Source organism: Heterocephalus glaber, unplaced genomic scaffold, assembly GCF_053883595.1.
Source record: "Heterocephalus glaber isolate CG9 unplaced genomic scaffold, H.glaber_assembly_v1.0 deba00001795, whole genome shotgun sequence".
NCBI lineage: Eukaryota > Metazoa > Chordata > Mammalia > Rodentia > Bathyergidae > Heterocephalus > Heterocephalus glaber.
In genome coordinates this window covers 4,226,012-4,286,959 of record NW_028258476.1, presented here as the reverse complement: position 1 = coordinate 4,286,959, position 60,948 = coordinate 4,226,012, and the positions used below count along the sequence as shown (strand labels likewise).

Here is a 60,948-nt window from a genome sequence, read left to right as displayed (position 1 = left end):
AGGCCTGAGCCATTTGGGGCAGTAAGGCTCCAGAGAGGCTGGCTTGGGGATTCACAGGAAGAGAAGCAAGTCTGTCCCACTGGATGTGAACAAAGAAATACATGATGTGTCACTGCTGCGGGCTTCCTATGAGTGATAGTAATGGGGACCAGAGGGTAAAAATGCAGAGAAGCCTCAGGCCTGATAACATCACTGAGCTGCTGAACCTAAGGGGCCACTGCAGACCACTCTGCCACCATAAAAGGAGGTCCCTTTACAGAGATAAAAGATAAGATTTCAATAATCTTTAAGCCAGCTTGAGCCAAGTTTCATCTCTATCACCAAGAAGCACCCTAACTTGTGCAATACCTTCTGAAGACTGAGGATTGCTGAGCTAACCTGCCCATCCCAGGTCCTCTCAGAGTAAGGGGCAGGGGGAGCCAGAGGAAGGCTCATTGCACAAAAATGCTGTACCACAAAAAGGCCACAAGAACTTTAATTCTTCATCTGTCACATAAAAGTCCTCATGCCTGGTGCTAAGCCAGCAAGTCCTTGTCCTAGACCCAAAGTATGGATAAGGAGAAGGACTTTGCCCTCTTTAAGGTGGGAGAGCCACTAAAAAAGGTATTATTGGGATGATGGAGCTTGTCCTGAAGCAGCTGACATTCTAAACAGGAAAAACAGCACATTTTTTATTATTACACACCATAAGAAAAGTGCCCAGAAAGGTAGCTTGAGGAAAAGAGTTTATTTTTCAAGTTAGGAAAGGTAATTGAAAGTTTCACAGAGAAGGTGTTTTTGAGTTGAGTGTTCATATAGGGATCGTATTAGTCAGCTCTCTGTTACAGAGACAAGTACCTGACCTAATCAACTTATAAGGAGAAAAGGTTTATTTGGCTCACTGTTTTAGAGGTTTCAGTCCATGGTCGGGTGGCCATATCACTTTGGGGCCTATGGCAAGGTAGCGCATCATGGCAGGGAGTACATGACAAAGCAAAGCTGCTCACTTCATGACCAGGATGTAAAAAAAAAAAAAAAGGAAAAGCGATAGGGGTCTCACAATCCCATTTGAGGGCACCCCCCAGTGACCTAAAACCTCTTACCAGAGCCCCCTTTTTAAAGTATTCACTATCTCAATAATGCCAAGCTGAGGCCAAGCCTTTAATGCACGGGCCTTTGGGAAACGTAAGATCTGAACGATAGCAGGTAGAATTTTGACATGAGAAGATGGGGAGAACATCCCAGGTGGAAAGAAGGCATTTGGAAAATATTCAAAATGTAACCCAGCACTGACCATTCAGAATAGCTGCCAGACTATATAGCCAGGGCTGGAGCACATCATAGACACCATTGTCAGGCAGTGAATTAAGCTGTAAGGATTATGGAAATCAAGTGGCCCAGGAGCTGCATGGAGTGAAAAGGACTTCATTGAACACAAGGTCTCACATTGAGCTACATCCCTGGGCCTTTTTTTTTTTTTTTTTTAAATTTTGAGACAGGGTTTTGCTAAATTGCTGAATTACCCAGGCTGGGCTCAATCTTGCTATTTTCCTGTCCCAGTCTCCCAAAGTGCTGGGGTTACAGGCATGTGCCACCATGCCAGGTCTTAAGAATTTCAATATTTTAACAACTAGTGTGGCTGGAGACCAGTGAGACCAGGGGTTGTTACCAGTGAAAACTGGCTAGAAAATCAACTCTGCCTTCAAGCAACAGTGGAAAGTTCCACTTGACTAGAGTTCACAGGGCATGAAGGGAAATAACAAACAAACACACAAATAGCTGGACTTAGACCCTAGAGGACCTTCAAGTCCAGGATGAAGAATTTGGACATAACAATTAAGCAATACAGATCTGCTGAGAATATTTTGATAACACATTCATATCACAATGAGCCAGGTGTGGTGGCACATGCCTGTAATCCCAGCACTGGGGAGGCTGAGACAGTAGGATCTCTGTGAGTTCAAGGCAGCCTGAATTATATGTGAGACCCTGTCTCAAAAAACCACAATGAACTAACTGGCCATGGATCTGGCATAATGTGGAGTTATGGTTTTTGTCTAGCTGTCTCCCTAAAGCCTCATGAGATCATAGCAGGACCTTTGGAAGGTGACTGGATTAGAGAGACATTTTAGCTGGCTTGCTGTTAGGAGGAGGAGCCTGGTGGGAGAGGAAGGTCACCGTGGGTGTGACCCGGAAGGGGATAGGTCCCTGCCCAGCTCCTCCCTCCACTCTCTCTGCTTCCTGGGTGCCATGACGTGAGCAGTTCTCTGCCAGCCCTCCCTGCCATCTGGCCAACTACAGACTGAAACATGAGCCAAAATCAGCCTCTCTTTGCCAGGGATTTAGCTCAGTGATTCCGGCACCTGCCTCACAAGCACAAGGTCCCGAGTTCAACCCCTGGTACCAAAAAAAAATAAATCAGCCTCTCCTCCCTTACATTGTGAGTGTCAGGTATTTTGTCCCAGCCATGAGGAAAGTGACTGATTCATGTGATCTTCTCGAGGTAGAAATTTCACGTGTGTGTGACAATTTCCTGTGGGACATTGTGAAAGAGAATATGTCTCAATTCTACTATGGCCGATTGGTTAAAGGACTAAAAGAAGTGATCAGAGAATACTTGAATGGCTTCTGACCGTCCGCATGAAAGATGTCATGAACAATGTGAAGATGTAAACATGGAGAGACAAGAGAGGAGAGCAAACAGTCAGCTGCCACCAACATGCACGGGGACTCTGCAGCTGCTCTGGGCCACCGTTGCACAAGGCCCAGGGAGAGGCTCAAGGAGCAGCACAAATTAGGGCAGAGGGTGGAGAAAGTCAGAGGAGCAAAGGGCTTGGAGGGACAGCAACGGTGATGCATCACATCTGCAAAGAACAATTAGCCAAGCACACTTTTATTTAATCCACACAGCAATGCTGTTAGCAGTGATTAAATCTGCACCATTTAAAGAGCCCTTTCATACTTACTTATCTTAATTATCATCACCATTTTAGACATGAAAAGCTGGCCTTCGGAATTAGAGAACTGCTTATCCAGTAAGGAGAGAGCTGGAACACAGACTGAGGCCTGCAGATCCCTGGCCCGGCGTTTCCTTACAAATGTGGCTTTGGCGCTCTGAGAAAGGGCTGCACATTAGGAGAAAAAACAGAATATCTCCCCGTACAGTTCTGATCTTCACATGGTAAAGTTTTAGCCCAGGACTCATGCAGAAAGTCTTACCCTCTAGGCTGGGCTGATACTGCTGATATGGTTGAGTTTGTTTCCAGGATTTCAGTCCTGTTTTATTAACCAAATTAGACTTGGGGATCCTCAAAGACAGGAATCACTCTCTCCACCAACCTATCAGGGTCGAGCACCGGGTCCCTTCAGACCTTAAGTCCCACTTCACACTTGCGCTCCCCATTCCACCCCTCTTGTGCTGGATGAGATCAGCACTTGCCCAGTCTCCACCCCCACCCCCACCCAGCTTCTTCACCTCTACCTACAAAATATCAAACTCACTGAAAGATTAGACTATACCAATAGCTTCTTCTTTTTTTGGTACCAGGGAGCGAACTCAGATCTTTGCGCTTGCAAGGCAGGCACTGGAAACACTGAGCTAAATCCCCAGCCCTATACCAATAGCTTCTTGCATGCCCAGCTCGGTCCACTGGTCTTTTCCATTTCTTCTGTGGCGAGACAGAGACTTCCTCCCACCTCACCTCCCTTGTCTGTTCCTCCTTTCCCTCTGTGATCTGCACCCAGTGCCCCATCACATGAATTCCTTCTGTACCCTAACCCCAAATCCATTCCACAGCCTCTCCTTTGAGTCCAACAGGTAGACTTCTAAGTATCTCTAAAAAAGACAGTCACAAATCATGCAGCCAGGCAGACTGTAACTGCTGCAGAATGAAAGCTTCCTATCTAAACTTTTGTACCCCTCAGCCATTCTGGTCAGCTCCCCTCTCCCTTTGCTCTGAGAAGGGCAGAACTTCCTCCCACCCTCCTCAGTGCCCGTGCCCTCCTGCTCCCTAGCATCAGCAGGGCTGTGAGGGGGAAACATCTCAGCAGCCCTCTAACCTGCAGGCCCGCTGCAGCCTCCTCCTGCTCTTCCCTTCTTCTTCTGCCTCTGTGGAGTAACTCTGGCCGCCCACAGGTCCTCTGGGGTTTTCTCTGTTGTTTACATCCTTTCGGTCCTGGACACTGACTCCTCATTCTCACAACTCCTCCACTGCTTGTAAACCTACTTGGACTCCTGTGTGTCTTAAACCCTGCCTGGGCCCTACCTCCCCTCCAGCCAGCACCTTCATATTCAAATGAGCGAGCCACACGCCCCTCTCTGCATCTCCCATCAGCCATCTGTCTCTTTCCCTACCCTCTGCCACAAGCGCCCTGGCAAAAGTCCCCAAGCATCTAGTGGCCGAATCCAGCGGGCGTATATCAGACGTTATCACAGCTGCTTCTTGGAGTCTGTCACCTCGTCAACCTCTCCGTCCACTCTAGAAGTCTCTCTTTGGGGACTCTGGTGATACCAGAGAAGTCTCTTCTTCCTTCTGTGCAGGGTCATCTTCCTCCAGCTGCTCCTTAAACACTGTGTATAAATCTAGGCTGGGCGAGGGTGTGCACCATCGGAACAGACTGTGCCTGGCTTGTTAACCACCGTTGCCCCAGGTTAACAGGGCCCTGCCCAGGGAAGGCCTCCGGATGCACCCTGGAAACACCGCAGCGACCAAAGCATCATCTCTGTCCTCGAGAAGCTTGCAGTTTAGTGAGAAAGACAACTGGGTAAGCAGTAAATGATGGTAAAGTGTGGTAAGAATGACGGTGCAAGGAGCTGCCGGGGAAGATGAGATGGACACAGGATGTGCTTCGTTCCTTCAGCATCAGCCTGTCCTGCTCCCCTCAGACACATTAAGATCAGTATTGAACCATGCATGACCTTGCCCTAAGCAACCCCAGAAATGTTATTCGGGTTACATCTCCATCTTGGGGATGGGTCCGCAACCTGCCTGGTCACCAGGGCAGAGTCCCAGGGTCCTATCACTCTTGATGCCTCCTCTCTAACCCCCAGATCCAAAGAGCGCCCCTCCGAGGTTGTTTTCCCTTCTCGGTACTTGGGTATTTTCTCTCCCGTCACCATGGCCATCTCGCCTTTGTTACTACAGTATCCTCCTGTGTTCTTTGCCTCTTGTCTCTCTCCACTCTAGTACATTTTCTGCACTTCCAAAAGTGAAGAGGATCAGCTCACACTCCAGCTTATAAAGCGTCATTGGCTCTTGAGAATGGTAAAGATCCAGGACCAGGGATGTGGCTCAGTGGCACTGTGCCTGCCTGGCAACCACAAGGCCCTGAGTTTGATTCCCGGTACCAAAAGAAAGAAAAGAAAAAGAATGGTAAAGAGCCAGTGGTTACAATCCACATGTCCAGAAAGAGCTCTTAATGATCCAACCCTTGTCTTTCCAGTTTCACATCTCACAGCTTCTGCCCACATTCACCAACATCCCATCCCTTGGACTCCAGTGTCCCTGAACCACCTGCACGAACTCGCTTTTCCACAAGCCATTATGTAAAACTTCTCTGGGGCCGGGGATTTAGCTCAGTGGTTCCGGCACCTGCCTTGCAAGCACAGGGTCCCAAGTTTGATTACTGGTACCAAAAATAATAATAATAATAATAATAATAAATAAAACTTCTCTGAAGTTTCACATTGCCGCAAATCCTAAGCATTCGGCACAAGGTAAGCTGTAATCCTCACCACAACCACTATTCGCGCCATCTTACAGGTGAAAAGAGAGCGGTTTGTTTTTCTCTCTGTGGGCTGGCTGATGTGTGGTGAGCCCGAGTGAGCCTCTCACTTCCTTCCAAGCATGGTCCCTGTGCCTTGGTCACAGCCCTATCCTTACACTTGTCACACTCTGTCGTATCCATCTGAGAACATATCCAAGCCACACAGAGATCAGGTTGGACGTAAGAAATACCCTGGACGAAGAAATCCCCACATTTACTTCCTGAACATCCCCTTCCCTCACCTGCACCTCGTTTTTGTCTCTGGCTGTCGGTTTAGCAGCCTCAGCTCCTTGCCTGGGTTAACCCTTCAGCTTGACTCATTGTTTAGCTCACTGCCAAAGCCACCCCCCATGCTGCCTTTCCTGACTGCTGCCTCCTGTCACTGATCATCCACTAACAAAGCCCCTGCATGTGACCCAAGGCCGTCCTCACTCAGCAGGCCTGACCCCCAGCTTCATTCCGATCCAGTCATGCTTATTTGGTTCACTCCTTTTCTGTGGTTTCACTCAAGCTACTTCATGGATAAGGAGAAACTGAAAGACTAAATGTCTTACAGAAATTTAGGAAAAACTGAACAGCTGAGTCAGGAAGAGCAAAAGCTTGAGTTAGATGGGGGACTCCTCATTCTCAGAGCTCCCCCATTTGCACAACTGAGCTAATATCCAGGTCACCTCTTCTTTCATTTCCAGTTAGCAGCTAGCTTATTTCCCCCTCTATTCCACGTATTTCTTCCAAATTTCATAGCTTCCACTTATTCACTGTGTCTTGGTGTCTTCTTGTGGATTCTCTTCAAATACTCAGTTCAAATCTTCTGAATCCCTAATTCTCTATCTGTTTCTAATTTCAGCTTCTCAAGAACAAGAGAATGGTAGACCTCACTCATCTTTCCAAATTCATGTCACAAAACATCCATTACTGGGCCGGGGATTTAGCTCAGTGGTGCCAAGCCTGCCTCGCAAGCGAATGGTCCTGAGTTTGATAACAGTACCAAAAAAAAATAATCCACTACTGCCCAGAGGTAACCTCAATCCAGGTAGCTGTGACAGAGGGCACAAGGTCAAATCAAGGAAAACATAGACACCGGGGCTGCCCCTCAGCAGGGCTGTGAGTGAGATGTTTCCTCTTTAAAAGTAGTATGGCTTGGAAGGCCTCACGATTGAGTCTGGAGAAATTGAGTAATAACTCTTTAATATATTTGATCGTAGATTTTTCTGAGAATCAGATGAAAGATATGGATCATCCCCCAGAAAAAAAAATTCTCATATACAGAAAATTTCACATATAAAATTAGGGTATTAAAGAATCCTAGCAGTGATCCATGGACTGCACCCCCAACATAGGTCTCAAGCCCATCTAAGACCTCTTGGGCCCAGTCTGGGCAACTCAGCTACTTTATGAGACCCTGTCTCAAAACAAAAAATAAAGGGGTTGGCAATGTAGCTCAGTATGAAGGCCCTGGGTTCAGTCCCTGGGACTACCAAAAAAAAAAATCCTCAAATACTTGTTGAATGAGTCAATTCTTTAATTAATTAATTAATTAAGGTTAAAGGGGTTACTCAGCCACATGGAGACTAAGAAGCTTGGATTTGATATAAAGGCCATTTTGTTTCTTTTGTTGTGTTGTGTTTTATTTTGAAGTAATCCCCTGATCGGAGCTGCACGTTAGGAAAATGTGTTTTTAACAGTCAACAGGACAGACTGAAGGGCAAGAGACTAGTTAGAAAATAGGACAAAAGAAGGAATGAAAATTAAACTAGAACAGTGGAAACTGGAACGGACTATTTGGCATTTGATATGAATTGTAAGTGAGAAAAACGTTTAGAGTTCCAAACATGACTCTCATGTTCTCAGGTAGGGACACGGAGGAGGGCGGCAGGGAGAGGGAAGCCGGAGACAAACTGGTGTAGGGAAAATGAAACATTTCTGGAGTTACCGAGTCCAAGCACACGTGGGCCTTTCAAGTTCCCAAACAAGTGACAGAAAACGTGGGTCTGGAGAGGCTGAAGGCAGAGGTGAGGACTGCGCCGGATGTGAACAGATGCCGGAGGGCGTGGCAGCCCACTGCCTTCGGTCCCCACCTACTCCGGGGGGCTTGAAGCCCTTCCTCTCAAACCGTCATTTTATCTGACAGCCATAACAACCTTACGAAATAGGAAAGGCAACTCAGCCGGTTAACAGATGAGGAAAGGGAACCTCAGAGGTCACGGTGAGGGGTCTTGTCAAAAAGTATTACAACAAAGCTGTGGAGCCAGGATCAGAGGCTAGAACTTCCGGTTCTTAAAAAGCTCCCCTCTATTGAAACTGCCAGACGAATGTCTTACTAGCACAGGTTAATTTTTAATTGCAGTTGTTCAGTTTTGTGTTTGGGGTTTTATTTTCGTCTTTTGCTTTTCGGCTGTTATCAGTTTAAAGTGTGAGGGCAGAGTGGCAATAATCCTTGGCAATAACCATCCATAATCCTGTGGCAATAATCACCACCGCTTATTAAATATCTTCAGTGTGGAGAGAGAGTCCTGGCTCTGGGGACCTGCTCTGTGATTATGACCCCGCATTGTCTTCCCTCTCTTCCTTGTTTTAAAAGGAACCTTTCTGCTCCTCTAACCTGAATGTGCAGAGGGAGTGCATACACCGTAGGATTGAAAAATTCAGCATTTAAATTTTTTCAATTTATTACAGTAAAAGATATTGTCATTAGCCTCACTCAAAATACCAACACACACACACACACACACACACACACACACACACGCACGCACCCCTGGAATACTTATCCCATCCTTCTTGCCACCTTCTGGAGCAGTTCTGGAAGGGCTCTTTCATAAATGTCTTTAACTGATTCAAAACGTTTACCTTTCATGATCATTTTAGGGTTAGGGAAGCTCCGGAAGTCGCATGCTGCCAGGTGCCACATCCTGTGAATAAAATGAATGAGGAGCCAGGCATGGTGGTGCATTCCTGTGATCCCAGCACTCCCGAGGCTGAGGCAGCAGGATCGCTAAGAGTTTGAGGCTGGCCTGGACTGTACAGTGAGTTCAAGCCAGCTTGGGCTACAAAATAAGACCGTCTCAAAAAAATAAAAATAAAAAAGATGGATGAAGACACGCTGTATTTCACAAGCCTGCAGCGTTCACTGTACTTTTGATCACACCTCGTACAGACAATCAGGAAACGGGTCTTCGAGCGCTGGTTCAAAAAGTGGGACAAGTGTGTTCGAAGCGAGGTGGAGTAGTTTGAGGGGGTCAATGGCAATGCGCCTTTTCCTTTAGTGAATGTTTTAAAATTAAACATTTACCGTGCTTTTTGGCCACCCCTGGTACAAGAGAAAGACCATGGGCCTGGACAGACTGCCCCAGATGGCTTTGCAGAACTTTTTTATTTTTGCACCAGGGATCGAACTCGGGGCCTTGGGCTTGCAAGGCAGACGGCGCCACCGCTGAGCTAAATCCCCGGCCCAGAACTTTTAATTCTGAGGTTAAAAGTCTTCCAGGCTCACGGGACAAGGAAAGAGTGCGAAATCGGTTCCGTTCCGGAGAGGACAATGGGTGTACGTGAGTTCTAAGGCCAGGTCGTGCTTAGCGGAGGAGGCCGCGGGCTGACAAACCGGAACCTGCGGGCGGGCTGGGCCGAGTCAGGACGGGGCGTGGCCGGGGCGGGCGTGGCCGTGGACGGCGGGGCCGACACCCCGGCGCTCAGTCCGCCCCGCCACCGCCTCCGCTCCCGGACGCTCCGCTGCCCCGCGCGCCGACTCGGTAAGCCCGGCTCCCCGCTTTCCTCCCAGCGCAAGGTCCAGGCTTCCTCGCTGAGGCCCGCGTGGACGTGGCGGGAACAGCTCAGGAAAAGGCGGTCAGAGGCGAGAGGACGGGCAGGAGCAGCCTGCGGTCAGGCACACCCGTGGTCATAGCGGGCGGCCGCCCGGCTCTTTCGTTCTGCTCTGGATGAGGTCTCGGACTGCGGAGAGGAGCCGAGGCGGGGCGGGGTCCCCTCCGCGCCCCCCTCACCGCCCCGCCGAGGCCGGGGCCCAGCAGGGGAGCTGAGCCAGGCTGCTCTCGAGGGAGGCGTCCGAGGTGCCCTAGTAGACCAGGAAGAGAATTTTTCAATCTTGGTCGCCTGCGTCCTGAGGGATCAGAGGCTCCTTAAGCCGCGGCAGAGACCCAGGGCACAGGGGGCCGAAGCCGGCCGCGCCCGCGCCCCTCCTTCCCGCCTCCCGCCCCTGTGCTGCCGGCTGCGCCCCCGAGAACTCACTTCCTCCTTCTTGGTCTCCCTCCGCGAAGGAGTCCAAATCGGGGTTCTGACCCCGCGAGGCTTACTGTCATTTCGGAGAGACATCAGAGGAAGAAGACGACTTGGTGAAAGTTACAGGAATATCGAGCTCAGGGCCGGCGGGTTCCCGGGCGCCGCCCCCGGCCGCAGAGACCCGGGACCCGCGGGCCGCAGGGCTGTGGTCTTCACCAGCCGGCCCCCTAGGGCTGGGTCTGCTTGCCTGGCCCCGTGTCAGTCCGTCGGTGTACAGCCTCCGACCCGACTGTCTCCCTCTTCCCGTCCGAGGAGGGAGTCGGGGTCACGGGGCGCCCGAAACAGGCGTGGCACCGGCGTGGGGTGAAGAAGTGGGGTGACTGCCCGGGAGGCGGCTGCGACCGCGGATCCCTGGGAGTGGGGGTTAAGGAGGAGAACTTCAAGAATTCTTTTTTTTTCCCCCAGTGTTATATGCGTTTGTTTCTTTTTTTTCTTTTTTTTTTTTTGGTACCGGGGATCGAACTCGAGTCCTTGTGTTTGCGAGGCAGGCGACGGAACCACTGAGCTAAATCCCCCGCCCCGTTTGTTTCTTTCCTTAAAAGTTGAGTGCGTTTTAAAAATTCTCCCAGAGTCTCTGCTCTTCACACTGTTTTTTCCCGGTCGTCACAGCCCCCGCCGAGTGAGACTCCCGGGTGGAGAGGGTGGGTTCTCCTTTCCTTGGGCCACCGCCCCACCCCGGACAAAGCTTCCTTCCCGGCTCTGGGCCCCCAGAGTCCCTTGAGCTCTAACGATTCTGTAATTCCATTTCCGTAATTTGATACTTGGGTTTCTCTTGCCTTCGAGAATCACTTCTGGGGCAGGAAATGCAGAGAGGTCTGAATTTTCTCCGTGTGGCTGAAAGCAACGTTTTTTCAAGAGAAAAAATATAGTCTAAATTACAATCAAGACTGATGGGGGGGGTGCATCAAACAGAAAAACCCTTTGAAACCGGGAAATGAAAGCAATCTGAACTCGGCAAGGAAAGGTGACAGAAGCATCTGTAGGGGTGGGAAAAGGCCAGAGCCAGCCTCTGGCTGGAACCTTTCCTTACCCCTCCGGTGAGCTTTCCCGAGCCACCTTCCCTCGCTGCCCGCTGGAGAGACTGAGATTTTAGGCCTGATAAGAAGCGCCTGCCTGTTGTGCAAACATGTCTGTCCCTAGGCTGTGGTATTTTCGGTTTCCTCCAAGCCCTCAACCTGCTAACATTTTTCTTAGGAATAAGTTCCTTGGAGGGGGGCCTCCCCAACATTCTGGTTGTTGGAATAGGCTCCACCTCCAGAAGGTCTGGAGCTCTAAATGCTTTACGGATCAGCATCTGGCTAGGCCGGTGAAGCAGCGAGGGGATAGGGAGGGGAGGCCACAGTGGGGCTGGAGGCCAGCGCCGTGCAGGTCGGTCCTTAGCACCCGAAAGCCTTCAGTTCTGGGCCCAGAAAGTCTGTCCCTAAGGACAAATTAAAGGCTAAATGCTGACTCCCAAACATGGCCTTCCAAACAGAAATCACTGTTAATACCGAGACGGAAAGCCTGGGAGGAGCAAGGCTGTGGCCCGGGGCTCCCAGGAACCCTGCAGCTGCTGCTCTACTCCACCAGGGGAGCCATCAACGCCTCGAGTCTGGGCCCCAGGTCCCTGTGGCAGGGACAGTTTACTGGGCTCAACAGAGCCTCCTTGAAGCATTCTTCTGTGAGGAAAGTGGGTCCCGAACAGGACTTGATCCTCCTGGTACAGCCACGCCTGTGGTTCGGCTCTGATATGAGAAGTTCCACTAGGCATTCCTACCTGGAAGTGGAAGGTGAAAGGCCCAGGTCTGCAGAGGTTCCTAGAGGCCACGTCCTAGGGATGACGCTGCCATGCTGGTTTCCTTCTGCCTCAGCGGCTTCACAGTAAAATCAGTGGTTCCTCGCTCTTAAATAGGAAATCTGCTTTTGAACACCTAAAACTTTCTTATGTCTTACCCCATACACAATTACAGCTATGCTTTTCATTTTCTTTGAGAAAATGCACAAAGCCTTGCAGAACTTTTTAAATAACTTAAAAGAAACTGGCATTTCATTCGTCATGGTAGCTCTACACATTCTTATTTAACAGGAAACTTAGGGGAGGTGGGGTGCATACCTGTAACCCCAGCACCCTGGGAGGCTGGGGCAAGAGGATCCCATGTTCGAGCCCAGCCTGGGCAACTTGATGAATCAGCAAGACCCTGTCTCAAAATAAAAAAAATTTGAGATGTAGCTCAGTGCAAAAGTCCTGACTTCAAACTTCAGTACTGAAGAAAGAAAAAAAAAAATAATAAAGGAAACTAATGCTTGGTGTGCATATGAACTTGTGGAGATATATCTATATATATAGATATATATATATTCGTGCTTTCTAGAAATATCAGTAACCCTTCCTTTCCTCTTCTGCTTTCACACGTGTGCCCTTACTGTGTTTCCCCTGAAATAAAAGAGGAAACATGAGGAAGAAGCTCACAGAGTGTGACTTAGGGTTGCCTTGGGCCCTGGGGTGCCCTGAAAAGTGACCTGGTTGTTCAGAAAGCAGCTTTGATCCAGAACGGGGAGAGGAGCTGCTCTGGCATGCTCTGCAGTATCCAGCCTCTCATAGCTCGTCCCTGTCTGAGCTCTGCATTTCCTTTCTCCAAAGGCAAAAATGTCCAAGCCTACAGAGACCGAGCGCTGCATTGAGTCCCTGATAGCTGTTTTCCAGAAGTACGCGGGAAAGGATGGGAACAACAGCAAACTCTCCAAGACGGAGTTCCTAACGTTCATGAATGTAGAACTGGCTGCCTTCACCAAGGTATGGCTCTGGCCCCACGCCCCCAACTGCCCAGCGTGAAGCAAGACTGGGGGAAGGGCCGGGAAGGGAGCACCCACAGCTGACTCCCCGCCTCTGGCCTCAGGGTGAGCCCCATGTGTCTGCTACAGTCTTTTCTCTGAAGAAAGATGTATGTATATATAGTAGGCAAACTGCCTAACACAAGGAATGGTCTTATTTTCTCCATGTATGGGGAGAGGTATATGAAATAGTATGTGGCACAATAAAACCATTTTCTAATTTTATTCCTCCACCCTAAAAGCGGTAGGGCAGTCCCGCCTGCTGAGGCTCTGTGGTCTGTACCTGCCCTACCCTACAGGGTAGGCACCAGCCACGCGCCCACCATGAGGCCTGCTGAGCGCTGGACCACAGCGCGTGCCGTAAGGGGCTGGCTCTACAACTCCGCCTCGACTCCAGTGGCTGGCAGAGGGTGCTGGTGTTGGGGGCTCAGATGAGTGGAGGATGCACTGATCGGGCAGGGCCTGCACCCTCTTTCTACCTGAAATCCCCCCACTTGTATATGGTGTAGCTATTGGAATTGAATGCGACTCTTGAAAAGTATTTTATTGACTTTGCTAAGTTGAATGACACCTAGTGCCACACAAAGAACCCTGGACCAGGAGCAGGAAAAACTGGGTTTAAGCCCAGTTCTGGCCCCGAGGCAGCTGCCTCTCCTCTTTGAGTGTTTTAAATGTGAAAAGTAGGAATATTAATAACCCCTTCCTGTACCTTCCTCCAGTGAGAATCAGCGTGGCAGCATATTTCAAAGTGCCTCTGACGTCTGATACAAAGGTCTTACTGTTGTCTTTGCAGAACCAGAAGGACCCTGGTGTCCTCGACCGCATGATGAAGAAGCTGGACCTCAACAGTGATGGGCAGCTGGATTTCCAGGAGTTTCTTAACCTTATCGGTGGCTTAGCCCTAGCTTGCCATGACTCCTTCCTGGCGGCCCAGAAGCCCTCTTTCTGAGGCCCCTGGGCCTGGCCCCACATCTTCCCCACCAGGTGTGTGGTTGTCACCTGCTCCTCCTGGCCCACCCGCCACCCCATCAGCCCACTTCTGCTGGAAGTAATAAAACCAAATCGTTTTTTAAAAACATACACAGAGAGTCAGGAAATTTGTGCAAGGGAGGGGGTGGAGTGCGGGAGGAATGGAGGCCGTTACCAGAAGCATCGGAGTACTCAGTAAAGAGGGTAAGGGAGGGCACTGTTCTGAGGAGAGGTGACTGTCCAGAGAGCTGAGGGACAGGAGCAAAGGATGGGAGCACCTCAGGAATGGAACGGGGCCTTGTCACATTGAGGGCCTCATGCCTGGCTGTGGGTTTCCTTTCTCAGCTTTGGTGTAAGCTGGTGTCAGCCAGCTTACCCTTGATGTTTCTTTTGGTTTGGTTTTTGGTTTTTTGATATGGAGGAGCCCAAGCTGGCCTCAAACCCGAGAAACTCCTGCCTCAGCCTCCCAGTGTTGGGATTATAGGCACGAACCACTGCACCTGGCTCAATGTGCACTTTCATTTTTTTCTGAACCTTCTGATAAAGGAGCAAGGAGGTTGCCTAGAGAGATGAGAAGGACAAGCTAGGGTGCAGATAACAAATGAGAAGAGAAAGGCAGAGAGAAGCAGATTGTTCACCAATGTGCACCTGCTCCTGGAAATTCGCGGGAAACGTGATGTGTTTGCAGGGAACCCCTAGCTACTTACCCATCTATGTGAGATTTAACTACCAAAACTATCGGCATCACGGTTTATTCCTGCGTAAAGTAAGTAGAATAGATCAGACCATCTCCCTGGGTGCTTTTTGACCCTGACCTTCCAACAAGGCCAATGCCTCAGGCGAGGAAGTCCCAGTTTTTCCAAGTAGAACTGTATCTTTTAGATACCTGAGTTCCTTAATTCATTGGCAGCATGAGAAGGAGAAAATGCTGTAGCCAATACAAGCCTTCATGTTCCCTTGGCAGGTGTACCTGTATGAAAAACAGTGTTATTTCAGAGTATGCCAGGAAAGAGATGGAAAAATATCAGGCATCTAAGGTTACACTGGTTATAGGGTTTGTGTTACCAGTTACTTTCTTTCTCATTGCCGAGATAAAATACCTGACACCCAAGGTTAAAGGGGAAAGGTTTATTTAGCTCACAGTTTGCAGCGGTTTCAGTCCATAATCCTCTGGCTCCAAGGCAGGGTGGCACATGGCAGAAGAGAAACAGTTCATGCCGCCCACACAGTAGCAAAAGCAACCAGGGAACCCGAATGGCCTTTCTGCCCCTTTTATTCAGACTACCGGGGATTATGGTGGTGCCAAACCAATCAGTGTGCTGGTTTAGTAATCACACGCCCTGAATCCCAGCATCGCACACGCTAGATCCAACCACTGCTGAAAAAGCCACCTATGACTGCATGAGACTCTGGCAGACATCTAGACACAAGCCATAACAGGGTTATACTATTTGCTTCTCCACCAAGAAATCACTGGCCCTTAACTTTAAGACATCAGGATTTGGGCCAGGGATTTAGCTCAGTGGTTCTGCCACCTGCCTCGCATGTGCAAGGTCCCGAGTTTGATCCCTGTTACCAAAGAAAAAGACATCAGAATTCAAGAGAACTAACTGAGAAATCTTTACTTCTTGGCACCCTGGAGTTGTGACAAAAAACAAGATCCGAACAGACAGTGATGGCACACCTCCTGTATTTCCAGCCACTCAAGAGGCTGAGGCAGGAGGGTCACAAGATTGAGGTCAGCCTGGGGTACAGTATAAAGCAAGAGCCCGTCTGGAGCGAGGTTGAAGAGAGAAGGGAAGGGAGCGGAGTACCAAGCAAGACCAAGTTTCTAACTCAAGATTCAAATAGCAAAGCCCTACGTGCTTCCCCCTGTAAGGAAGGTGAGCGGGGCAGATGCCAGGAGGAGGGATTGGCCTGGGAGGAGGGGATGAGTTCACTGTGGGTGTGTGGTGTTGGGCACTATTGGGAGGTCCCATGGGCAGTGGCCAGGAGGCATTTGTTAGCTGAATCTAGAGAGAACACTCAGCTGGAGAGGCAGAGGCAGAAGGGCCTGGGGGCCAACAAGAAAACTTAGCAAAGGAGAAAGAATGCAGACATCATGGAAAGGAACTGGTTAGAGATACCTTCCCCGACCCCTACATACTACCTTCCTCCTCCCTGTCACTTGCTTAACTTTTCAAAGAAGTACACACTATGTACTATCTTGACTTTCTCATTTTTGACCCCTCCCCATCCCCCAAAATGCTTTTGATGCAGCCAATCTATGGACCATACTTCAGGAAATTCTTCTCTGCTCATTTCCCCTAGGTAACCTCCGAACTCCTGCCTTTGGGCTACAATTTTACATCCGGGGCTCAAATCTCTACAGTTCCCAGCTCATCTGTCTAACTTAGCATCTGTGTGGGTCTCCCATGGCTAGGACTCTTCTTGCTACAAGTGAAAGAATATTCAATTTAAATTGCTTTAAGCAAAAGTAGGAATTTATGGGCTCATGTAACGGAGCAATCAAGGGATAGCTTTAGCTTTCTCCCAGCTCCAGGAGCTGGTGTCTTTCTGTAAATTCCGTGGCTCTGTTTCTTCAGCCATGGCTCCATTCTCAGTCCCTTTCCCAGTGGTCTTAGCTTAGTGTTCAACATTTCTAGGGCTCCAACCACTCAGATTAGAAACCACTGGGAAAGGGGGGAAAAGCAATCCCCTCTGCCATGGAATTTTCAGCAACGGTACTGAGATTCCTAGATCCTGTGACCACCCCAGGCCACTCACCATATCCAGAGGAACACAGGGTGCTGATTAACTCAGGCTTGACCTGTGTTCTGGACTCTTAGACCTGGGGTTCTCTTAGAACTGGGTAGCCTGTACCCAAACTACGAGAAGCAAGAGTTAGGAAGAGCAGATCATGTGTTGTGCAGAAAGAAAGGGTAATGAATGCTGGAAACACAAGGAACAAACGTACACAGAACACATCCCTCAAATACAACAAACACGTTTTTGTTTGTTTGTTTTTGTTTTTGTTTTTTTGGTACCAGGGATCGAAATCGGGACCTTGCGCTTGTATGGCAGACAGCAAAAACAATGAGCTAAATCCCCGGCCAACAAACATGTTCTAAAGCGGACTACATCTTTCTCCCAGAACCTGACCTTACTTCAGTCCCAGTTTCTGAGGATTGCATCATGATCATCTATCGAACTGTCCCAAACTAGTAGTGATCCTAGATTTCTCTTTCTTACTACCTATGTCCAAATGGTGATCATTTCTTGGCAATCACCTCTTGCATAATCATCCTTTCCACCTTCATTGCCTTATTTTAGCCTCTTCACTGACCTTCCATATGAGTTAGGTGTCACTAGAGGCACAGATTTAATACAAAATATATGTATGGTTATATAAAGGATTTACTACATAGGCTTACAATGGTCACCTGCAGAATCAGGGGCAGAAGAATGTAAGTGGCCACCTGTGTGCTGGAGTCCAGAGGGGCGGGTCAGAGGTCAGAGGCCTGGCACTCACTGGATGGTCTGGGTGTTCATGTGGGAAGCCACAGCGTCTGCACTGGAAGGCGAAGGAATGAGACCAGTGTCCAAAGGCAACAGCGAAGACTGGAGCTCCTCTGAAGAAGCCAAGACTTCCTTCTTTGCCTTTTTATTCCGTCCAGGCTACAAGCCTGTTGGTTGGTTGGTGCCACCCATACCTGGGTGGGCTTCCCTTCTTGGTTTTGCCCCATGTGTCAGTGGCCCACAGACACACCCAGAACTGTGCTCCACTAACTCACTAGGCAGTTCTTAATCCAGTCCAGTTGACATAGCACAATTAACCATCGCACCTACTTAATGGTCTCGCCATCCGCTCCATCTGTCTGTCTGTCTGTCTGTCTGTATGTATGTATTGAGACAGGGTATCGCTACGTACTTCAGGCTGGCATTGAGTTCACTATGTAGCCCAGGCTGGCCTTGAACTAGGACGATCCCCCTGCCTCCGCCTCCCAAGTGCTAGGGTTCCAGGCGTGTACCACCATGCTTAGTTAGGCATTCCCTCCATTTAGAAAAGCTGGCTAATGGCTGTAGAACCACAAATGTCCAAGGTTAAAAGATAGTTCTCCTCCCCCAGACACTGGTGTGCCATCCCCCAGTGAAATTACCTGTTCACTAAGTATATATTTTATTAGTCCCAAATGTGTTTAAATCAGTGGTACTTGTTCCTGTGACATGTAATTAAATATTTTATAAACTAATAAAATACAGGTGCAGGAAGATAACTGTTTACTTTATGAAAGCCAAATTGAATTCTTTTCAAAGATTTGATTAGAAAAATTCGCTGAAGACACCTGCAGTTCATGTAGGGGTAGCTGAGGTGACTGTAAACAACTGGAGAAAACAATTTATTAATACCAAAAGTATCTTTTATTCAGAGTGCCTTGCAAGAATTTTTAAATTCCTCACTTAATAACAAGAAACTACAATACTTATGAGTATACTTCATACAGGAAAGGTAATATAGCAAATATTGGTAAACATACATGTTTTAAATTAAATATTTAAAAGATTATAATTTTTATGGATATCTATTTTAAACAGTTTTTTTAATTAACCAAGCCAACTCCTGGTTCCTAAACTACAGAAAAGAAGCCCTCTGCCATCTGACAGTACAGTCTTTTATTCTCCTCGCTGTGCCCACTTTGACCTCTTCTTATTTCTCCATCCTGTGATTTTTTATTTATTTATTTATTTATTTATTTTGGTACCGAGGATTGAACTCAGGTCCTTGCACTTGTGAGGCAGGCGCTGGAACCACTGAGCTAAACCCCCAGCCCTCCATTCTGTGATTGAAGAGAGGATTTTTTCCATTTTTCCCTTCTATTTTCCTATTTCTTCTCCCTTCTTTCCTTTCTCCCTCCCCTTCCCTCATTCCCCTTCTCATTTGAACATTTTCTTCCAATTTCCCAATGTCTATTATACACTTTGATCCTTATTTCCACTTTCAGTTTCTCACACAGAGAATCAATGTGGTATTTAAACATGTGTGTCCAATTTATTTCACCTAAGTGTATGGTCTCAAGGTGCCTCCATTTAGCTATAAATGTCTCAAGCTCATTCTTCTTTTTTTTTTTTTGTACCGGGGATCGAACTCAGGACCTTCCACTTGTGAGGCAGGTGGTGGAACCACTGAGCTAAATCCTCGGCCCAAGCTCATCCTCTATGGCAGAGTAGTACTCCACTGTATAAAAAACCCCACATTCTCTTTACCCATTTGTCAGTTGATGGGCATTTGGGGTGTTTCCAAGATTTATTTATTAAAAACTGCCGATATAAACCTGAGTATGCCTATACCGCTGTGGTATGATGCTTTAAACTCTTTTCGGAAGATACCAAGAAGGGGAATACCTGAGTCAAATAGAGCCTCTAGTTTTAGTTCTTTGAGGAATCTCCACACTGATTTCCACAGGGGTGGCACCAGTCCACACTTTCAGCAACAGCCCGTCCAACAGCTCTTGTTATTGGTTGATTTTTTTTTCCAGTACTGGGGATCAAACTCAAGACCTTGCACTTGCAAGGCAGGTACAGTGCCACTGAGCTACATCCTCAGACCTTGGTTGATTTCTTGATAACAGCCATTCTTTCTGGAGTGAGATGGAATCTCAGCTCTCTCGAATGACCACGGATGTTGAACAATTTTTCATATATTTATTTGCTGTTTATACTTTTTCATCTGAGAAGTGTCTATTCATTTCAGATGCCCATTTTTGGACTTTTTATATCTGGAACATCTGGGTTTTTTTTTTTTAGTTTTTAAAATATTCTAGATAGCAATCCTTTGTCTGAGGAACATCTGGCAAAAATTTTTTCCCACACTGTGGGTTGTCTTCACTCTTTTGGTGGTTTCTCTTGCTGTACAAAAGCTTTTTGATAAGATGAGATCCCTGGGCCGGGGATTTAGCTCAATGGTTCCAGCACCTGCCTCGCAAGCGCAAGGTCCAGAGTTCGATCCCTGGTACCAGAAAAAAAGAAAAAAACAACAATAAGATGAGATCCCAGCTGCAGATTCTTTGTGATAGTTCCTGTTCAACCGAGGTTTTGTTCATAAAGTCTTTGCCTACACCAATGTCTTCAGGAGTTCTACTTATTCTTCCAACAGATTAAGTGTTTCCATTTTAATATTTAGATCTTTGATCTATTTCAGTTTCAGTTTAGTGCATGGTGAACGATATGGGTCTAATTTTAACCTTTGGTGTGGAAAGCCAGTTTTTCCAGCACTACTCATTAAAGAGGCTATCTTTCTTCCAGTGAAGGTGTTTGGCTCCTTTGTCAAACATAAGGTGGTCGAGTATGTCTGGAGTTGTTTCTCCATCTTCTAATCTGTTCCATTGAGCCTCAGGTCTGTTTCTCCTTTCTTTTGTTTTAGGGTTTGGTTTTTTTGTTTTGTTTTGTTTTTTGGCCAGTATCATGCTGTTTTTTTTTTTATCACAGTAGCTTTGTAGTATAATTTTAGGTCAGGGACTGTGATGCCCCATCTTGCCCTTGTTGCCAGAATTGCTTTGCTATTCTAGGTCTCTTCTGGTTCCAAATGAATTTTAGGGTTATTTTCTCTAATTCTGTGAGATATGCTATTGGAATTTTGATGAAATTGTATTAAAACTGTATGACAATTTTGGGAGTCTGGCCATTTTCACTGTATTGGTTCTTCATACCCAAGAACAAGAGATATCTCCCCATTTTCTGATATCCTCTTCAATCTCCTTTTTCAGAGTACTGTAGTTGTCAGTGTAGAAGTCTTTTATTTCCTTCATTAGATTGACTCTTAGATGTTTCATTTTTTTCTATGCTATTGTAAAAGGTGTTGTTTCCCTAATTTCTCTCTCAGTGAGTTTATTATTCATGTACAGGAATACTACTGATTTTTGAGTGTTCACTTTATATCCAGCAAAGCTACTAAATTTGGTTATTAAATCTAAAAGTCTTTTGGTGGAGTTTTTGGGGTCTTCTATGTAGAGAATCATGTCATCTGCAAATAATGATAATTTAAATTCTTCCTTTCCTGTCCTTATTCATTTTATTTCTTTCTCTTGTCTAATTTCTCTGGCTAATGTTTCCAGAACTATATTGAATAGCAATGGTGATGGTGGACATCCTTGTCTTGTCCCTGATTTTATATTGAAAGCTTTCAGTTTTTATTTATTTATTTATTTATTTTTGGTATCAGGGATTGAACTCGGGTCCTTGTGCTTGTGTAGCAGGAGGCGAAACCACTGAGCTAAATCCCTGGCCCTAGCTTTCAGTTTTTGACCATTTAGTATGATGTTGGCTGTTGGTTTGTCATAGATGGCTTTTATCATATCGAGATAGAGACCATCTACTACAATTTTCTGTAGGGCTTTTATCATGGATGAGTGTTGGACCTTGTCAAATGCATTTTCTGCATCTGTTGGTTTTTGTCCTTGTTTCTGTTAATATAGTGTATTACATTTATTGATTTGCGTATACTGAAGATAAACGAAGATTGTACAAACTTTGGAAAACTGGTGAAGAAGACAGGAGGGAAAGAGAAAGGAATAAATAAAAAGAAGAACAGACAAAACAAAAACAAAAGCTAGAAACTTTGTTCAAACAATTAAGAAAAAAAAAAACAAGACTAAGGACCAGAAAAGAGGAAAAAAGAAAGAAAAAAGAACAAAGGAAAAAGCCTAATTCAAGGCGTTTCCCCATTGTCACTGGTAGACAATGTGGGTAGACAGAGTCCAGAGCCAAGTTGATTAATCCAACAAGCCAGCCATAGCTTTCCAGTGGGGTAGTGGATAATCCCAGCCAGCCTGCACCTTTAATTCCACTTAAATTCAGGCTGGTTTCCGGCTGAGGCTGGAACTGGATTTTTTGAGCCTGCAACAGTGCATGTGCCTCCTGCTGACTTGAATTCAGCACCCTCATCAAGACACCAAGAGCCACTAGATGGCGCCAGCCTGTACCTATTCTGAGTTCTGAGCTCAGTTGGCCCCTCTCCAAGATGGCTACTGGCCATCACCCTCTCCCATGTGATGTCTGAATCTGAACAACTCACCAGCCACTGCATCCACTATTCTTTTCTGCTCATGTATTTCTCTGTGGAGGTCTCTGAGGTCACTCGCTAGTAGTCACTGTGCATCTGCAGGTTTTACATGCCCTCCCCACACCATGAATACACTCTGGGAGAAAGTGCTGCTTGCTATCTCCCTCCTCTTCATTAAAGTCTCTCTCCCTGTGAACTTCAGTTCTCACATCAGATCTTTCCTGGGTCCCGGGGACCCACTTCCCTCCTTCTCACACCACTGTATTCCAGTGTTAGGAGACCAAATCTCAGAGAGGCTTTTTCTCTGCTGCTCGCCATTCCTCTGATTTGTGTGTGATGAACCACCCCTGCATTCTACTTGGTCATGGTATATAACCTTGTGGATGATTTGCTGCATTCTATTTGCCAGTATCTTATTGGAGATTTTTGCATCTATGTTCATCAGGGAGATTGGCCTGTAGTTCTCTTTTAGGGTTGGATCCTTCTCTGGCTTTGGTATAAGGGTAATGCTTGCTCTAGGAATGAATTTTGGAGTAATACTTCCCTTTCAATTTTATTAAGAAGTTTAAGAAGTAGCAGCATTAGGTCTTTTCTAAATTTCTTGTAGAATTTAGCAGTGAATCCATCAGGGCCTGGGATTCTTCTTCTTTTTTTTTTGTATTAAATTCTTTTATTGGTACATTGTAGGTATACAACACAATTACATTTCTCATTGGGAATTGTACCTTTACATAATGCATCTTGGTTCTTATTTTTTCCACATTCCTAGCCCTCCCTTCATGCCCTCCACCCTTCCCTATTTACAAAGACTTTATTTCCATTTTTTCCATTTCTCATCATTTTTCCTTTCTCTTCTTTCCTTTCCCCTGCCCCTCCCACTACCCCTACCCCTTTGGACCTTTTCTTCCTATTTTACATTTTCAATTATTCATTCTAATCATTGGTACATTTTAGGTATACAATATGACATTCATCATTGGAAATTTGCAACTTTACATAGTCTCTCTTGGTTCTTATTTTTCACCCTTGCCCAGCCCTCCCTTCAACCCCTCCAGTCCTCCCTATTTACAAAGATTTTGTTCCTATTTTTCCGTTTTCTCATATTAATCCCATCCCCTTCTATCCTTTCCTCTAGCCCTCCAACTTCCTTCCCCTTTGCCCCTTTTCTTCCTATTTCACATTACCTATTATACATTTAGTCCTTATTTACACTTTCTGTTTCTCACACCAGAGAAACTATTTGGTATTTATACATGTGTGTCCTATTTATTTCACTTAAGAGTATCACCTCAATGTGCATCCACTTAGCTATGAATGTCTCTAATTTCTCATTTTTTATGGCTGAGTAGTACTCCATTTTATAAAAAACCCACATTTTCTTTATCCAGTCTCCAGTTGATGGGCATTTGGGCTGTTTCCATGTTTTAGCTATTACAAACTGCGCTGCTATGAACATGGGTGCACATATATCACTGTGGTATGATTCTTTTAATTCTTTGGGGAAGATCCCCAGCAGTGGAATAGTGGGGTCAAATGGGACTTCCAGTCCTAGTTCTTTGAGGTATCTCCATACTGATTTCCACAGTGCTTGCACCAGTCTACACTCCCACCAGCAGTGGAGCAGGGTTCCTCTTTCCCCACAGCCCCGCCAGCATTTGTTATTGGTTGATTTCATGATAGCAGCCATTCTTTCTGGAGTGAGGTGGAATCTCAGCATTGTTTTCATTTGCATCTCTCGAATGACCAGTGATGTTGAACATCTTTTCATGTATTTATTTGCTATTTCTACTTCTTTGTATGAGAAATGTCTGTTCATTTCAGATGCCCATTTTCAGATTGGGTCTTTAAATTTGGGAGGTCTGATCTTTTTAAGTTCTGTATAGATTCGAGATAGTAGACCTTTGTCTGAGGAAGAGCAGGTGAAGATTTTTTCCCACATTGTGGGTTGTCTCTTCACACTGCTGGTGGTTTCTCTTGCTGTGCAGAAGCCTTTTAATAAGAAGAGATCCCATTTGTTGATTGTTTGTGCTAGTTCACGGGCAACTGAGGTTTTGTTCATAAAATCTTTTCCTACACCGGTGTCTGGGATTCTTCTTGTTGGTAAGTTTTTCTTTTTTCTTTTTTTTGGTACCAAGGATTGAACTCGGGTCCTTGTGCTTGTGCAGCAGGTGGCCAAACCACTGAGCTAAATCCCCGGCAAAACTACAACTGTTTCTTTTTTTTTTTTTGGTGCCAGGGATTGAACTCGGGACCTTGTGCTTGCAAGGCAGGCGGCGGAACCACTGAGCTAAATCGCTGGCCCCTTGTTGATAAGTTTTTAATTACATCTTCAATTTCATTGACTGATATTGGTTTATTTAAAATTTTTATATCTTCTTGATTCAGTTTTGGTAATTCATATGTATCTAGGAATCTGTTTATTTCTTCTGTGCTTTCCGTCTTATTAGAATATAGGTTTTTTGGAACTTTTTTTTTTTTTTGGTACCGGGGATCAAACTTGGGTCTTTGTGCTTGTGCAGCAGGCGGTGAAACCACTGAGCTAAATCCCTGGCGCATAGAATATAGGTTCTTGAAGTAGATATTGATCTTCTGGATTTCTGCAGGATCTGTTGATTTCACCCTTTTCATTCCTAATGGCATGGATTTGAGTCTTTTCTTTCCTTTTTTGATAAGGATGGCTAAGGGTTTGTCAATTTTATTTAATCTTTCAAAGAACCAACCCTGATTCATTGATTCTTTGTATTGTTTTCTTAGACTCAGTTCTATTCATTCCTGCTCTCATCTTTATAATTTCCTCCCTCATACCAGCTTTGGACTTGATTTGTTCTTCTTTATCTAGAGCTTGAAGTTCAACATTAGGTTACTTATTTAAGCTCACTCTGTTTTCCTGATATGGGTAGTCACTGCTATAAATTTCCCTCATAAGACTGCTTTCATTGCATCCCATAAGTTCTAGTATGTTGTAATGGCATTATCATTTAATTATAGAAACTGTCTAGTTTCTTCTTTAATTTCATCTGTGACCCACTGGGTGTTCAGGAGAGTGTTATTTAATTTCCATGTGTTTATGAAGTTCTTGTGGTTTCTTATGCCATTGATTTTCAATTTCATTGCACTATGGTCTGATAATATGCTTGGGATAATTTCAATTCCTTTGCATTTACTTAAGCATGTTTGATGAGTTAGTATATGATCTATTTTGGAGACAGTCCCATGTGCAGCTGAGAGGAATGTGTATTCTGATGTTGTGGGGTGGAACACTCTGTAGACATCTCCTAAGTCACTTGTTTAAAAGTTTGGTTCAGTTCTAATATTTCATTGTTGATCTTTTTGTCTAGTTTATCTATTTTTCTACAGTTGTACTACTGCTTATTTGATTTTTCATGTCCATAAATATTTGCTTTATATAGTTGGGTGCACTGCTATTAGGTGCCTATATATTTATGATTGTCATTTCTTCCTCTTGGATTCTTCCCTTTATAAGGATGCAGTAACCTTCTTTGTCTCTTTTAATCAGTCTTGGCCTGAAATCCACTTTGTCTACAAATAGAATAGCTACCTCTGCTTTTTACTGGGTTCCTGTCATATGGAGTATTGTTTTCCATTCTTTAACTTTCAGTCTATGAATTACTTTTTGAATTAAATGTGTTTCTTATATGCAGCATATTATTGGATCTTGCTTCTTGATCCATTCTGACAGTCTATATCTTTTGATTGGTGAATTGAGACCATTAACGTTGATAGTTATAACTGATATGTATCATCATATCTCTGTCATTTTATTTTCCTGTTGTTGGCTCCTTTCTCTCCTGTTTAATTTCTTGCATTTCTGGGTGAATTCATTCTGTTGGGTTTCAGGGAGTTGTAATCCTTGTTAGCTCTTTCTAGAATATCCTTCAGAACATTTTGGAGTGCTAGTTTGGCATTCATGAATTTTCTCAGGGTGTTCTTTGTCATCATGAATGTATCTTATTTCTCCATAAATTTTGAAAGATAGTTTTGTGGGTTACATCAATCTGGGTTGGAGGTTGTTTTCCTTAGAGTTTGAAATACTTCACCACTTCAAGCTCTCCTTGACTTAAAATTTTGTGTTGAAAAGTCTGCTGTGGTTTTGATGGGTTTTCCTTTATAGAGGATTTGTTTCTTTTCTCTAACAGCTTTTAATATTTTGTTCTTGTGTTGAATTTCTGAAATCTTGACTGTTATATACCTAGGGGAAGATTTTTTTTGATCATGGCTCAATGGAGTTTAGTATACCTCACTTATCTTTGTCAAATTATTTTTCCATGCTTGGGAAGTTTTCTGACATTACTTTTGTGAACAGGTTTTTTATTTCATTTGTGCTATCTCCTGCTTTTTCACTGACTCCTATCAATCTTATGTTATTTTTCTTTGCATCACCTAGCAGCTGCCTGATTGATTTCTCATAGTTACTGCAGTTTTGCTCTATAAAACTTAACCTGTAAAGTGGGGTCCCCAGCTACCGAATCAAGTCCCTTCCTTCCTCCCCAGGAGCTATCCTATCAATAAATATTTTCTTACTCTTAAACTCCATTGCTCCTAGAACTCATTCTTCAATTTTAGAGAACATGAACTTGTGCATCAGACATCTAACAGGTGGGAGATACATTTTCATATTTCATCTCCTGTATCCGGATGACAGGAAAATAAAAAGCACAGCACACAGATAAATCAGGCTTTCTGATTTTAAAGGAAGTGCACCCCAGCCTGGGTGCTTCCCATTGGGTGTCTAGGTAAGACTGACAAGAATGATTGACAGGGGCCTGAGACATCTCAGGGGCTTTCACTGTGTATATGTCCCAGAATTCACTCCGATTAAATTATGTGTCTGAGTTGTAGTTAGTACAGTATTTATGAACCTTTAACAGGGTTAGTGTCGGGAAAAGGTCACTGAGGGTCAGGTCAGAACTAAGTGCATGAGCTCTGGCCTGGAGCTTCAGAGATTTCCTGGGTCTTTGTTATTTTATTTCCTACCTTTTTTAGAACAATTGAAAGATTGGCCCTTGGCTGCTGCCCAAACTCGTGAGAAGAGGGGAGTGGTCTCCTAGTACCCATTGTGCAATCTGTAGTACTTTTGCCCATTTTTAAATAAAATTTTTTGTGGTCATTTTGTTATTGAGTTGTAAGAATGTTTTTATAGCTGGGGGTTTAGCTCAGTGGTTCTGCCGCCTGCCCTTCAAACACAAGGTTCAGAGTTTGATCACTAGTACCAAAAAAAACCAGAGTTTTTTTTTATATATGCTAAATATTAAGCTCTTATCAAGTACATGATTTATAAATACTTTCTCCCTTTCTGTGGGTTGCCTTTTTTTTCTATTGATAGTGTCCTTTGATGCATAAAAGTTTTTAAGTTTGATGAAGTCTAATGTATCTATTTTTTTCTTTAATTGCCTGTGCTTTTGGTGTCATATCTGAGAAACCATTGCCAAGTCCAATGTACAATGTTGGGGTTTTTTTTGTTTTTTGTTTTTTGAGAAAGGGTCTTGCTATGTGTTCCAGAATGACCTTGAACTCACTATGGAGCTCAGGCTGACCTCAGACGCATAGTGCTCCCCCTACCTCAGCCTCCCAGGTGCTGAGGTGGTCCCATGTGCCACCACAACTGGCTCCAAAATTCTTTTAAAAATCAAACCAGATATGTTGACACATGCCTGTAATCCCAACTCTTGGGAGGCTGAGACAGGAGAATTACTGTGAGTTTGAGGCCACCCTGAGCTCCATAGTGAGTTTAAGGCCAGCCTGCACTATACTGCAAGGCCTTGTCTCAAAAAACAATAAATAAGTAAATATTTAAAAATATGCTGCGGGCCTTGCAAGCGCAAGGTCCCAAGTTCAATCCCCAGTACCAAAAATAATTAATAACAATAATAATAATAATAATCTGTTCCTTTCTACAAAGATTTGTGCAATTTAGTAGGACTTCTGTCAAGAGTGAAGAAGGAACAGACACAGAAATCTCTTTTCTACTATAAATAATGCTGTATTCCCCCCAAATTAAAATCCTTCATCAATTAAAAAGCAGAAAGAGAAACATCCATGTACCAGAAGCAAAAAGAAAACTTGTTTGTAACTGTAACAGTGCTCTGGCATTAGGCTGTGTGGCCTGTGCTGTGGTGGAGAACAGGAGCTGAACTCTTAGCTAAAGGACTGCGTCTAAAGAATTGCCCTGAGGTGAGGACACTGAGAACTCAGCCTGACATGTGGGGACAAGACACAAAATGATCCCTACCAGAGTTCAGAGTCATCTGAGAGAAATCAGAGAACTTCAGAGGTGCCCCCAGAAGGCATGGGGCTCAAACGGCAGCAAATCCCAGTGCTGCGAGGGCCTTAGAACCCTAGGCAAATGCAAAGCCACCTCATGGAGATGCCTGTAGCTATTTGGAGGATTTAGAAATCCCTCTAAAACAGGCTCTGAGGCCAATATGACCCTGCATTCAGGGCCACCCCTATATGCCACAGACAGGAGATTCAAAGCCACACAACAAGAGAAAGCAATCTGGAAGGACTTTAGCTTGAATATGTTTAGAAGTTCAAGTAAATAAATAAAGCAATTGAATGTTTTAAACAAGAAGAGTATACTAAGGAGGGGGAAGCATGACTCTAATCCCAGTGATACAGGGGTCCACATTATCCAAAAATGATATAGGGCAGCAAGTATTCCAAATAAGCAAAAATAATCCAAACAAGGGAAATATTATAACTCCCAACCTGCTAGATATCTGAAACTCGAGTTCATGTTCTCTAAAATTGAAGAATGAATTCTAGGAACAGCAGAGGTTAAGAGTAGGAAGAATTTACTGACAGATAGCGTCTGTCTAAGAGAGACAGAAGGGGGACCAGAAAGTGGGTTGCCTGGGACCCTGTTTCCCAGAGGGGTTTTATGGAGCAAAGCCACGAGGTGGAGCTGGTACAAAGTGGGACAAAGCTATAGGCAACTAATAAGATTCAATGAAAATTCACAAGGTGGGCATGAGGTGGGACAAAGCCATAATCAACCAATAAGATTACAAGTAGTCACCCAGGTAATATTGATTAAATGGGGATCAAATTGGAAAACAAGTCATGCAGCAAGAGTACATAGAATGAATGAACAAGGAATTTCCAGAAAGGAAGTGGGCTAGGGAGACTGATGTCTGTTTAGAATATCCATCACTGCTGTTCACCTCTAGGGAAAGTAGGTAAGTGTTGTACTTTTTCCTTTTCATAATGCTGATCTTCAGTGAATATGTCTTGGTTGTCTTCCACCAGTCTAACTACCTACAAGATATCTAATTAATTTACCTATCTACAATTCCAGTACTCCAGAAAGCTGAGCCAGGAGGATGGAAAGTTCAAGGCAGCCTATGCAACTTAGTGAGTTAGCAAGACCCTGTCTCAAAAAAAAAAAAAAGGGTTGGGGGTGTACTCCTCTCAGGGTAGAGGCCCTATGTTCAATCTTTAGTACAACAAAAATGAATCAAAGAGATTCTATAAATAAAATATAGTGGACCGGGGATTTAGCTCAGTGGTTTCGCTGCCTGCCCAGCAAGCTCAAGGACCCGAGTTCGATCCCCGGTATCAAAAAAATAAATAAATAAAATAAAATAAAATAAAATAAAATAAATAAAATATAGTCATACAAATACACAAAAGATCCTAAAAGTTGGGTGTTCCACCAATCTGTGGCACAGACCCAGTAATACGGGGGAGGATCTCTCCCTGCCCTGCTGCACCTCAGGAAGACCTGGATGGCTCACAGCACCTGATTGTACATCTAGGGCCCTGGTGAGAGATGGGATAGGAATTCAGGGCCACGCCTGGTTCTGCTCTCCCTGATCTCCTCAATCTCCCCGGGTCACCACTAGAAGCCTTCCTGGAGGTCCACAGTCAAGCAGCCGGACCAGGACGGGGAGGCAAGTCTGCCCTGGCTGGGAGCAGGGTCCTGAGTGACTCCAGCCATCTGGGAGAGCAGGTATGAGCACGGAGTCCAGCACCAGCCCTGGCTCAGCCCCACCTTCTCGGCAGAGAATGCATCTAAGCTGAGAGGTTTCTGGGTCCGCATTCCTTTCTTATCCTCCCAGTGCTGGGCGTCAGCATTACCCTCAAGCAAGATCCATGTGATGTCACCAAGGTTGGGAGCAAAACAGACAAGGGCTCAGGAATGCTGCAAGTCCAGCCCCAAGCAGATTAGCTTGTAGCAGAGGCCGAAACCCAAATGTGAAAGTTGTGTACACGGACCCCAGCTAGGCAGCCAGGTTGCCTCAGAGCTGCTAGCTGGCCTTTCTCCCACCGTCACTGCTGCACCAAGCGCCCTGCAGCTGGGCTGCTTTCCTTGCCAAAATCACTCTCCCCAGGGTCAGGCAAAAGTCCTCACCCTGTCACCAAAGCAATAGCCTGTTCTCAGCCTTTGTGTCCTTCATTCACAGAGCTGGTGGACACCCTGGACAGCCCCACCGCTCCCTGAAATCGTCCTCTGTCCTGGATTCCTGCAACGCCACATTATCTTCTTCCTCGTGTCCCAGAAAACCTGGTCCCAGAGCTTAGGTGATCCTGGGAAATTTCTGAGTTTCCTCTTCCTTGGCTACTAAATGGAAATAAGCTAAACACAAATATCATTGTTTTTTACTTCCTGCCTCCTTTTTAAAAATTTTTTTTTATTTGGAGACAGTCTTGCTATGTAGTTCAGACTGGCTTTGAACTATGTAGCCCAGGCTGGCCTCAAACTTGTGGCGATTCTCCTGCCTCAGCCTCCCGAGTGCTGGGATTACAAGCATGTGCCACTACACCTGGCTCCTTTTTTCCTTTTTATCATAGAAATTTTCTACAAGAATAAAGAGACTAGTATCTGGCTCACAGGTACAAAGTGGCATACTGTGACTGTTGGTATTAGTAATAATGACCATAGCTGATGACTTATTGATACTCAGCACACAACATACACTGTACACTGTCGAGGAGCTTTACAGGCATTATTTCTTCACTCTTCTTAACAATGCTATAATTTAAATTCAGTTATTAACACGTATTTTACAGATGAGGAAACAGGCACCAGAGACTATGACCTATTTCCAGCATCATGTCCGGGTGTGCCCCGCACCGCTGCTAGAATGGGTTCCCAACCAGGATCATAAACTCAGCACCAGCAATGAAACAAGGAGACAAAGTTCAAAAGGGAAGGGACTTTATTTGTAAGAAGGGAAAAAAGAGAGAAGACAGAAAGCTGCCCCATGAGGGCAGGGGACCCCAGAAGATGGATACCCACAGCTTTTGTGTCCAGCCTTTTATCAGGCGATAAAGACCCTCCCTCCAGGTCCATACTTGGAACTTGTCACAGCCTGATTGGCTCTCTCGGCTGTCACCGATGCATCCCAGCCTCAGGATCCTAACCCCGGCCATCACTGCCTTCGTCTGTCTTGCAGACTGGCCTCAAATTCACAGCCTAGCTTTGCCTCTGCCTCCCAAGTGCTAGGATTACTGGTGCGGGCCACCACACCTGGCTGCCAGGTAGACTTTGTTTGACTTTTTTCTTCTCAGCTTTTCCTCATCTGGGCCTTATCTCTGAGATTTATACGTTGGTTTAGGAGGAGCCTTACATACAAGGTCCTTGGAGTTAGTGATTCAGTAGGGTGTGTGTGTATCTAGTGTCGCAATACGGAGTGTAAGTATATAAAAATATTTTTGAAATATACTTTCCTCTCAGTTAGTACGCTCTCCCTCTTTTGTCTCTTTTGCATTGTATTGGAAGGGGGGCAGCTACTGTGGTTTCAGGCACTTGGTTTCCCTGGTGCTCTGCCTCTTTTCTTGCTAATTGCTCCCTCCAGTAACTCTGTTCAGGATTAGCCAGGAAGCCTGATGAGCCTCTTGTTCTGTTCTTTTCCCTGCATACGCACCCCTTCCCCTACACCAGCTTTCACAGAAAATAAGACGCAAGGCCACGTCCACCTGACTCTAAAGCCTGATCTAAGCTGCCAGACTTCATCACTATTCACCCCTCTACTTGGCTTCATCTCACATACTCTAAAGAATTTACCACACTGTGTCTTCCAAGAGGCCTCTCTCTGCCTGGTGTCTGTCTACTCTGAACTCCAGCCCTCGGCCTGTGGAGCACGTCAGAGCTCCCCTCAGCCGAAGATTCCTTCCCCTGGGTCTGGGAGGAGCCTGAGATCCTGCACCTCTGCCAGCTCCCAGGCAGCACCTCCTGCTGACCCAGAACCGCAGCCAAGATCTGGCAGGTAGGCACACAGACCTTCACCGAGTCTGCTTACCAAATACTGACTACAGTCATCTCTGGGCGCTGTCTCCCCGCTCCCCCTCCCCCTCTCCTTCCTCTCCTCTCCATTCCAATTTTCTCTCAATGAACATTCCTACTTGTACAAACAGATAAGAGCGTGTACATGTTAAACATTCACTGTATACTCGCAGTGTTCAAAACAAAGCTCAAATTTCCTCGCTCAAGATCTTAGAGTCTGTAATCTGGCTCTTTATGGATTCTATATTCTGATCTCCTGCCACCGCCCACAGCCTCCCTGTACCTCCAAACCTCCAAACCTCCAAACCGTATTTCTCTAGCGGCCTCTCCTTTCCTCTTTGGTATCCCCCTCTTCCTCCCCTGGCTAACTCTTACTCTCCAGGGTCATCTTCATGTGGCTCCTCCTGCAGGAAGCCTTCCCTTGTGTCTTAGTCTGGTTCAGCTGTCTCTGCCCTCAGCTCTGCACTGCATCAGCAGTGGCCGTGTCTTTCACTTCATACATGGTTTTTAAAAAACCTTTCTGTCCTGCTAGACTGAATTTCCAAAAATGCAAGAATTGTGTCTCCTTCTTTAGACACAGTGTTTCCATAGTGCCAAGTATATAGTTGGGACTCTGTGCATACCTAAGTAAATATACAAAAATAATTTGTAAAACATAATGCTTTTCCCCAATATAGCTGCTCCTCAGTATCTATGAGGGGTTGGTTCTGAAATCCCCTGGGATACCAAAATCTAGGATGCTCAAGTCCCCTATGAAAAATGGCACGGTATTTGCATATAGCATATGCACTCCTCCTGTATATTTGAAATTGTCTCCAGATTATTTACAGTACCATGTAAATGCTGTGTGAACAGTAGTTTTGCTATATTATTTAGGGGATGACGACAGGTTCATGTTCAGTACAGATACAATATTTTTAAAATTTTTTTTAAGATACAATATTTTTAATGTCTCATCTATGGTTAGTTGAATCTACAGATGCAGAATCCATTGATGCAGAGGCCAATTGTAGTGGTTACTGTTTTTTGGGTTTTTTTTGGTACCGGGGATCGAACTCGGGCCCTTGCGCTTGTGCAGCAGGAGGCGAAACCACTGAGCTAAATCCCTGGTCCCGTAGTGGTTATTGTTATCCTTGATTTGAAAATGAAGAGATGCCGGCATGGGGGCATACGCCTCTGATCCCAGCATTTGGGAAGCTGAGGCAGGAGGACTGCTGCATTCGAGGCCAGCCTGGGCTACATAGGAAGACTCTGTCTCAAAAAAAGAAAAGGAAGAGTTTCAGAGAGGTTAGGTGACATGCCGTAGGACACAGAGCTAATGAGTGGGAAAACCTGAACTCAAATCCCAACTTTCTAATCCTGTCCCACATCACCACAGCTACCACCATTCAATACTAACAAGAAAAAATATATATTGTCATGTGTTGGGTCAAGTTGACGCACAGCTGTCTCCTGAAGGGAAGCTTTTCTGTCACTAATAGACCTTGACAACACTCACAGCTAATGCATGGACTGTTGCCTTTCATAACAGGTTAGGATGAAAATTTAAATGATTTTTAAAACATCCAGGGCTCTAACTCATTACCTTGCTAGAATAAGCGCTAGGTTTTAAGATACATTTTCCAAAAAGGACAAACTGAGCATGCTTGGGCTGGGATGCACTGGTGGCTGCTCATCAATCCACTCTTTTTTTTTTTTGGTACTGGGGATTGAACTTGGGATCGGCCCTGGGGCGCTGATCCAAGGGGGAAGCACCATCTCAGCAAGCCCTGAGGACCACGGCTTACACTTCCTGCCACAGAAAGAAAACACACACACCAGGACCAACCCCTGTCCCCAAGGAGCCTGACACTGAAGCATGGAGGAGGAAACAAGGACAATTACCCTGTGGTAAGGGCCAGTGCGAAGGAAGCCGAAGGAAGCCGCAGGAGCAAGAACACCCAGGCCTACTCAGGGGAAGTTGGGAGCCACACAGTACTAATGACACCTGGCTGGTCCCACGACCAGCCTGCAGCCACTGTGTCGCCTCTGGCTCCCTTGGGGTGTGAATTCCTCAAATGCAAAGAATGCATCGCCCTCCTGTAGGCCAGGTTGGTGAACCTATGGCATGCATGCCACAGCAGGCTGTTTGTATCACTGAAAGCTCTAAAAGGTTTGCTGTCACTGCTCTATGAAATCCCCACGTCACTCTGCCCAGCAGCTGCACCCAGCTTCCGGTCTACACAGACAGACCCCCGAGCCTGGAGTCCTGCCTGGATCCTAGCCTGACCAGGAAGTGGTGCAGGAGGCACAGGGTGTTCCCCTGGAAGCAGTTCTCACCGCCATGCCATGCCCAGGGATGGGACAAAGAATTTAAGATTAATCACAGGCAAAGTGTTTCTACCCAGAAACCCACCAGCAGCTCACTCAGTCTCAGCACACTCCCTCCCAGCCCATACTTCCTCACTGCATTTGGCTCCAGGGGCCTGGGTCTGGAAAATTCCAGGTGATTGTGCTCTTTTCTCTCCTTCAGGTCTGCAGCTCAGCTACAGGTGCCCTATAGCTTCTTCCTACTGATCTTTCTCCAATCTCTCCATTCCTGTCCACACTCACCACCACCATTTCAGCTTAGGCCTTCATCAGCACCAGCCTCACCTCCCTCCCTCCTAGCCCTCATTTTCTCCTATCTCCACCCCTTTCTCTCACTGGGGCATCACCATGCTGTTACCCTACTCTGCAGTCAGCCCTGGCTCTGTGCTCTGTCATTCAATCAGGTCTACCATTTTAATCAGCAGCCTGGAATTCAAAAGCATCATCACCTAGCCCTATCCCTCTCCCAACAGGGAAAGGACCAGGTGCACTGCTGCTCCTCCAAATGTGTCCTCTGCATGCTCTCCCTTTATTTTTTAACTTTTTTTTTTTTTTTTTTGGTGCTGGGGATCGAACTCGGGTCCTTGCACTTGCGCAGCAAGCGGCGAAACCACTGAGCTAAATCCCCAGGCCTTTTAACTTTATTTTTATTGGTACATGTTTGCAATATATGATGTTTACATACATCCTAGGGAGTACATGTACTTGTCTTCTTTTTATTCCCCTTGCTCCCCTCTCTCTCCTTGCTTCTTCCATCTCTAGATCCCCCTCCATTTGCAAAGGATCTATCTCCCTGTTTCCTTTTCTCTATTTTTTATTTTGTTTTTAAATGATTGATACTCTGGGTTTCTCACATGAGAAGTTATGAGATATTTAAACTTGGGTGTCTTGTTTCACTTAATATTATGCTTTCAAGGTGCATCCATTTTCCTGCAAATGGCTCGTGTTTGCCCTTCTTTCTGGTAGACCAGCACTCCGTTACACATTTTACCAGCAGCATCTTCATTTGTGTTACTTCTGCCCTCAGCATCCTCTCCCCAGTGCCTACAGAGCCTGACCCAACCTTCAAAACTCACCTCAAATCCCACATCTCCAGGGAGTTTCTCTCGGAGCCGCTGTCAGGAGGGGCCTGTTGTTCTGCATACTTGCAGTCTGCCCATGTGCAACACTGGCCACATGCACCACCTCCTATGAGAGCTATTCGAGAACACACCTCGCCTTCCTGCCCACATTGTGGTTATGTTCCTAAGCAGCATTCATTGTTGTTGCTCCACCCAAAAGAAAGCAGGCTGGGTGGGGCCGGGGGCAGTTGTGTAACAAGCCTCATCTGGGTTCTAGTAGGGCTGTGTGTGTGTCTGCTCTCGGGGAAGGGACTTAACCTGGTTGAGCTTCCTTTCCTGAAAACACATTTGGTATCTATCTCACAGGGCTTTTGTCAGATTTAGAAATAATTACGTAAGCCATCGTGGATTACTACTATAATCGGAACCCTAATAAATCTAAAACACTAATTTTTTGATGGTGTAGATGGAACCCAGGGCCTCAAGCTTGCTCAGCACATGCTCTGCCACTGAGCTGCATCCCCAGCCCCTAAAGTACTTCTTGAAGTGATTATAAGAAACAGAACTTTGTGTGCACTACAAGATTGTTATGCCAATGTTTAGTAGGCAGGACATGGAGTATATGTTTTCTCATATGACATGACCAATACAGATCTCAGAGATGCCCCACTGATAATGAGAAATCACCAGGGAGTACATCCTCCAATAGCAAGGCACTTTGGCTTTCAGAACATCTGTGCTCAAAGCTGTCAGAAAAATAATTCCTTCAAAGCCATCCAAAGCTGGGTGTGGTGGCACACACCTGTAATCCCAGTACTTGGGAGGCTGAGGCAGGAGAATTGCCACAAATCGGATGCCAGCCTGGGCTACACCATGAGTTCAGGACCAGCCTGCGCTACACAGCAAGACCCTGTCTCAAAAAAAAAAAAAAAAAAAAAAAGCCATCCAGTAAAACTGCTGGAATTCTATGCTCAAACTGAGGTTTTGGTCCATCAGGCACCAAACAGGTCCACTTACTATCTCTGTTTTTGTTTGTTTGTTTTGTTTTGTTTGGCATCTTGGACACAGAGCAGTCTTCACTGCTCAGGCTCTGGGAAATACTAGCAAAGACATGAGCTCATGGAGCAGGGTGCCAGCCCAAATCCCAGTCTCCATCTCTAGCCGACTGAGTCATCTTCCAGCCCCGCATTCCACCCTGGTTTCCACACTCAGCCTCCCGCTCCTTGGCTTGCCTGGGCCGCTCAGGAGAAAGCAACCCTCACTGTGAGCTACTCACTCTGTGGCCACAAGAGGGCGCCACAGCATTCGCTAGAAAGCAGGACACACCCTTTCTTGGCGCATCTCTGATTTTAAATCTCTGCCCCAGCACCCAACCTCCAGCCACTAGCCTTGCCTGGGGGAAGACCTTGCTGCTGCCAGCTCTGCTGAAGCCTTAGTTCATAGCAAGCAGCCAGCATTTCACAAGAGGACGGAGCGGAATTTCTGTGTCTGAGTCCTCCCCGGCTACATTCCAGTATTACCAATGGACAAACAGTATCTGTGGTTTAAGTAACTGTTTCTCTTTGATATAATCCCCACCACCAGCCTGAATTTCTGCCCAGAGCACCATTTGCCTTCCGAAAAAAAGGGAAGTGCCTGCTCTAGACTGTTGTGATGGGCAGGTCCCGTCTTGCAGGACACCCCCCAACACCCGCCGCCAGCACTGGGATTCAGACAAGTCGGTGTTCCGTTCCGACCTAGTTTGCCAACTCGAGGTGCAGGGTAAGCTCCCTCCTCCTGTGACGAGACCCACGGCAGCTGGGAAACTGGGAAATCAGGTGCCCTGGTGACTAAAAATGGTAGAGGGGAGCTAAAACTTCACCTTTTCTCCGCCAGCCACCCCAGCCCTGACATAAGCTGACTCAAAACTTCTGATTTTCATTCTGATTTTGTCTCCCTTTTGAAGGTTTATGAAGAGGCTGGGCATATTCCAGAAAATATTGTAAACTAACAGAAAGATCCCAAAAGATTATTTTTAAATGCCTAAAATTAGGCAGGGTTGGGTACTCCTTCAGGATGGCTGCACATAAATCATCTTATATAACAACCGGCCCCGCCCATAAATATCAGAAGCCCATTTCATGGATGAAGAAAAAGGAGAAGCAGAGAATAGCCCATAGCACAAAACAATCACTGAGCAGAGCCAGGGTCCAACACAGGTCTGCCTGGCTGCACTCCTTGATAACTATGGGTAAAAGGAGGGGAGCGCTCGGTTCATAACAGGGACCCTGCTAAGTACGGTGTTTACATCATTTCCTCTTTGTACTCACAATGTCCCTGCAAGGCAGGTGCTACTACTGAGTCCGTTTTCCAGAGAAGAAAATCGTAGTTTGGAAAGGTTAGGAGGTGATTACATCCAAGACCACACAGCTAATGAGTGGCAGAAAAAATATGACTCCCAACCCATCTGAAACTCCAAGACTGTACTTAGAGACACTGTATCAACTGAGTTGTTCTGTTTGCTTCTACCTCCAGCAAAAGCGGCGTCCAGGTTCCTGTGCTGTCTCTCCGCCTCGTCTGTCACCATCTCCTTGCTCCACAGGATTCAGACACTCTGGTGGCTTTCAATTCCTACAGCAAATCAAGCTCCTCCCCTCCCCTGAGCCTTCCCTCGCCCCCTCCCTCCAACAGGAAACCTCTGCTCCACCCTGCCTTCAGTGGCAACGCTCACCCCTCTTCTTCCTCAGAGTCTGGGTTTCAAAGTCGCTGCCTCCTGCAGCCTTCTCAGTCTACCCAAAACAGGCCCTTCCACTTTCCTCTAAAACCCGTGTTTTTCCCATCATTTAACTCATGACAACTTAAATTTTTAGTTTTCCCCCTTTACTTGCATTTTATTTGTCTTTCCCACTAGAATGTAGGGCTCATGAGAACAGAAATTTGTTTTTGTTTTTGAGACAAGGTCTCCCTATGTAGTTCAGGTTGGTCTTGAACTCTCTATATAGCCCAGGCTGGCCTTGAACTCATGGCAATCCTCCTGCTTCAGCCTCCCAAGTGCTGGGATTATAGACATGCACCACCACCCCTGGCCAATTTATCTGTCTTGTTCACTGACGTATTCCCAGTACTCAGAATATGCCAGGGTTTAGCAGGCATTCAGTAAATATTTGCTGGATTATAATCATTAGAATTAGCAGTCTGCCTGTAGAAGAAAGCAGATAGTTTTCAACCCCCACCTCTTCTGTTTAAAACAAAACAAAACAACAAAAAAAGCAACAGTCCTTCAACATCTGCCACCATAAGAGGTAAGAGCCAAGCAAACACAGTCCCAGTGTCCCCACAGGGATGTCCACACCAATCACACCAGCCAGAGGCCGGCATCCAGCTGCTTCTCCATGGGGCTGGGCTGGGGGGCACAGGAAGGAGGGCTCTGCTCTCCAGAGCCTGCTGCCCGCTGGGGCCAAGCCAGATGCCCCTGTGTCCGTTCCACAGTCTGGTCTTTCCTGTCTACCCCATTTACCCTAAGGAGACTCAGGTTTCGAGTGGCGGAGTGATTTGCCGAGAGCCACACGCCTCAGTAGGAGAGATACCTTGGCTCTTCAGTGGCTCCTTGTTACCTTGGAAACAAGCTCCAACTTCCTCAGCAGGTGCCAGGAAAGGTGCCTCCTCTAAACTCTGAGGGACTTTGTACTCTCCCATGCAGAACTGGGGCAATTCCTGGAATCACTGCACTCACTCACAATCCCATGCCCGGCCATCTCCCTTCTATCTGCCTCACAGAAGGTGGGTTTTTTCCTACTGGTCCTTTAAGATCCACATAAACAACAACAACAAAAAGATATCCCCTAGTAGAACCTATCCTAACAAAACAAATACGTGGGCAAAGATACACATTCAAAAGTAGTCCTTTTATATATAATGAGTTATTTATGAGAGCCAAAAATTAGAAGCAACCTAAATGTTAAAAATATATATATATGGGAAATGCTTGACGAATTACAATATCTCCCTATTTAAGGTGTACTAAGGTACGGAACAGGGAAAGGGGACGTTACTAGAACCTCTGCAGTAAGTCCTAGTCTCCTGCGAGCCATGGCAGCACAAGGGGAATTTCAGGAAAGGTAGAAAAATGAGATTTTGAGAAGAAGCCGAGCTTTGGGTCTGATCAGTGCTGCTCTGGGCGGCAAAGACGAAAGCCCCCAGCTTACCACACCTTTTATTCAGTACATCGGGAGAAACAAATGTAACAAATGACTTGCAGAGAGTTCAGTACATCGGGGTAAACAAGATGTAACAATCCAAGAACAATGAGGAACTGAGTAGAGGAAGATTTTGTTCCTCCCAGGATGTCTTCAGCTGGTGTAATCTTGTCCAGGAGAATCACAGCATCACCGGATCATTGAGGTCTCAGTTGTGACCGGGGACCAAAATGGAATTATGTCTCAAAATGCCATAGGTGGCCTCTAGGCAGGAGAACTAGGCTAACCAAATGATTTTTCCCTAAAATTATGTAGCATTGCTCCCGACATACTGACACAGTCACGGTTCTTTGAGTTTGGTTTTCTTAGCTTGTTTTCTTCTCTTCTGGATTGCTGGCAAAAAGTGTCGACCAGATCACTATAAAGGAGTGATTCTCAGTCACAGGGTGAAGAAGACTGCTGTGACTCCTCACCACGGCACTGAAACTGACGGGCGGTTTCTGACTCATGCTAACACAGGGCCCGGGGAAACAATACCGAGGTGGGCTGTAATTTCTTCGTGGTGCGGGGCACAGCCTGATGATACACAGGGAGAAACAAAGAAACCTTGTTTGCCCGGTGCTGTAAGCATTTCCCTGGGAGTATCTAAGAGGGAGGGATCAGGAGAGAAAAGAGTTCTACTTAAAAAGTGATACTATGCTATTATCCTCGGTACAATAGTATAATTACTATACATGCAAGCTAATCTTTTCAAATATGCCGCCAAAAATACTAGCCCTCAAAAGAATGCCGCTCCATCCATTAGAGTTTTGCTGTAGCAAACACCCCCACATTCTAGTCCAGTGAGTCTGTTCCTGGTCAGCCAGCAGGCTTCCAGATGGTGACTCAAGAACCCAGGTTTTTTCTGCCTATTGCTCTTCCATCCCTAGAGCCCTGGAGTCCTAATAGATGGAGACAAAAATAAAAAATCATCTCTTGCTGCTTAGACCTGAAAGTGACTTTCCATCCCTGCCAGTCCTATACTTAAATAATCCCAGCGAGGTTATGGAGGTGCTCGGGACACGATCCCTAGCGAAACAGCCACTTCCTAGAAACACTGCCCCACGGAAGGAGGAGCGCACACTCCTGGTGAGTAACCCAACTCCTGTGCTGCAGCCATAAACCAAAGCCATCGGGAACTGAAGGGAACTGAGCTTTTGTTGCTGTGCCTTATGGAGAAGTATGAAATCCCCGGTACTGCCTTCCTGGTGGAACAGTTTCTCCTGCTCCCAGCATTCTGGATGGGGAGGTGCTCAGGTCCGGTGGAGAGCTTGCATGCTGCTTCCTCTTCATTGCAGCCTCCACACTGGATCAGGTCTGGGGTCCAGGCTGTCCTCCTGGTACCTCCCCCCTTCACCAGCGGCTGAGACTCCACCCTTGCTGGGCAGCTCGGCCTGAAACCCTGCTCGGATGGGCGGTCTCCAGGGAAGCAGAGCTGACGTGGCTTTATACATATGGTTGACAAGACAAAACTATTTCTTAGAGAAAGAAATACCAGCGACCACTTTTCCTAGAGAGATTATAGGTTCGGCAGGTGCTTAGACATTTACAGACCTATTAGTAGACAGTCTTTAAGAAACCACATAAAGGGCCAGAAGTACTCAGTTGCAGGGTGCTTGCCTAGCGTACTAGAGACCCTGCGTTTCATCCCCAGCACCACAAAACAACAAATCCACCCAAGACCATGTGTAGGATCCATCCTGCTGGCCATTTGTACCCAGAGTATTTCAGAAACCCACCTCCCTGGTAGAGCTGCACCTAGAGTCCTGCTGGCAGACTGGAGAAGAAACAATAGGTATTGGAGTGAAAAAGAAAACTAAGCCAGTCACACTGGTGCTCACCTGTAATCCCAGGTATTCAGGAGGCTGAGGCAGGAAGATCACAAGTTTAGGCCAATGTGGGCAACTTAGGGAGATCATCCCTAACAAATAAAGTGCCCCTGGGTGGGACCCCACCCTGGAGGGGGGATGAGTGATTGAAGACTCGTGCTCTTGACAGATATTTAATGACACAGAAAACAGTAAAGGGATAGTATTATGAAACAAAGACAAAACCATAGAATCAGTGTGATCACACCTATGTAAGTATGTCTTACATATGATTTAAAAGACCAGGAAAATACAATGTTTATCTTTGGTGTGTGCATTTATTAATAATTTTTCTTTTTTAAATTGCTGCACTTTCCACGCTTTTTATAATAATACAACCTTCTAACAGATCAAAAACTCCTAATAAGTGTTATTATTTTTTAATTTGTATCAAACGCTGCCTCTACTGAGCAGCATTGCGACCACCCCCAGGGGACTTGGAAGCCCTCCTTACCACTCTTTTAGTGTCCTAGGCCACAAGCAATCACCCTGGATTTCAATTGGTGGCTTGTCTATCTCCCAGTAAGACCTGGAGTTGTTGGAGGGAAGAGGCGGATCCGTGTCTGAATCCCCAGGATTCAGCACATGCAGGCCTCCCTAAAGATTCGTGGACCAAATGAAGAGGTGAAATGAACAGGACTGCAAACCGAGGCATTCCTGATGGAGGAGACAGGGCGTGGCACCTGTCAACTACAAGATCCCCGGACAGGCAAGAGACCCCGAGGAGCTTCTCCCAGCTCCAGATGGACAGAGGGGCCATCAGGAAAGCGCTGTGGTGAGCTGGTTTGCACGTGGTCCGTGCTGCCTTTGAGATGCAGCGTGTACTTTTATTTTTGCTTTTACACTCTTTGTTCCGCCCAAGTTAGCTCTACAGAGCTGGTTTGACCCATGCCTATTTACCCTGCACTTTTCAAATAAACTTCTTGGCACCGTGGCGAGCCATTTCTAAAGGAACTACCTTATCCTAAATCCAGTTACATCTGTCCTGAGCACAGGGATCCCGGAAGTCCTGACTGGGGACCACCCTGGGGTCCGGAAGTACATGGGAAGCTCTTGAGGGACCGCCCTCCTGAATGTTCAGCACCGAGGCTTCAGCAGGGTCCTAGTAAAGTGGGAATTGAAATCCAAACAGGGTTTTCCCGGCCACAGCCAAGCCTGGTCACGTGGCGCCACTGGGAGGATTCCCTGACCCGCGTGTTCCTCTGGGAGCGCTCACCAGTCCCGGGACGTCCCCCGGACACAGAAAATCCCTGTCCTGGGCCTGGCTCTGTTCCATCAACAGCTGCTAGTAGTCTGCCTTTAACCCTAGACCAAGGGTTAAGCGAGGGAAGCGGTGTTTAAAAAACGGGTTTTTTTTTTCCAAATCTGTTCCAGACATTTCCTCCAAAGGGCTTTCAGGACCAAGCAGACCCCCTGCAGACCAAAAAGAGAGAGACCTGGAAACTGTCAGCGCTGACAGTTTTAAGCACACCTGGAACCGGGCCGCACTCGGGAGGGCAAATCCCGCCGCTGCACGGGGTTCGCAGGTCCCTGGGGCTCGGAAGCGGGCAGCTCCCTCCCTCCTGGCCCCGGAGCAGCCCGGCCCGCAGGCTTCTCCCCCGGCTTCTCCCCGAGCGGAGATCAGCCACGCCCGTGTTCCCCCGAGGGCGGCGGGGCCACGTTCTCCCCGTCCCCGCGGCCTGGAAAGTGATTCCCGGGCCTCGCGCTGGCTCCGGGCCGGCGGCCCTGCCCGCGGGAGCCCGGATTCCTGGGGTTCCGCGCGGCCCGAAACCGAACCCGCGAGGAAGGGCCGGGCCCAGGGTGGGGCGCGCGGGCCCGAGGGGAGCGGCGCGGGAGAGGAGGGCGGGCTGCCCGGTGGGGAGGCCGGCGCGGGGTGCGCAGGGGGCGGGCCGCGTGGCCCCGCCGCAGGCTCCACCCGCCCCGTCGCCGCTACAAAGGCGCGGCCCGCGTGCGCTCCTCGCCGCTGCCCGCCCGCCGCCCGCAGCCCAAGGTCCTCGGTGAGTGAGCTCCGCCCGCCCGAGCGCCGCTCCCGGCCCCGGCCCGGCCCGGCCCGCACCGAGCCTGGGCACTGGCTGCCCGCTGCGCCCGGAGGGCGACGACCCCGACCCCGCACCGGCCCGGGGCGGAGCGGCAGGAGTCGGGGCTGCGGCCACACCCTGCCGGCCTGGCGTCCGGCGCTCGGACCGGCCCCTCCCGCCCTTCCCGCCTAACGCCCAGCCTCGCCCTCGCCGGGCTCCCGCTCCCGCTCCGACCCCAGGCTCCGGGCGGCCTGGCAGCCCGAGGGTTCCCTCCCCGGGGCCCCTGCTGAGCCCGTGGCCAGCCGGGCTTCGTGCTGTTGGTCGGCACCCGAGTCGGGGAGCGCTGTTTTCTTTCCGAGGCTTTGCTGGGGCGGGGCGGGGAGAGGTAGGTGCTGCGGCTCCTCGGCCGAAAGCTCTCCTGAGTAAGCGGCCCCGGGAGGAGATAGGAGAGCCGAGCGGGCGAGGTGGCGAATGGGCGAATCTTCCAGCCCAGGCGGCCCCGGCCTCTCCCCGGGGCAGACAGGCCGCCTCGTCCCTGCGTCGCAGCTTGGCCCTGGCTCCCGTAGCGCGGGCTCTGCCTCGCCAAGCCCATGACTGCCGTGCCGGGTAGGGGTGGTGAGCAAAGCAGAGCACCTGCGGGCCCGCGAAGCAGGGAGAGCCCCGAGCCGGGTTCTGGGACGCATTCAGCCCACCCTTCGATCCCACCTTCTCCCTCCCCCGGAGCCCGGGGTGGGGGGCTCAGCACCGAGGCCCGGGATTCTCCCGCAGCCGCAGACCGAGGCCGGTGACTCAGCGGGGAGACCGTGTGGGTGTGGCCCGCTGGATGCAGCTACTCGGGACAGTACACTCCCTGAAGGGAAGAGGAACTGTGGCATCTTAGAGGGCATTTTCCGAGAGGAAGTGAGTCACCCACCCCGGACTGGGTGCCAATTTGGAGGAGCCGTTTCTCGACTGAGCTGTGGTGAGAGTAGTAATTAGATCGGCAGGGCCTTGGCGAGCCCGCTGCTGCGTTATCACCCAGGCTGTGGGCCTAGATGTGCCGCTGGGGCCAGCCTCGGCTGTACTTGGGATTGCGAGGTCGCCTTTCCCGTGAAGGGGTCTGCAGTTGCTGCAGTTTTTTGCCCCTGCAGCTTGAGTTTCACTGTGTCCTGCGCTTCAGGTGAGGCCAGGCCCATGGAAACCTCCAGTTGGTGGTCTTTGCCTCCAGTGTGTTTCAGCAAATTGCAAATGGCAATGCCAGGCTGCCAGGCGTTGGGCCAGGAATAAGCTCCTAAAACTCATTTGCGATTTTCTCATTGGCCCTGCCCCACAGATTCCTATCTGGTTGCTATTTATTTATTTATTTATTGGTACCGGGGATCGAACTCAGGTCCTTGCGCTTGCGCAGCAGGCAGCGAAACCACTGAGCTAAATCCCCGCCCCTCTGGTTGCTATTTAATCACCTTTTCTAAATGGTATTATTACGTTCCTGACACCCAAAAAGTGGTTTCTTCACGTGGTCCTTGATCCAGCTTTTGGAGTTTCTCTTTGGAGTTCAAGTTTTCTAGGTCTGATGGACGTAGAGCTATTGTTTGCACGCTCAACTGGCTTTTCCTGAATTCATCAGATGGGCCCTTGTCCTGTCCTCTGGCGTCTGAGCTCTGGCCAGCCTCCCCAGCCACCCCAGTGTGGTGCAGCCTGGGGCTGCGTGGGGCTGGGTGCCTCGTCTTTCTTTCCATTGACAGCTCAAAAAATGTGACTTTTTTGAGCACTACCCACTTGGTTTGCCCTTGGACACAATCCCGCCTTCTAAAGCATAATGTTGAGGGAAACAATGGACTTCTTTCAGGATTATAATGTGTAAATGAGCGCTTAAAGAGCTGGGAAAGCTGGACTAAAATTTTGGGATCTTCAGGTTCTCATTTTCCCAGGACTCAACAATTTAGGAACCTCACATCAAAGCAAAAAGAAAGAATTTACCTATTTTTCATAATTTTCAGTACTTCCTATCCTTCTGCTAAACAGCTCCCATTTACCCCACCAAAGGATTGATTAGCAGATGTAGTAGCTAATCGTTGGCTAATTTACCTGCCTGCCCCTTCTTCCAGGAATTATGCACGTACTTGGTAGACTTCAGTGTTTCTGAGTTCTTGTTAAATTGCATCTGGAACTTTGCTTTGCTGGCCCGTTCTTTAGTGGGCAAGTTTTAGTTGGTGAGAGAGACATCCCAGATGGAGATCTATTGTCTTCTTTTTTCTTAATTCCTTTTAGGGATCAAATTTTAAAATACCTTCTAGGCTCAATTTCTTTTTTTTTTTCTGGGTTCACTTTCAATAAAAGAATTTTTTTCATTTTCCAAATCCGCAAAACAAGAGGAAGAAAACTTGGAGTATATTTCAAATAACAGATGTTTGTTTTTACTGACACACTGCCAATCAGTTTCTGGGTGGCTCTGAGAAAACCAGGCTGTGGACGAGGTGCAGATGAGCAAAGTAAGCCAGACCTCTTGGCCCTTAGAAGTGTCCTCTTGAAAATTACGGCCTCAATCCGGGCGTAGGTCCAGAGCAGACATTTGGGATTGCTCAGAAGCGGATACTTTCCTAAGGGAGGCTCCTCCCCTGCTCCTCCTGGGAGGACCGAAGTGACATTATTGTCCATTTCCCTCTTTCTGGTACATGGAGCAGGCTGCAGGAAGCCTGGGCACTGGCTGCTGAGACTCCCTGAGGAGCTTACAATCTAACGGGCAGAGAACCAGAAACACAAATAACTAGAATTGAGGATGGACTTCTTTCTTTTGTACCGGGGATTGAACTCTGGTCCTTGCGCTTGCGCAGCAGGCGGTAAAACCACTGAGCTAAATCCCCCGCCGAGGATGGACTTTTAAATACTATTCCATTAGCTGGTGGTGAGCGTCATGGAGAGAGAATGAATCTCTAACACTGTCCTTGGAACGTGCAAAGTAGTTCCTTAGTTTGGGAGAACCAAAAATAGAAAATGGGATTCTTGTCACATTAACTAGATGTGTAGAATCCAGGATTGTTTTCTGTAGAGAAAACTGCAGAGAGAGATCAGATTTCTGAGCCTTCATTCTTACTGCTTACAAGCAAACATGTAGAGAGCATAGGCAGGCCTCAGAATAAAATAATTCAGGAAAAGGTGAGTGGGGCTGGGTGTGGTGGTGCACACCTATAATCCCAGCACTCAGGAGGCTGAGGCACAGGATTGCCACGAGTTTGAGGGCAGCCTGGACTACACAGTGAGACCCTGTCTCAAAAAACTTCAAAAAAAAAAAAAAAAAAAAAAGGTGAGGTTAGTACATCCCATAGAGCTCAGCAGGGAGCTGGCAGAGCTAGAAAAGCACAAAGAAGAAGGTGGGATGAATGAAAACACAAGAAACCTGCGACAGTCAGAGGTCCTGGTAGAGTCTGACCAGACCTGTTTAGCAAGACACACATTTTTCCCTTCTCATGCGGAATGTGTACTCTGCTGGTCCATTCATAGGCGGGCCCTGTTGGGGCCCCTTTCCTGGCCCTTCCCAGTGCTCATGTCTGCTGCTGAGCTCTTCGCTGCAAGGTTTTCGGCCTCTTCTAGGTAATCAGATTATTTGATTCATTTATTCATTTATGTAACAAGCAGTCATTTAGTGGTCTGTGGATAAAAGCAGAACAATTTACAGTTCTTGACTAAGAAAAGGAGAGCTTAAATTGCAGACAGGCAAACAGCTGAATGCAGTTGACTGTTTGGGGTGCAGGAATAGGTTGTTGGGGATACCCAAAAGATGCTGCTGCCCTGAAGTCAGGTCCCAAGGCCCTCGTGCCAGTGCATCTAAGCAGGAGGCAGGCCCACCCCACTGGAGTGGTTCATGGCCTGAGGAACTTGGGCTTTAATAACCCACAGTCAGCACTGCAGGCTGCCCTGCCAGCCACCCGCTAGGAGGGAGCGAGCTCCCTGCTGGACCCGCCACACGGCAGAAAGGCTTCGGGATTCATCTAGCCAAGAGGAGTTGTAAGTGAAGCAAACATCCCCGCTTTTCCTACATCTTACTTTAAAACCCTTGTATAGGGTCTTCAAAACACAGTCCCTGTCTTGTCACCTTGGCCAGTGCCCCCGGGGACATAGTCATCTCTGATTTTCAGTGCTGTTTTCACTCTGGCTGCCCTGCATTCTTTGTGGGCTTTTTGTTTTTCGTGGCACTAGGAGTTAGTTAAATCCAGGGTCTTCACTCTGAGCTAAATCCCCAGACTTTTTATTTTGAGCCAGGGTCTTGCTAAGTCTTGTCAATTGCCCAGGCTGGGCTCAAATTTGAGGTCGTCTTGCCTCAGCCTCCCCTACCTTCTTACTGCAGAAGGTCGAGTGGATGCGCAGGGAGTCAGCTGGCTGCCGTGTGTGTGTGTGTGTGTGTGTGTGTGTGTGTGTGTGTGTGTGTGTGTGAGAGAGAGAGAGTGACAGGGACACGGCTTTAGAGGGGAGGCTCCATCACTTCATAGCCAGTGTAGACAAGGAAGGGCTGACCGGAGTGGCCTCAGACCTGAGCTGTGCTTGCATGGTAAACTGACCGCATTCTCATGGACAGGATTTCCTCAGCTCACTGCTTGTATTTCTTGGGGAAAAATCTGTGTTTTTTCCTATTTTAGGGATCCTTATCCTGCTGCATCCCCTTCTCTGGCTTTGCAGCCCACTCTCCTGCTCTGTGTTGTGAAGAGATAGAAGCACGTGTCCTACTCATTTCTAAAGCCTGTGATCTGGGGAGTTGGTCAGTAAGTGCTCTGCTGCCCTGGGCTTGGGCACAGGTCTTTTGTTTGTTTTTGTTTTTTGAGACAGGGTCTCACTCTGTAGCCCAGGCTGGCCTCCTGCTCACAGCGATTCTCCCTGCCTCAGCTTCCTGAGTGCTGGGATTACTGAGTGCGCCACCACGCCCGGCTGGGCACAGGTATTTTTAAACCTTAGTTGTGTCTGACTTGTTTCCTGAGTTATTTAAGTACTGAGGCAGGAGCCCTGGTTCTTCTTATGTAGTTGACTCACTCAATTCAGTTTTCTTAAATTGCTAGACTTCAGACCAATCCAGGTAAGACAGACTCTGTCCTGGGCCCACTGCCTTGGGAAACCCACGTGGCAGTTGGGGGTGAGACAGACCAGACTGCAGGAAGAGGAGGAGATGGGTGTGGTCCCCCAGTTCATCCCACGGTGGACCTTGAAGTGTGCATGTACTTCTCTCTGCTAGCTAGAGAACAGACTTCCAGAAACATCGTGCCGGATTCTGGTTTATAGCATTCCCTAGAGTAGCATTCTTTGGCATGCTGGTTCTTGTACCTCTCTGGAGATTAAGGGGTAGAAGTTACAGCTCTTCCACATCACTGCTCAATCCTAGTGTTCACCGCCTCAACTTTTCCCTCTGCAAAGACAGTATTTAGGGACCTGGGTTGCACAGGTACATCTCTCTGCCCCTCCCCCCTCCCCCTCCCCCTCCCTCTCCCCCTCTGGAACCAGACCCAGGCATAGCTTGGGTTCCTATTGGCTCTTCAACAGGGAAAGCTGCCAGCCTCTCCTACTGTGCTCAGAGCCTACTGTAATTTTTTAAATTAAGTTTATTGGTACATTTGAGGTATACAATACAGTTACATTCATCATTGGGAACTTGTACCTTTACATGTTGTATCTTGGTTCTTATTTTTCCCCCTTCCCCTGCCCTCCCTTCAACCCCTCCACCCCTCCCTATTTACAAAGGCTTTGTTTCCATGTTCTTCCTTTTCTCATATTTTTTCCTTTCCCTTCTTTCCTTTCCCCTACCCCTTTAAACCTTTGCTTCCTATTTCACATTATCAGTTATACATTTTGATCCTTATTTATTTACACTTTTAGTTTCTCACACCAAAGAAACTATTCAGTATTCACACATGTGTGTCTTATTTATTTGACTTAAGAGTATGGCCTCAGTGTGCATCCATTTAGCTATAAATGTCTCTAGTTTCTCATTCCTTACTATTGTAATTTTTTAAAGTAATATATTACAGTCTCCAAACAAGTTCACTGTTTCCTGTCCAGTATAGATTTTATGTGATATTATGTGCTCTGTTGTGGCTAGAGTGTACCTTCTGTTAAGCTAGAATCCACTGAGCCCCTGTTATGTACCAGGCACTGGGTCTTTCTTGATGAAACATGTCCCTCGAGTTCATTGCATCTGAATCCAGTGATCGGACATGTTTCTTTTCCTCTCCTGAACTCTTCCTGATGAAAAGCTCTTGTTTTCCCACCACACCCTAGTCTATGAGAACAGCACTTCTATTTCAGGCTGCCAAAGTATGTCAGTCCCGCATAGGCATTAGGACTCTAGTGTCTGTCTTACTCTTTCCCCCGTGAAGTCAGTAATGAACTTTGGGAAACTTGTACTGAGGTAGAGTTGCTGCATTTTACCACCAGAGATGCAAATATCTTTATTGAAACAAATAACAAGTTCAGAACTTTAGTGAAGTATAAATACCCAGCAGACGAATCTGGAAGCAGATTTCTAAATCCCAGAATCAGTACAAACCAGGTTACCAAGTTAAGCCTGGAAGGTTGAAGTTTTCATATTAACCAGGCTTGTCTATGTGAGTTTTCAGCCAAATCTCAGAGTCCCTTTTGCCAGTGCCAAGAGAAATGAAGAAATGTGTTCTTTCAATAAATGCTTTGTCGGTTAAAAGGAGGTGCATTGGGTGCTCGCTTCGGCAGCACATACACTAAAAAAAGAGGTGCATTGGTTTTGCTTTTCCAGATGATTTCAGTTTGTATTCTTCAGTAGGTGACTTATGCAGAATTAGCTGGCAACCAGATAAATCTCTCCTGCAAAGCACTGATACCTGAGGTGTCTATTTCCACCATCGAGAGATCCAAAAGTGGAGTTGAGTTGGTCCTTAGATTCATTGAGTTTCAGCCTCCTACCAAGTATCCTCAAAAGATCGCCAGGACATGTGATTTAAAAGCTAACTGGCAACTCTTTTTCTTTATATCCTTTAATAGGTTTCAACAGACTTCACCAAAATGCCATCCCAAATGGAACACGCCATGGAAACCATGATGTTTACATTTCACAAATTTGCCGGGGACAAAGGCTACTTAACGAAGGAGGACCTGCGAGTACTCATGGAAAAGGAGTTCCCTGGGTTTTTGGAAGTAGGTCTTGAAAGGCTTCAAAACAGCCAAACATATAAGTCACTGCTTCCTTTCCATCTTGCCACCTTTCTCTGCAGAGGTCACTACAAAAAAGGGTCTTCATTCATGTATTTATTAAACGGTATTGAGCACCTAGTACCTGTAAGGCAGTATAGGGACACAAGGTGAAGAAGACACAGCCCCTGTCCTCAGGGAGCTTACAGTCTGCAGGTGAAATGAGGTGAGACACAACCACTACACAAAGTAGAAAATTGTTTTTAGAACGTTCCACCTGGAGTCACTTGCGTCTGTTGCAATAATGTGAGAGAAAGAAGGCTTTTTCGAGAGAGTAAAACCAGCGAAAGTCCACCCTCAGGTCCTTAAACCTGGTGCGGGAGATGCCACATCCTGGTCACATTCTGCTTCGAGCAACTTGGATCTCCTTTTTATTTTCCTGGGGATCAAACCCAGGACTTCCACATGCTGAGTGATACCTCGAGCTGAAATCTCCCTTCCTAAATCCCTTCAGACAAAGCCATGTGGTTTTTTTTCTTTTCCAACTCTAATCCATACAGGAATTATATCGTCATCAGCTAAATAAAAGCCAAGTGTGGCTCCAGAAATAACTACTTTCCACACTGAAATCACTACAGAACACAGGGGCACAGTCAAGTTTGTGCCTCACCTTTAACTGAGCAACCCCAAGATGAAGTGGACTCTGCCAAAAGCCCAGATACATCATCAGGGCATGAGACCACAAGGCTCAGCTGTCCTTTGACTTTGTAGATGCTCAAGAGATGGTGGTTAATTTAACGGTCAACCAAGGCAAAGCATTGCTTGACCCAACAGCAGATTGAAATGAAAACTCATCTTTCCCTGCTGCAGTTGTAGTCATTTGCAAGTATCATTCTTGTTCTAGGTGTTGAATAATGCCTTAGGCCCTGAAGGGTGAGGGTAGATGATGGGGAAAGGCTAGGTCTGGCCTCTTGCTATCTGCCTGGTAAATAGCCCAGTAGTCAAGCCCCTGACTCCTGCATCAATTAATACTATTTTTACATGTCATCAATAGTAGTTACATAACTAGCCTAACAGCAGTGGCGAACCTGTGGCACGCATGCTGCAGCAGGCTGTTTGTTTCACGTCACTGGGCTAGTTCCTCTCTCTGAGCTGCAGTCACCACAGTGCTATCCCAGAGTTAGGCTCCCTGTGTAGAACCCTGTGATCCAACCCCAGATCGGGAATTAGAAGATCTGGCTCTGGCCTAACTAAAACTAGGCAGGTTGCTTCAGTCCTGTGGGCCTTGGTTCCTTCCTCTGTAAAATGAGAGGGCTGGACAGATAAGCTGCAAGATTGCTTTCACTTTCTGTGATCTTGTAGGCAAGCATAAAATGCCAGGACAGAATGTGCTCCTTCCACGCCAGGCCATCACATAGACGAAGGTGTTCTCATTGCCAAGCACTTGCTAATCATGTTGTATAAGTTAGAAGCCAGAATAAACATCACATAAGACACAGACCCTTCCTCCCTAAAGGCTGTGTGACATCAGCAACATAAAAGGTATGTAGTGCAGAATGCTGATCACAGTGGGATCATTTATTCTAGGCATGGGGTCATAATTCTAGACACACCAACAGTAACTGCATCAACAGCATTTTGCTTCTAAAATTGACCCCTTATCCAAATTTTCCCCATTCTGACCAGAGCCAGGGGGCAAGGCCAGAATTAGCTGCGTTGAGCAGGTTCAGGTTGATTACTCAGGATAAGAGTTTGCAGTCCTCACATAGGAAAGTCAGCTGCTTTACTGTACAGGATCTATGAGTGCAGTATATAAAATTGGGCACACTTGATACACTCATATAACTAGAACTCATCAGTACTTGGGTCTGAGCCTGGTAATAACCTCTGATAAGCCATATGCCCCTCTCTGATCAATGGCGTAGACCCTGTAGGAGTAATCACACTTTTATACTTCTGACCAGTATCACTGAAAAAGTGACCAGGCCAGTCTCCATGAAGGCAAAGGGGATCTTACATCACTGCGTCACACATTAGTACTAGGCATGGGGAGTTTATAATTCCATCACGTCTCTTTCGCATTTGTCCAATGTGCAGCATCCAGTGGCGAGAACATGGTGGTGTAGACTTTCCAACACCAAGAATAAAAGTGGGCTAAGGATCCAGCTCAGTGGTAAAGCATTAACCCAGTATGCACAAGAGCCTGATTTCCAGCCCAGCACTGCAAAGGAAAAAACAAAAAAGAGTGGAGTAGAACCTGGAGCAGCACTTCATTCCACACTCCTCTATTCATTGTTATACACCAGCGCACACTAGGCTATGCAGCTTACTCAAGGTCATATGGCTGCTATGTCAGGATGTCCCATTCGCTTGGCCTCAGCTGTGAAAGGAGAAAAGAGCTTTCTGTCCATCTTCTCAAACTTAAAAACACCCTATGGTATCATTAGGACCTCTGTAAAATAGGTAGAACTAATAATCTCATGAGATCTTTTCGTAAAGAGTTTCCTTTGAAAGGATTTGACCATGTTATTAGGAATAAATATGTTTGAACTACAAAATGGTGAGTACAGGGCAGTTCTTAGGCAGAGTCTAAGTATGAAGTTACTGAAATGCTCCCAAGACAAAAAAAAAGACATTTAAGCGACCTACAAAGGTCTCTTATGACCTAAAGTGATAGCTCAGATCCTTAGGAGATTGTACACACCATTGCCAGAACAAATCAGATACACTTGTGGTTGCAACTGTTCGTTGACTAATACTTCTAATCTTTGTTCTTTTTTTCCCCCCCAGAATCAAAAAGATCCTCTGGCTGTGGACAAAATCATGAAGGACCTGGACCAGTGCCGAGACGGCAAAGTGGGCTTCCAGAGCTTCTTTTCGCTAATCGCAGGCCTCACCATTGCGTGCAATGATTATTTTGTAGTGCACATGAAGCAGAAGGGAAAGAAGTAGGAAGAATTGAACGTTTACTCCTGCCCAGATGAGAGTTCTCCCAAAGGGCCACTTACGGAATCTGCCCCTCAGTTTCCCCTTGTATAAAGATTTCATGAGCAGATCAGGACCCTTAGAAAATGTACAAATAACATCCAACTCGCATTGGACAAGCAGAGAAAGGAAAGTTAGTTTAATGCTAGATAAGCTTTTGATTTTTATATTGTTTGCATCCTCTTGCCCTCAGTAAATAAAGTCTTTTTTTTAGTTCCGGATGTGAGACTGCATGTTTGTTACTTCTTCCTGGTTTTGGTTCGTGAAGAGTCAGTATCCCGTTGCGAAGCCAGCTCACACCAGAGCAATTTCTACAGAACCTGCAAGGGGGGGAAGCACTGTCCATTCAGGCTTGGAGTTCCACTTCTCTAATTGCTCTTTCTTTGTAACTGTGTATATGAAGAACCAAACAGCACTGGAGAAGGCTCTGATGGAATACATGCTAATTTTATAATTACTGAGCCCGGTCTTGCCCAGTTAAACTAGTCTGTTCCAGCAAGCACCTTGGATGCCTGAGATGGCATCTTTTCATGGCAAAGTGGGGCCCCCAAAAAGCCCATGTGAAAACCAAAGGGAGGGGGAGTGTAGTATGGCACCTCAGTGATAACAGGCTGAATCCACTCCCAGATGTCAGGATAGGCTGGGCGTGACTTACATGCAATGTGTGGCTTTTTGGTTGAACTACCAGTACTGATGTCTTCAAACAGCAAAGTGTTTCTCCCAGCCCTACTCTATATGTATTGCAAGATTCTATTTTGCAAATTTATATTACATGATTTATGCTTATTAATACTACTCTTTATGGAGAGGTAAGTCTGCGAATTGACCCATTAAATTATTCCAATTAGATAAGTCAACAAAGACATACTTTTTTGATGGGACATCAATATAATTTCAGGGAAAAAAACCTGCCACATAACAGAATAGTACAATATGAAGTCACCTACCATTGCAAGGAAAAGCATATAAAAAGGAACAAGATAATTCAAATCTAGCTCCAGACAAAAGGAATCCATAACAAAGCCAAGGACAAAATTCAGCCATTTCATTGTCTTGGCCAACAGATGAAAAGGGTAAGACAGAGCACTGCTTTAAGACTGGGCAGAGTGGCACATGCTGCTCAAGATGCTGAAGCAGGAGGATTGAAAGCTTGAGGCCAGCCTGGGAATCTTAGCAAGACTTTGCCTCAAAATGAAGGAAATAGGAACACACAACTTAGTCCTGTATCCAGATCTCAAGTTTTAATGGATCTCATCAAAACTGTAACTGCTAGGGCGTGTGGGAAATACAGTTGTACCTGGTCCAGTTTCGGCAAACCAGGAGTTACATACTGATTCATCCTATCTGCCACAATTGTGATTCTTAATTCTAAGAGACGTCTTCTAACTTGTGGTTAAATTAGACCTCTGAGAAGAGGAGGCCCTAAAACGTAACCTCTTTGACAGCCAGAGAATAGGGAAATAACCAGCCCACCCTAAAAGGCAAACCATTCGTCCATGACAGTGTCTCGCCATCCAGACTTACCACTTCGGTTTACCTGCTTCCCGGGAAACCTGTATTCATTGAGAATGGTGAGAATAAGTGGTCAGTTTACAAATGGGCAGGTACAACCATAACACAGGGAGATACGATGATGAGCTCAGATGCCCCCAACCCATGCAGACTTTCACACTCAAAGCCTCTACCTGAAAACAGAAAGAACAATCCTGGGAGGTTCTAGGGTATAGGGAAAAGGAAGCATCAACTCATGTGCACAGTTGGGGTGTTCAACACTGAGGGAAATTCTGAAACAATGTGTTACTCCCAGCAGATGACTCCAGATTCTGGCCCCAGAAAGGTCCTGGTTGCCAGAGAGTCGTCTGAGTCACTGTACTGGGGATGGGTGTGTGTGCTGGGGGAGGGGCGCGACACCTTCCTCACTTCAGCCCCATTAGTCAGGGCGTGTAGTCGGGAGCTAGCGCAAGAAAAATAAAAGCGGTATGTGTGGTCTGGACCCCTACGTGGCTCGGTGTCAACAAAAGCGCAAGGCTGCCACAAGCTGACCTGCTGAAGCAGTCGGCTAGGCTTCGGGGCTGCAGCTTAATGGCTCCCAGAGGGCAAAGCTGCAGGCATGCCAACAGCCAACAAGAGGAACTATCTGGAAAATTCCACTCATCCTGCTACATGGCTGGGCTGTAAAAGCAGAGCCCGCCCCTCTCCACACCCAGTAATGAAGAGAGAACAGAGAGCAGTGCAGAAAGTCCATTTCAAACACCCTGCAGAGCTGACACTGAAAAACAGCTCATTTTCTCTTCTGGACCCATTCCCAGCTATCCGTGAGTTAATGCTCTTCTCTCCAGTCCATCTCCCTGTGAGAGCAAGGACAACTCTATAACCTTCTCTCTCATTTTGACCAATTTGAAAGTGATTGTTTGAATGCCTTCTGTAGCTCTTAACCCCAGAGAGATATCTGTGGATATTCATTCATTCATTGGACAAATAGTAAGTGATGCTATGTGAGTGACAACAGGCGAAGTTCTCATGTTATAGAGAAGCAGATGGCCACAGTGCCTGCTCAAGATTACGTGCTATTGGCCAGGGATTTAGCTCAGTGGTTCCGCCGCCTGCCTCGCAAGTGGAAGGACCGGAGTTCGATCCCCAGTACCAAAAAAAAAAAATTATGTGCTATCTAGGCTGAAAGGTACTAGATAAAGCAGATGAAAGGTTAAATAACAACAGAGTTAGCAAAGGTGACATGTGAAGGGCATATTCCATGTCATGTCAGTCACTATTGGTAGGAATATAATTTATACAATCTTTTGGGAAGGTGCAAGTTGGCAATATGTACCAGGATCCTTCAATGTGCTTTCTTGGAGTGAGTATTTTTATTCCTAGGAACTTATCTTAACAAATTAATCAAGAACACTTACAGAGTTCATATACAAAGATATTTAATGCAGCATGATTCAGAATAGCTACAACCTAAATAAAATCTCAGATGCCAATAATAACGTTATGGTTCAATAGTTGAGTATGGACGTGTATAGGATACTTTACAGCTCATGAAAACCATAGCTTTGAAAAAAACTAATGAGATGGAGAAATGCTTATGTAAAGTAGGCTGCAAAATTAGTATACAATGTGATTTCTTTCTTTCTTTCTTTCAGCCGGGTCTCACTATGTAACTCAGGCTGGTCTCAAACTTGCAGCAATCCTCTTGCCCCAACCTCCCAAGTGCTGGGATTACAAGAGTGTGCCACCACGCCTGGCTCTTTTTAAAACACATGTGCAGGCTGGGGATTTAGCTCAGTGGTTCCGGCGTCTGCCTCGAAAGTGCAAGGTCCCAAGTTCAATCCTCAGTACCAAAAACAAAAAAATAAAGCACACGTGCATTCTTGTGCAGCTCATGGGAAAGAGAGAGAGAAACTAAAAGAAATACACCCAGCTCTTAGTTCCCAGGATTGGAGCTACCACCTGGGCAGTTGTCTCTAGAAAGATGTTTATCATTATTTTAATTTTCTCTATCTACACTGTTATATTATCTAAATTTCTATGATGATTTTGTTTTTACAAACAAGAAAACGAAAACTCTAAGATATTTTGAAAGAGCTTGTATATGTAATGGGGGTCTACCATGACTCAGGATATGTACGAGAAACTTTTTTTTTTGTTACGGGGACTCGAACTCAGGTCCTTGCACTTGTGCAGCAGGCAGCAAAACCACTGAGCTAAATCCCTGGCCCTTGAGAAACTTCTTAACTCTGCTCTACCTCTTTAGTCCTAACAATCGCCCTTCAAGTGTATCAAAATATCCATTTTACAGATGTCAAAACTAAGATTTAAGCAGATCACTCAAAGCCCCACAATGTCTACTGTGCCAAGATTGGAACCTAGATATTGTTTTTTCCCATCTATTCTCCACCTGTATCAAGGTCCCAAGTAAATTAAGTATTAATTATGTTACACTTTCAAAAGATTAAACGCTCACTATGGGTTGTGTAACATTAATCAGAGAAAATCAGAGGTAGAATGTTGTCTGGTCTTTGAAGATTAGAAGACATTTGGACAACACCTAATATTCCCTGAGCTCTTAATATGTCCCAGGCTCTGTTGTACTGCTTTGCAAGTACTAATTCATCTGCTCCTTCTAACAACGATGAAGCAGCTACTACTATTGTCTCCAATTTACAAGTGATTTGACCAAAGTGTAGGGCTAATAAATGAGAGAGGCAGGACTTGGATCTAGACTATGGTTTTTGCTGCTCTGCTTCATCCTGCATATAATAATGATGGAGTAAATGAATCCCAGGACACAAATACTCAGGAGACCATGTCAGTCCAGCATGGATACATTAGGGGAGTGTGTTCACATCAAAAGTGCACATAGGTGGGATAGGAAAGGCAGAAGATGTTAAATAAATGATAAATGGTAAAGATTAAAGGATAAGTGAAACTTGGCACTGAGGTCCTCAATTAAAAAGTCTATGTAAAGCCTGGCAGATACCTGAGCGTAGACAGTAAATACATTTTTCAGTGTTCCACCTGCTTTCTTCCTGCACTCAAATTCCAGTCACATTCCAGTACAAAAGATAAACCAGAGGGGAGATTCGTATTTATCTCTCTGTGATACTCTGGGAGCAGAAATGGAACAGAAAAAGTTTAACCTAAGTCAGGTCACGCCAAATTTAATGGAGAGAAAAATCAAGATGACAGGGCCACGGGGTCTGGGTGAGAATGATCCCTTCTATAGAACCCTGTTGATCTGGTTCCCTAGCAAGAATCCAACTTATCTGCAAAATGGTATGTTCACTCTGACTCCAAATACTGAATTTTTTTTAGATGCATGAATTTAGGCAAAGACTGGAAGGGACTATAAAAGTGGAAATGGTTGTGTTATTAATGTTTTCTTTCATACGGTTACAGCATACTTTTAATGAGGAGGAAAGACATTTTCGTTTGCCCTCTGGACACAGACCTTGGCCTGCTCAATGTGAGACCCACTTGTCACGTTCCTCAAAGCTGCTAACAGGTGAGCCATCCGTGACCTGCAGAGCCTCTAGTGCCTCCCTTCAGCCTCCTTTAAGCATCTCCATCAAGGCCCTGATGAGCAGTAGCAGCACTTAGCCTGGAGCCTGTTCTTCTAGGAGGAGGAGGCAGATGATTCTGTTTAGGCCTCTGCCAGGAGCACTCTGCTCTGTACTACCCGCTCTAGGATGCGAGGGTGAGTTAGGACAGAGTTAGGTTTCCTGCTGCTTTACAAATTTCAGATATCGCCAAATGTGGTGGCACATGCTGGTGATCCCAGCACTCCTGAGGCTGAGGCAGGAGGATTGGCATGAGTTTGAGACCAGTCTGGGCTACATATTAAGTTCAAGGCCAGCCTGAGCTACATACAGAGATCTTGTCTCAAAAAACCAAACAAATAAAACCCCAAATTTACAGATATTGAAATTCCCATTCAGTGATGTGATACAAAGCACCACAAAACAGAAAATGTATCACTGGCCTACTGTGTGGTACTTTCTGATGGAACAAGAGTTGTGCATTTCATTAAAACAATAACAAATGCTGGCAAGGTTATGGGAAGCAAAATCTACTTTGCTAGCAAGAATGTAAACTAGTAAAACCATATGGAGATTCCTCAAAAAACATGAAAATAGAAATTTGATTCAACTCAGCTATTCCCCTTCTAGGTATCTTCCCCAAAGAGTTAAAGACACCATATTACAGTGATACACTCATACCCATGTTTATAGCAGCACAACTCAGAGTAGCTAAATCCTGGAAGATGCCTATAGGTCCATGAACAGATGAATGGATAAAGAAGATATGGTGTATACATGCAATGGAATACTACTCAACCATAAAGGATAAACGAGTCATTTGTAGGAAAATGGATGTACTTTGAGACTACTATAAATGAAATAAATCAAACGCACAAGCTTAAAATTGCATGGTTTTTCTTACACAAGAAACCCAAAGTATAAATAATTTAAAGAGAAAAATAGAAGGTGGGTAATAGAAAACAGGAAGAAAGATCTTTTGCAAATGGGAAAAGGGTATAAAGATGGAGGAGGGAGGAGAAAGGAAAAGGAAGTAAAATGAATCAACATGTGTTATGTACATGTACTAAATTCCCATAATGAATGTAATCATTAGTAAAGCAAACGTACTAATAAAAGAATTTTTTAATTAAAAATAAAAAAGAGTTGTACATTTCAAAGCAACAATACTTGACAGCATGTGAGGTACAGAAACACCATCAGTGAGTGGCAAATGCTGGTGTAAGCTCTGAGAGCTGGGGGTTTGATGAAGGAAGGAATTTTGCAGGAGAGAACAGACATGATCCAATTCTGGCAAGGCAGCATGGGTGAGCAGGCAAGAAGGAGCAGACAGAGGTTAGAGATGCCATGAGAAGCTGGCCTGGTGGGACCAGCCCAAGATGTGTGTGTGGTGGGGATGGGCTTGGACTTGATCTGGAGCTGAAGGTGTTCGAGCAAGGAGAAGCATTTCAGCACAACTGATCTGACACCAAATGTGACTGGAGAGAGGCCAGAGAGGTAACTGCTTATTCTGCAATTGAACAAAGACTGAGAAAGATCTCTTTGTGCTGATTTGGAATGATCCTCAAGACACAATGTTATAGAGTGTGTGTGTGTGTGTGTGTGTGTGTGTGTCTGTCTGTCTGTCTGTCTGTCTTGCTGTCTGTCTGTCTGTATATCATGATACCACTTGGTGAAAAATAACTGTGGAGGGTATATGTGCATAATACTTTAATACACACCAAAAAAATCCCCCAGAAGAAACAATAAACAAACAAACAGAGTTAAATGATTCCTGGAAAAAACAGTGTAGCTAGGGGAAGAGGAAGTATGTGTTTTGACTCACTGAATTTGAATCCATGTAAAGATACAAAAAATGCAATGAAATTATAATTTAAAAAGTAAGGCAGAGGGCCGGGGATTTAGCTCAGTGGTTTCGCTGCCTGCAGCGCAAGCGCAAGGACCTGAGTTCGATCCCCGGTACCAAAAAGAAAAAGTAAGGCAGAGCCAGGGATTTAGCTCAGTGGTGCTGCTGCCACCTGCCTTGCAAACACAAGGTTCTGAGTTCAATCTCTGTACCAAAAAAAAAAGTAGTGCATATCTTCCTATATCTTATATTGCTGGCTTTAGTGATCATGCATTGTTCTAATAACTGCATTTTAATGTTATTTTTAAGATTTTAAGTACACATGGTCATAATCTAAG

At 46.2% G+C, this 60,948-nt stretch overlaps 2 protein-coding genes and 2 long non-coding RNA genes across 6 annotated transcripts; 2 read left to right on the top strand and 2 right to left on the bottom strand.

The window, feature by feature from the left end:
• Nucleotides 1-9,099: 9,099 nt before the first annotated feature.
• Nucleotides 9,100-11,663, bottom strand: LOC147820838 (uncharacterized). Its single transcript, XR_015448235.1, has 2 exons — nt 9,988-11,663; nt 9,100-9,814 (listed from the first exon to the last, which is right to left on the bottom strand). It is a non-coding gene; the product is annotated as an uncharacterized LOC147820838 (long non-coding RNA).
• On the top strand, nt 9,308-13,929 carry S100a11 (S100 calcium binding protein A11). Its single transcript, XM_004854110.3, has 3 exons — nt 9,308-9,494; nt 12,659-12,811; nt 13,643-13,929. Exons 2-3 carry the CDS (start codon nt 12,665-12,667, stop codon nt 13,796-13,798), a joined length of 303 nt encoding a protein of 100 aa, XP_004854167.1. The 5' UTR covers nt 9,308-9,494; nt 12,659-12,664; the 3' UTR covers nt 13,799-13,929.
• A 19,099-nt stretch (nt 13,930-33,028) lies between these two features.
• Nucleotides 33,029-38,015, bottom strand: LOC147820837 (uncharacterized). The gene is made up of 2 exons (XR_015448148.1): nt 35,531-38,015; nt 33,029-33,356 (listed from the first exon to the last, which is right to left on the bottom strand). It is a non-coding gene; the product is annotated as an uncharacterized LOC147820837 (long non-coding RNA).
• A 5,452-nt stretch (nt 38,016-43,467) lies between these two features.
• Nucleotides 43,468-53,943, top strand: S100a10 (S100 calcium binding protein A10). 3 transcript variants are annotated; one of them, XM_004854111.3, is made up of 3 exons: nt 43,468-43,594; nt 50,591-50,743; nt 53,528-53,943. In XM_004854111.3, exons 2-3 carry the CDS (start codon nt 50,612-50,614, stop codon nt 53,687-53,689), a joined length of 294 nt encoding a protein of 97 aa, XP_004854168.1. In that variant the 5' UTR covers nt 43,468-43,594; nt 50,591-50,611; the 3' UTR covers nt 53,690-53,943. The 3 variants fall into 3 exon arrangements, with proteins under 3 accessions (XP_004854168.1, XP_087059391.1, XP_021121627.1); XM_087203265.1 differs by lacking the exon at nt 43,468-43,594 and adding an exon at nt 44,340-44,515; XM_021265968.2 differs by lacking the exon at nt 43,468-43,594 and adding an exon at nt 44,340-44,576.
• The last annotated feature ends 7,005 nt before the right edge of the window (nt 53,944-60,948 follow it).

Bases quoted from the DNA above. Each gene is read 5' to 3' on its own strand.
- S100a11 (XM_004854110.3), top strand. From the start codon at position 12,665: ATGTCCAAGCCTACAGAGACCGAGCGCTGCATTGAGTCCCTGATAGCT. The intron at 12,812-13,642 runs GTATGGCTCTGG...TTGTCTTTGCAG, and splicing joins AACTGGCTGCCTTCACCAAG to AACCAGAAGGACCCTGGTGT.
- S100a10 (XM_004854111.3), top strand. From the start codon at position 50,612: ATGCCATCCCAAATGGAACACGCCATGGAAACCATGATGTTTACATTT. The intron at 50,744-53,527 runs GTAGGTCTTGAA...TTTCCCCCCCAG, and splicing joins AGTTCCCTGGGTTTTTGGAA to AATCAAAAAGATCCTCTGGC.